Raw genomic sequence first — 69,921 nt, 5'->3', positions numbered from 1 at the left:
TTTTTTTTTTTTTTTTATGTTTGCCTTATACTAGGTCCTGTAAATACAATAGATCCTGTAGAAACAGTGGAGCTTTAGAGACATTTAGGCATTTGAATCAGCATAGATCTATGTAGCACCAAATGCAGGCACTCTCTGCCGTGCACCTGGACACACATCTGTCTGGTGAGGGAAAACACCTGCAGTTTGGGTACATCATAGACATGCCAATGGCATGACAGGTCCAGGGTTGGGGTATGGGGTTCCCACTGCCACTGCAAGAGGCAATATGGGCCCAGCAGGAAGCCTACAGGGAATGCCAACCTGTAAAAGGCTAACACCAGGCTACGGAAGGATCCTCCTCAGAGCACTAGATACCATGTGGTGTCTCCAGGCAATCTATAAAGACCAAAATACACCTCTGGCCTTGCTCATTAGCAAATTAACACAAATCACTTTTTTATTTTAATAACATCTCAGGGATTTTCCAAACTCAATCTTTTGCCTGATAATCCTGCTCAAGGAGCTGAACCACCAACGCTAAATGTTTGAAGTTTCTATTAGTCCTTCCTCTGATCTCAGAGATGTGTCTTATTGCTTATTTTGGAGTGAGAAGATAAGATTTTTTTTTTGTGGGGGGATCACTGCCAGCCAGGAAGACGATCCACGTCAATTTGCAAGGGACGAATTCAACACTCTCTATGGCCCTATATTACTCTTAGCTACATGAGAATCTTCAAGGGGCAGGAATTCATGATAAGATACAGAAAAAATAGTGACCGGTGGGGAAAACCGAGGAGACAAGGGAAGCAACAGAAAAGACAGTACGCGCTGGAGAGCAGACTATGCCCAGCAAAGGCAAAACTATTGGGAGTCCAGCCTTAAATGAGTGAGAAAATGTAACTACTGTTCACTGGATACAGACTCGTGGTTGTTCTGCCAAGCAGTTCACAAGCTACTGAATTCTGGCCTTTGTCAAGCGGCTCATTAAATGAGTAGAAGATGCTTTGAAGAACTTAAGTCAATTCTATTTGCACACTATAACGCTGCACTTTAACAGGAAAAATAAAGTACGCATTCATCCCAGCTTTTTTGCCCAAATGACTATTAAATAGGCTTAAAATTAAAATAGTCAAGCATACAATTTTGATGACCTATAACCTGTGTTAATCCTTTGAGCACAGTGTGCTTGGGGTTGAAGCACAAAGTTTATTATTTTGCCATTTGCATGAATAAGACAGTGTCAAGCTCTCATTAGCAATTTTAAATGTTTTCATCTGCACTTTTCATGTCACTGTAAGCAATGGCTTGAATACAAATAAGCCTTTAAAAGTTTTTTGTCAGTGTGTTGGAAACAGAAAAGATTGCTGCATGTTATTACGACACTGAAACAGGTTGTTTATGTTTGATTTCTGCATCGTGCTCCTAATGATAGCTTACACTTCACAGATCAGCATGTGCACTGGAACTTGGAAAATATATTTTAATTTTGTGTGATTAGAAAAATCTTGAACAACTGCTTTGGTTTGAACATTGGCCCAACCAAGCTCACAGGGTGATTGATAGCAGCGGGAGCATGTGGAATGAAAATAGAAATGATGAAAATGCAGGCAAGATCTCAAGAGCAAGTTGGTCGCCTTTCAGTACTCCACTGTTAAATCATCTGTATGCTAATTTTGCCAACAGGAGTTGATACGTGTTCACAGCGCCTGGACAGAACACCTTAGGAACCAGTTTATTTTTCCAGGTTCATTTTAATATTTTCTACAGCCACACCTGCACTGTGTAACTGAGTTTCAGTGTTGACCAACAAAATTACYCAATGCTCTTGCTGCAGAGGTGGCATCCATAGGCAGTGATCGTTTCCAGCGAGGGGCGAAGGACCAGAGGCGGTGGCTGCAACGAATATYGAAAGGCAAAGGAAAGGACAGTATTTTTTTAATAGTGCTGTATTTTTTAAGCTGACTTAAGGGCTGAATGGATGCTAATTTAATGTTGCCAAGTGATTAACAGGAGAGAAACAACGCAGGAAGTCTGGGCTGCCAATGGCAGGACACTGCTCCCCTCCTTCCAGCAACACAATCCAAAGCTCAAAGCTCATCGCCGAAACCCAGGRAAGCTGCTCTCTGGCAGAAAGGACCTCCCCCACCCGCAGAGAAGTAACAGTTCTCTAAAAACACTAATTCATAACTCCTGCAGGAATGTCTGCTGGACGTCACACTCGCAACCATCTCTGAACAAGACTTCAGTGAGCCACTGAGAATGCCAGACCTGTACACGCTTTTCCTGAGCTAGACAGGAAAAAAAAAAAAAAAAAAAAAAAAAAAAAGAACGTTTTGGTGGTAATGACTCTTAAATGTTGGCTTACTTTAAAAAGTAGAAACTTGGAAATTTCAAAAGCCATGCCGTGTGAGGAGAAACTAAGCCTTCAGCCTCCTATCTACCGAATGCAGGCACAATTTCACATGCATTAACTCCTTCTTACAGCTCCTCTCTGATTTGTGTTACTCCAGGATAAGACATACTGCTTCACATCCAGAAACATGGAAAGGCCTAAGGACATTTTTAATTACTGTGTACTCTTTATTGCCTATTCCAAAGTCTAAGGATTTATCTGATTTGGCTTCGCTGTGTTTTGAATGAAGGCCTGATGCCAGGATACCCTTTGTATTCAGTTCTCCTGTGCAGCTCTCGTAAATCCAGCAGTGAAGAGCTCCTCCTGTCACAGCACAGCTTTGACACACRTTAATCCCACTGCCCTTTGCACTCTCAGGAGACAGAGCCAAGTCCTTATAGTCACAGCCTGCTGCTGACCATCCCCAGGGGGATGAGTGAGCGAGGCAGCAGCTCCCCAGCCCCTGCCRAAAGGTCTTCTGCGGGCATGAGAGCCCCCGCTGCCCACACTGCCCTTGCACAGCCGCTTTCTCCCTTGAAGTCTCCTTAAATCCAAAGGCCAGAGGTGCCTGTTGCAATCTCCAAGGAATGTGCTACAAGAAACCAAACAAGTATCCCACTCTTTGTGTAACATGATGCGTTTTTTTTTAAAAAAAAAGGAGCTCAAAAGATGGAAATGTTGCAGAACAACAAAATTTATCATCAAACAGTTGTCAGAGTGTAAATTCAATGCATAAATTCATTTGCATCTCTCATATATTGCTGAAAGCTGGTGAAAAACCAACATCAAGCTGGGGGTTTTGGGGTAACCCMATAGTGGGTGCAGAGCACATGCAGCAGCATGACCTTTCTCTGTGCCCACTCCTGCCAAAGGCATATGCTGCAAAAAWTTTCTGTGATAGAAACTTTAATTTTCTGGCTCATCCACTCCGTCTTTGCCATGCAGATTGCCAAGSATGGTTTATCATCAGCTTGTAAAATCCATGGCTGCATGCTAGGAAATTAACTGAAATCCATGTATGTTTTCCCACGTGAACTAGCGGAGCAGTCACAGAGCTCACCTAGCACGGAGGTTACGCCATGCTTCAAGCCACTCCTCAAACTGTTTACAACCGTCCTTTGGTCGGGCCCCAATTCTCCTCTCTACTACTCCTCGCTTTTTTTTATTGGAGCATCTCCTCAAAGAGCCTTAAGGTGGCAGCACTACACAGATCTGAGATGTCTAAAGCGCGGCGCAGMGCAGTCCTGGGATGGGTACAGAGCACGTGGAGAAACTGAGAGACCGAAGAGTAGAAGACAGCAGTGATTAAAAAGCCAGCGTGAACGGAGCAGGCAGCCAGGTCGGGAGTATGAAAATGAAATGAAGTGAAACCCAGCACCCCAGGAGGATTTTGCATTGCGCCAGAAGTTCACGCAATGAAAGGGCTCGAAACCTGCACTTTCTACCCGAAGGTGGGACTASGTCGCTAGCTGGAGAAGTGCCCACGCTAGCAGCGACAGAAAGCAGCTAGACAGCTCTGTGATGTGCCTGGTGTGGGATTTCAGCCCCGTTCCTCTTATGCAGGCTGGGCTTAAGTGAAGTCAGGCTGGAGCCCTCTGGTCTCTAGAGAGTATCAAGGTTTGCTCTAAAATGAGAGAAAAAGCAAGCAGGGAACAAGCAGGGAGTTTAATTTTGAAACTGCATTGGAAACCACAGGAAGAAGTAGGACTTGGAGGACAGAGGCTCTGACAGCTCTTTTCTGAAGGCTTCACCTAGGGAGCGGTCTGCACTCGCCGTCCTCCTGGCAGCAGCGGGGACGAACAAGGCACAGTTCACTGCAAGGGGAGGTTGCTCCCTGCTGGAACCAGCTTTAGAAAAACCAGCTGCTGCTGTTCGAACTACCCCTCCCTGCCTTGGGCAGCTGCACTGAAGCCCAGCGGGCGTGCTGTATTGCAGGACTAGAAACATTGCTAAATATTTTCAGGCGTCCACACAGCCTGACTGCCCTAACTTGTCATAACATCAGGAACTGCTGCGTTGATGAGCAAGATGGAGCCAGGACTGCTCAAAATAGCACAGCAACAGGACAAGTGGCAGTGGTCATCCATTGCAGCAAAGGAGTTGTGACCGGATACTAGGAAAAAAACTACCCTATGAGCCTGGCTCAGCACTGGAACATGGGTCCAGAGGGGCTGTTGATTCTCCACCCTTTTGAAGACTTTCAAAATTCAACTGAATAAGGCCCTGAGCAACCTGGGCTAGTTTGAGGTTGGCATTTTTTGAGCAGAAAGTTGGACCAGAGACCTCCAGAAGTACCTCTGAATCTGTTCTATGATTATATAATAACAGCATTTCCACAGAGCTTTAAAAAGTGGCAAGTATGGGTGACAGGCAAAGACTTCACATGTAAGAGTTGTGATTGTTAACTGGGATTCCAGATCATAGCTGCAATTTGATTTTTTGTTTAACTCTTGCTATCAATCAGGTATACCTTGAAGAAGCAATTGAGAAAAGATGTCCTYGATTTTGGAGAAGCAGCAGCAAAGCTGAAGAAGTCTGGAATCAATTTACTGACTCTATTACCAAAATAAAGAGGAAGGCAGGATTGAAGAATTTCAGAGCTTCAAAATTGCTTGGATGATGAAGCCAAAAGATAGGCCAAAAAGTTAAATGAGAAATTGCTTAAGTGTAACAACATGGAAATAGCCATKAGTTGGAGGGAAGGTAACCTTTGGGTGAGCTGTAGGTGCTGGGGATCTCTGTGCCTTCGGAGGAAGTGAGACCGACTACAGCYGCCTGTGGTCCCACCTCAGAGGGGGAGGAAGGCCTGGGAAATCTGAGCTCCTTTAGCCCAAATCCTTTGGGCTGTAATTCCAAAAGACAACCTTTGAGTGACTCAAACATGAATTACGCGAAATAGGATGAGCTTGCTGACAGCAACATCAATACTACATTGCAAGAGAAATACACATTATCTAAAAGCAACATAAAAGATTACTTGGAAAAATGTGAAGAACAGTGCAGTCTTACAAAGACTTCTGTAATCAAAGATGTAAATGATTAAGCCTGTTTACACCTATTATGAACTGTCAACTGCTTTTTGAATATTAGTGTCACAAGACTTTTCAAAATCACTAGGGATTTTTTGTAATTGCCTTTGACAAAYACTAGGCACGATCCACGAAGCCTGCAGTAGAAATCAACTTCATAAAATTGTTGTCAGTTAATGTAGGAGTAAAAACAAAGAGGAAATGCTGGAGCTGGTTCCTACTCTGTCCTTGAAAACGACTTGCTTTATTGTGTGTCTGTTAGAAGCTCATTTCAAGGACGTGCACTGATGAAGTTGTGGCTTGACTCGCTATCAATATGTTGAAGGTACAAGTACTGCTTATTGCAAGGACCAGTTGTTTCCTTTCATGGATGTTGCTTGTTTGCTTGTGCAGAGGCTAAGTCTCCTGTGGGAAATTTTGAACCGCAACCTTTAAGTTGTCCAAGAGTCCCCTGAGCGCACTATGGACCATAGCTGTGTGGAGTCTTACCAACGCTTCCACTAGAAGTTGTATAAACTGCTGAATGAATACAAAAATTGTTTCATTTTTCCTCAGCTATTGATCACCTATACTCATATATTTACAATTAAATATCAGTACTCTACTACTACAGATCAGAAGGATAAGTACATGCAGTCTTAAAAAGCATAAAATTGTATTTCCTTAACGTACCCAGAGAAGAAAGAGGTGGATTAGGCGGCTGTTGCAAATTGCTGGATTGGAAGATTGTTCAAACAACCCCCCAAGTGCTCCTTTCTTTTCACAATGTAAAGAATAAAGGAATAATTCTACAAGACRCATCATTAAACACCTTCAGATTAGGAAGGTTTGAGGGGTTTGGGATTTTTTCTTTTGCAACTCATAAGCAGGTACTCTCAAATTCAAAGTAACTCCAATAAATGCTGAAAAGAAGAAAGGGGCAAAGCTCTCCTTCTGCTGAAATGGTGAGATTTACAGGTTGCCTAGACTTCTGATACCTCCTTGTCTCAGTCGACTCTTTTAATTAGATCAAAGGCAGCAAGTGAAACCCTGGAAAACTGACATTTCTCCCTGGGGCAGATACAAAGTTTTTGATTTAGCAGTCTCGCATAAATGCACGTTCTTGCTCAGCCTCCATATACCCATGTCCATGCTTGAGGGGCAGGACCAGTTCCTAAGATTGGCTCAGCCCTTGGCCTCTCTCGACACTGCTGACAGCTGCTAAGCAGGTACTGAATCAGCCTTCCTTTTCCACGTTTTCTGYGGGTTGCTATTGACTGGAGGTAGAAAACAAGGACAAAGTACATGTGTTTTGAAGAGGGACAAACCAACCCAGACGACTAGGTCAATATTCCTTTTTTATATGCAAAACAGAGTCGATCCTCTATTGTGAACTACCATGGGATGCAAAATGGTTGCTCTGTGTTAAAGAGCAGATTTCAGGGCCTGTCGTTATGTAGCATGGCATGGAATTAATTTTGGTATAATACATATCCAAACCATTCTTCCGAAACTAAGGCACATGCAACTTCAAACAGAAAAAGTCAGCAGGAGCAATCACTTCCACCAGTGAGGACTCCAGATCTCCAGCTGCCTTTCCAGTGATCTCGGATGTMACAGACTCACAGAACGGTTGAGGTTGGAAGGGACCTCTGGAGATCATCTAGTCCAACCTCCCTGCTCAAGCAGAGTCATCCTCTCATGTCTGGCAGTTCCCTAAAATGAGTTTCAAGAGCAAACTTCCCATGATTTCTTCTACTGACCTATTATTGCTTTATGGCCTTTTCCCAGTTTAGGTCCCTTGTGAAGTGTTCTCACCTCGCTGAATCTGTGAGAGGAACTTTGCATCGCAAAGTTGCTCTGCTGACCCTTGGCTCAGAGGTCGAACCCATGAAATTTGGGGTTTATGTTGTGGTCAAGGCAAATGTGTCATGCTTCAAAGGTCGCCTGCAAAGCAGAATTTGTTCCAATTACTGGCAGTCGATAATTCCTGTTGCTGATTATTAAAACTTAATGATTTCCTCTTCTAATTTGTTCATCTTCTAGACTGCAAGAATTTTACATAGTCCAAAAGATACAGCTTCTTTATTCTTCTGAAGCAATAAACCACAAACATGACATTTGCTAAGTCCTTGGCTCATATTCGACAGAGAGAGTGCTTGTATTTCTGCTGTAACAGCATCTTTTCCAAGTCTGTGTTTCTGTGGCAACGCATTAACCTTCCTTCTGATAAAAATGAGTTTTGTAATAGAAGTAGACTGTGATAGAGTAGCCATAAATGCCTTTTTAAGGCTACAAATGCTCACTTTCACCTCCTGGCTCCAGAAAATGGTTCCTTTCTTCCACCCAGCATAGGCAGCTATTTCTATCCTGTGAAGCCATGAACATTTGTAATTGGAGAAGGACCTCGCACAACTGTGGACATCTCTTGAAAGTCTGCAAAATCCATTCCGTATGGGCTCTACTTGAGTTGCTGGAAATGTCTTCAGCTGTGTTTCACAAGCAATGCTCATTTTCTTGCTGAGTGCAGCTCTTTGGTTTCATTTCTGAATTGTCAGTTACAGTTATGCTATCGGTCACCTGTAAACTTAYCAATTACTCCTCAGAAGTTTTAGCCACATCTGGATACCAACTAAATAAATAAGCTGTAACACCCATTCTATACAGTAACATCCTTACATTGCTTTTAAGAGCATCAAAGAGATTACATAAAATGGAAGTGTTAAATTACACACTTTGTTCTGCTTATACACACAGTCCCTTCCTGACTCTTTTAGCTCCATTTTCACCTGCCAATTCCTAATTTCGTCATAAAACACTGAAAAATAGATTTAAGTTTGCTTTTCTGTACTTGCCTCCCAACTGTAAACTGGTTCCTTGAGATCTGTCTTATTTGTAAGGTGCTCTAGACCAACTGATTAAAAAATGCACTAGAAGAATTAGATGCTATTATAACCCAGAATCCTCAAAATAATATGAACATTTCTTTCTGCAGTCTGTAAAAATCTAGTGATTCCACCTCTCTTCTGAGACAGAAACACATCTGAGGTGCAAGAGCTTAGGTGAAAGTTCAATTTCCTTTTCCTAATACAAGGGCTAAAAAGTTTACAGACTTTTCCTCTTTTAAATTATTAGATGTGGTGATGCTCCTTTAATAAACTGGCTTTAACTCATGTGAATCCAGTTGCTTGACAATGCAACTCATTTTCACAACATTGTACTTCAGCATAAAGGCAAAGGGCCTCCCGGCTCCTTCCCAGAAATTTTCTGACATTCTTGCTGTCTCCCGTTAAAATACGTGACACTGAAATTTCAGTAAAACTCAGAAGACCGTGATATACTCAAAGCCAGGGAGCACTCACCTCCAAACCCGCTGTCACTTCTATGTTTAGTTGTTAGAACATCTAGTTACAAATGAAAAGCTAGTGACATACTGCATGCATTATTTATAGATACACCGAGTATGTTCGCGTACAGTAGCATGTGCATTTAGGTTTTATCATGCAGAAGAGTACGCAGTCAGTTTGAATCCTGATCCCCACGACTGGAAGGGAAGATTTCCTTCACAGCAGGTTAAGAGTTTGCTATGAGCCAAGGATATATTTTTTCTTTTTTTAATTATTTGGACAGAGATAGCCCTCTCTCGGGCTGTTGAGAAAGAACAGCAATTCTAAAGCTAGCCAGATAAGGTCAAAATCTTGGAACCATAATATTAAAACTGAATAAAGCAATGAATTACAAGAAACCTCTAGAGGATGGAGTGTAAGGAGAAGTCATCTGGCTCCGATACATCTCCATGAACCAAGTGAGTGAACATGCTTTCTCATTCACTCTCCAGGAGAAGCCTTAACCCCCTTCTTGGTCTCATCCAAGAAATGAGTTCCAACGAAAAGACTCTGTAAGGATCCTGTTAACTTTTTAGCTGGGTAACAGTACCTTTTGGATCTGACCAAAAACACAGGTAGAACAAAAAATAAAATAGACATGCATAGAGCTAATTACAGCAACTGTTTCACTGATCTTAGACTGTRAGTAAAAGTTCTTTACCTTGACCTTAACACTTACAATGAACAACTGGCAAATCACAAGACATCCCACTTCTCCGGGATGGTGGTCCTCAACTCAGAGCACTTTCACAACTTACCTAAGCATTTCAAGAGTATTGGACTCTCCACTAGCTAAACTGCATAGTTCAGTTTTGCAGCTGGTAATGCAGGATATAGGTGTGGAAGTGATTTTTCAGTGATGTGCATTAGCCAAAGTATCTTTGGCATGCAATAGAACAGGGAAAGTGCCTGAAAGTTACTGGTCTCCTACAATTTTCTAAAAACTACTTATGTTCTCTGCCTTTACTGACAAATTCTTTGATTCGCATTATATTGCAGTAGCGCTATCTTAAAAAAAAATAAAACAAACAAAMAAAAAAAAAACAGAAAAATACTCCACTAAGATGTTTGAGGAAAATATTCCCCAACCAAAAGAACCTCATCTGTTTCACAATAAAGAATATTTTAGCAGCTTACACACTCTCTAGATCTTGTCTCAAAAGTTTCAAGCACTGGTTTTAGTCTACTAACCCAAAACAATGATTGTAACTAGATTTTCAACTTCCCATAGGAAAATTAGTATAGCCACAAAACCTTAAGGGCATCTTTACATTTTCTAGATCTGTAATTGGATCTGGATTACTTGTACACTTCCTATTATTTTACCCACAACTTATAACCACCACTACCAAATAAAACCACCAAACCCTATCAACAGTGATTGAGTTATTCATCAACCATCCACATATTCTGTTCTGCTTCTAACAGTCTGATATTTGAACTAGTTTTCCATATTTTTAGATAGAAGTGTGTTTTTCCCAGCCATTCTTATAGTCGGGGACTAGGTCAGATAAATCAATTCTGTATCCCTCTACCAAGCATTTCTAGTACGTCCAATACAACCATTGCACTCAAGATGACATACTTAATTCCTGCTGTAATAACACTGTTATTAGCCATGATCATTTAGAAAATTACTCAGCTCCAAAGTGTTCCCCACTAACTGTACAGTTAAACATATTACATTTATTCACATACCCTGAATTTCTACATCTCTTATACATTACAGTTCCTATTGCGTATTAAATGGCCAAAATACCAGAGCTGTCATTTAATTGCCCACATGTGATAAACTTTTTTTTTTTTTTTTTAACGTATGACCCACCAAAAATGTTCTTTAGCTTGGCATTAGCTGGATTCCATGAATTGGATGTACAGTTTTTCTTTGTGGCACTCCATTATGCTGTGCTCTGAAGCTCTAAGTTTTTTGTCTCAAATACTGATCCAAAAGGTTCAAGAACATTGCAAATCCAGCTAAAATCCGTAATCATGTCTATGTGACACACAGATTGGCAAGGATGGCCACCACCTTTTGCAGCGGTGGCTGTGACTACTTTCTCCTGTTCTGCAGAACCCCACCATAAACTCCACAGCAGCCTATGCTTTGGATTTCCAGCTGTAGATGACACAGTCCCCGATGAATAAATTGGCAGCTGCCAATATCGAGCTATGCTTGATTATGCACATGCAGATCCTCAACCAGTCCCTGTGAGAATTTTGTTTTATCCCTCTAGCTTCTGCTGAACCTTGATCAGCTCACATTGATGTCTTGCATACCCTTTATGGGAAAGCTTCATCTTTGACTATGTTGAGCAGAGCTGCTGGATTGACTCACTCAGGTTAGTTGTCAGAATCTTTTTTTCAATTGCCACTCACTTTGGAAACGCTTGTAAACAGTCACTTCAATTGTCCCGGAAACTGGTGTTAGCCCATGATTTCAGAGATCCTGGGGAGAGTAGATAGCGTGGAGAGACGTTTTGAAAATGATCCCTCTTGTCCAAGCTGTCGCTAGTCCTCAGGCAAATAGATAATTTCCAAGTGGTTGATGGGCCACTGATTTTCTTCTTTTTACAGTCTCCATGTTTTAAGTTCTGCTATGGGTCATTTCTGCTCCACAAGATCTAAATTAGGCAAGATTTCCAAATCTTATCCTCTTCTTTCTTTCTAATTTGAGGTATCCATGGTATCAAGCAAATTATCACTATCATTAACAAATTGCTTTTGCAGGATCAGGTTGGTAAATGTTTTATACACAGGTTTCAGAATTCCCTCAGGCACTTTGTATTTTTTGATCTGAAAGAAATTATTATTTCCATGAAGATTTTATGGCTGTTCTGGGCCATTTTAAAGTTCTCCCCAAGAAACCATTAAACATTGTTTTAAATTCCTCCTGGCCTGGTTTTAGAGAATCCTGATAGCTCTGATTTCTGTGAAGACTTTATTACCATAAATATGACCAACTTGCAAGACCTCTACTAGAGGACACATCCCTTCCTCTGACAACAGCACTGACGGCTAACCAAGCAGCAGTTGATCGGAGCACGATGAAAGTACTTCCCAATGAGAGATATTTGTCAGGGAGTCAAGAGTGATATAATTTATTTATTTGYTGTACATGACTCCTACTACTTTTCAACCGAGATGCAAAGGAAGCTATGGTCTCCACAAYGGCCATGAGCACCCACAAGGAAAACCTCCGACCCTCTCCCTCCCAAATACCCAAACACCTTTTCCCTCAGTTGCATGACMCCACTGTGAAGAGCCAAAAGCATCAAATTCAGCATGTTTACCACACTGTCCTCTGTTGTAGTACCACTCAATTGATTCTTCACCAATATAAGTAATGCAATAACAGTAACTCCTTTTTTTTTTCCCCAGAACATGGAGAATAGAACAGACACTAGGAAAAAAAAACAATTTTTATTCAGTTGAAAAGAAGTCATTTACTCAATCACATTCTCTATGCTAAAAATGTTTTTTTTTTCTGACTACACCAGCAGTTAAATATTTTCAGCACCAATTCAGGACACATTAGTGACATATATCACAACAGGTCTATTTCTTAATGTAGACGGACATACTAACTTCAGTAGCTGCTACTGGGAAAGGAGTAAGCAGAAGACTGCCYTTTCTTTCCAAATACTTTTCAGTGAGAGTAGCAACTTCTAGAAATAAATAACTGCCAAATTATCTCCCAAACCTTTAAAYTGATCTTTAAAAATAGAGTTAAAATAGATATCTTAATATGAGCTCTCATAGATTTTATATTTTATGTGCTGAATACTCCAAAATGCGAGTAGTTGAGCAAGCATCCAGTACGTAACTGTTTAAAATAGTTCTTCCCACCCCACAATATCAATTCCATTTTTTACCCAAGTCATGCTGGTTAGAACCCTATCTATAGTGACTTCCCAGTAAACATCACGCTGTTTGATGTCAGTAGGATATGCTACTATCCTATGAGTGGAAGAAGTCAGTGAACCAGTGAAATGCCACCACCTCACACGAAAACAAAATTCATCCAGTCATTGGCTCTTTATCCTGAACATCATACAAATCCTTAGCTTTTATAAATAAAAGCTTTTGTGGTCTTCCTCTTGCTGGGCCAGTTCAGAAGGTCATCACTGAAGGCAGAACTGATGAAGGCAAATAAATCAAAAAGCAGCAGATACTAGTGTCTCTCTGTCCTTTTAAACAAATCAAGTTCGCACAAAACAAAAGGAGACAAGGTTAAAATGAAGTTTATTAGTTTTTTTTGTTTTTTTAAGCTTTTTTTTATATAAAACTGTTTGTGAAACAGCTATTTTATTCCCATGGCAGAGTGACCCCTGAAAGATGCACTAACCCCTTTCTTAAGGCCTTAACAAGAAAAAAAATTTGATTTTTTTGTTGTTCCTTAAACCCAAATGTTTAAAAATTATACAATTTACAAAAAAAAACCCAAAACAACAACAACAAAAAACAAACAAACAAAAAAAAAAGAACAACCCCCCCCCACAGTTTAGCCTGTTAAGCTGACATTCTCTTTTCCTTCCTTTGGAAAAGTAAAACAGAAAACAGATGGGCTAACTGGATTTTCCTGAATAGTTTGAACACATTGATTCTACCAACACTCAGACCTCCTTTTCCATCCCCCAATCTGGCAGGTAAAAAACAGTGTCCTCCTCTCATCCACCTTCAAAACTGAAGGCAACTCCTTGGAACATTTTGGGGGCGTACTTTGTTACGACAAAGGGCAGAAACGCCTTTCCCCCCACGTGGAACAGATGTTCCCACATGCAGAAGGTGTACATCTGTGTGTGTGATTTTACAAGCAGCAGGTACCTCTCATTTTATGAGTAACATGATCTGTGAGTCTTTAGATGGTTTTCAAGCTTCCACTGTTAATAAACAGTGTTTCTCAGAACTGATAATCTCCCTCTCCCACATACACAAGTACAAACAGCCYGTCACCTGCAACCATCCATGCCTTCCTCCCACCTGACAAACAACTTTTGTGATTTTGTTTTCCTTTTAAAATTAACTTCCTTGAATGTGGTCAGAAAGCAAGCAAGAGGAAGGGAGACAAATCCAGTGTGGAATATTCCTAGTTCCACTGCTCTTTCCAACAAAATGTGAGGCTCCAGGAGCCTTGCTTTGATTTTGGATTTAGTATTTACTTTAGCTACAGATTTTTTAATTTATCTGGGGTTTTGCCATCTTTAATCAAAAGCATCAAAAGGGATAGCGCACCTTTCATTTAAAACAAAGTCTTTCAAGACTAAAAAATAGATCTTTATATATATATATATTTATCCCTCCCTCTTTAATTCCCCCCACCTGTTTCCTCTTTTTCCCCCTCCCCTTCCCACTGTCACTATGGAGATTGTGTCCATGGAAACAGCTGGTTCAGACTCCTTGGTCAGATTCTGTGATGTCCTCAGTCTTGAGTGTGATGTAAGGATTTATGAAGGAAGTGCTGGCATTGGCAGGCACGTCGAGAGGGGGCATGGCTGCACAGTGGGAGAGATTCCATTCAGTCACGAATGTCCACCGCTTTTTTATCTCAACAGCCTAACCTGGAAAACAAAGTGAAAACGATAATATAGGACTGCTTCGTTTCCTGCGTCTACCAGCACTCCCCCCCTCCAAATTTGGGGGAAATACTACCCACAGCAGTAACACCAAGAGCTCTTACTGAAAATGGATGGAAGTACAATTGTGAATAGTACTTAAAAGCAAATCTCCGCGGTGAAAAGGACTTGTACGACAACCTCCAGAGAACGAAACGAGCCCAGCTACAGAGGAAGTCCAAAACGGCAGAGGCGTCTGCAGCAGCACAGCGGCATAACGTCCTTACAGAACAGCTATTACCAGCAGCGAGAAGGGAGCACGTYTGTCATACGTGAACGTTCAGTCCTTACAACCGTTAAAACCAAGGGTCCAAGGAAGTTCAACTACAATGACAACTTCTGCAGTGCAACACTGCCCCTTGGAGCTGGACCCAAATAATTTCATACAGGTCCTCAAACAGCCATCAGGTAATTTTCAGTGAATGTGTAGCACATAATGGAACTGATACCAAAATTATCAGACTCCAACTGCAGGAACCAAATTCCTGAAATGCCTAGATTTCAAAAAGCTAAAGGTAAAGCTATAGTTAAAATAATTACAGTTCAACTAATACGTATTTTTGTTGCTTTTTTGTTCTGATTGCCATACTGTGAGGGACTAAACTCGTGATGCCTTTCAAGACAAGTTTTGAAAGTCCAAATGCTTGGCATTCTCTTTTTCCATGCCCAGAAATTCTTTGAGGAGAAAAAATTAACTTCAGGAGTTCATRTAAGTTCATGGGGACCTAGCTCGAAAGAGAAACTGCAGACAAAGTTAAAACTTCATTTTGTTCTAAGCCACCACACTCATCCTTAAATTGCACAGCCAAGAAAGCAAAGCTTGAAATATGTTCCTTTCCTCTCTTCTCCCAAAATTCAAGCTCAGCCCAGAACAGATTTATTTCTTCAGTATGCTTAACCCTTTGGTGTAACTTAGATAAATCCTATCCCATCACTTAGTGAGTTTGTGCAAAGGAAAAAGCTCACCACATGTGACATGTATGGAAAGCAGTTAAAAATATTAGAGGTAGGCTTGCAAGCACACACAACACCCACGTTCATAGTTGGCAATTGCAACCAGGATCYCTAACGAAGTATGATACAGCAGCCAAGGCTGTTCTGATCATTAGCACACCAATTAGAAAACATCCCAGCAAGCCTACCTCTTGGCTGCAAACATTCGCTCATACAGGGATGCCAGGCTAAGAGGAAAGAAAGAGTCAGGCAAGTTTGCATGTATATGTATATATATATATATATACACACATACATACATATACACACACACATGCACACACATATACAAATATACACACACACACACACACACACACATATATATATATGTAAAGGTAGGCCATGAAGATATAATTAAAAGGGAAAGGAGCAAGGTTCCTAGACAGTTCAGGCAGCTGACCTTTGTGGTACTCATTACTGTGCAACTGTGAGCCCTCAYCGAAGGAGTGTCAAGACCGTGTTGCTGCCTCTGGCTCCTGTACAACTGCAGCTTGCCCGTGCTTGGAGTCCATCCAGAGCATTAGGCACTGGCTCAGGGAGGAAACAGGCTCACCACACAGACAGTCCTTCCCTATTCCTGGACAAGATCCAGAGCACCAGACTCACTCTCACAGTTGCTCTCCAGATCTGGATTTGATCCAAAAGTTCTAGAGGCAACTAGCTCAGGGAGAGAGAAGCAACAAACAGAGACACAATACACTGACTTGCTTGGGTATTATCCAGCATGCAGGATTTTTCTTAATTTACTGGGCCCTAGGAGTGAACCAAGGCTACAACTGCCCAATAATCTAACAACCAACTACACAGTCTATCTTTACCCTAAGACCAGCAGAACAGCTGCTGTACTGCCAGGACTGCCACAGGACTCCTCTAAACTTCTTCACTTACCACAGTACTGCAGCAAACTTCCTTTTAAGAATTGGATCTTTTGGATTTTCACAGGTGTCATTTTGGGATGCAAGGTCAGGCTGAAGACCCTGATCTTTAAGACAATGTCAGCCTCAAAAGGGGAAGGCTAAAAACAACGTTAAATAAGAACTAGTTCAGGCAAAAGTCCCACTGGAAAGAAATGATAACCTAAAGAGATGCCTAGAGCACACAGTAAACATGGTGCTGAGATTCCAGAGCTTGCAGGGTCTTAAGCCAATAAATTTTTACGATGTACTACACCCTTAGAAAAGAAATTAATGCTGGAAAATAATGGAGGAAACAAAGTTGCAAAAAAGTCTCTGGGACATACTAATGTTTAAAGGCTCCTTACAGAAATGCTCCCCCAAAACTCATCACAAAAAAAAAAAAAAAAAAAAAAAAGATTTCCTCACCACATTCTGTGGTATAAAGCAGTTATAACAGACACATCAGACACATTATCTATGAGACTATCATCCTGTTTTAACATTACGATTTATGTGGTCATTTACACTTTAAGGAAAAGAGAAAGGTTTAAATGAGAGAATCTCAGTAACCTTTACCAAGAAAGCAAAAAATTATTCAAGTAATTAACTTCAAAGTTTAATAGTATTTGCATGCCAACTTTTTAACAACATTATTGTTTTTAGAGTGTTATTTAAAATGAAAAAAAATCACAGAACACAGCAGAGCTAAACCAAGTCAGCAGTCACTCTACTAAGCATTTATACCACTCTCTCGCCCTTCAGAGAAAACATCACTAAAASTACTTCATAGTTACTCAGTTGGAGAAATAAGTAAGATTTTAAGGTAAAGGAAGCACTTGGGAAGCAAGGACATGTGGGGAGGAAAGGCAATTGTTTTAATTAGCTCACAGAGCACACATGATAAAGCAACTTCACTTGCATGATCACAAAAAGAAGAGAGGCAACAAGGCTGAGTAAGAAACGCAACTGAACAGTGAAATAAGTTATTTACTTGGGCAGCAGTAACTAAGACACCAACAAAAACTAACCTGAAACCAAGTACTTTTTTCCTTTAGACCTCCCTGTTGCCAAATGGCAATACACGTGGGGGAAATGAAGCACTAGGAAATCCCATTCTCATCCCACTCCKTGGTGCTAAATCTCACCTCTGTGCTACTCCCTCCTTGTGCCAGGGCTTTTGTCCAGCCATGCAGTGAATCAGATTAAGGAAAATGAGCTAACATGCTAACATGACAAAAAATAGTTTCAGATAAATCAAATTCCAGACCAAGTTCACCACGTGGCTCTGTGAATGCTTGGGCTAGACAAGGAAGGATGCAGCAGGAGAGAGAGAGGAAACGAGCAGCTGGGGAGCTGGGGCACGRGAGCAGAGCTGCTTCTTTCCACAGCCCTGCTGACTTAACGCTTACTGAAGCATTCAGCCAGCTACAGCCTACCTTATATCCAGGGAGAGGGGAGGCAACAGACTAGAATAAACACTACAAATCTGTGAATTTGTGCCCATTTCTCTCACCTTCCATCTTTTCTTACCCGYATCTGTCTGCAAACAGAGCAAAATGCTGGTCTGAAAGGAATATCATTAACCTTACTGGGAGCACATAACATTTCTCCCTGTACGTGCTGAGGTAACCTCAGGAGATTTCTGGCACTGGTATAGTGAGTTATCGGGTAATTTTAACAGTTAACAAGCTTTGCCCCTCACCACTAAACAGAACGTACCACTGCAGAAATACAAAACTGAAATCACTAGCCTGAACAYACAGGCAGCAGGGGGGAAAAAGTTTTAAGTAATTACCATTTTTCTACACGTACACAAAAGCACCTTGTTCTCTCCGAGAAGCGAGGAAGGGCATCGGAGGTAAGAAGCCATAGGAGAAGGCAGGTGAAAACTGGAAACTCTGCCCAACTCACCTGTGCTTGCTTATATTTCCATTCCCAGGAGTACACTTCCCCCCTCACCCCCGCTCCGACTGCTCTGTGCTGAGGCTGCCTTTCACCATCTTGTTCTGCAAGGAGGGAAGAGAGCAAGGAAGGAGGGGCTGACAAACCAGCAAGCCAAAAGGAAGAGGGGAAAAAAATGAGGAATAAAAGACGACAGGGGTAGGGAAAGAGAAGCACACACAAAGTGAGAGAGAGAAAGAAAAGTCAGTATTAGAACCAGAMACAGATTTTCAGATAGAGTTTTCCCTGTGACAAAAGTAGGCAATTTTGCAGAAGTAAAGAGTTTGGGATATAGAGGCCCAGTTAATTATAAGAAACACAGAATTTATCACAAAAACTCTGGCACAAACTCTTAGAAACAKCACTTAAAACTGCCCCACAGATAGCTTAAGACAATCTAAGACTTCAGTGCCACCAAAAGGTGAGGTTTCCTATCCTATATATATACACTGCCCACTATATACACACATTCCTTCCCATGCCTCTACATCTTCATCCATTCTGTTGCAACGGTGCTTGCAGTGATACAGATACACTAGTTGGATCAGGGAGCGGAAGCTAACCATTTCTAAAGATTATTAGTTTTCAGACAGCGTTCTCCTGTGATAAAAGCTGCTTTTCTGTAAAAGTAGCACATTCAGGACATGGATGGTTGGAGCATCAGTGCTGACAGAAGGAAATGGGAAAGCTCACTAGGGAGAAGAGTGAAAGGCAGGACCAGTCCCTCTGGACTCAGTTTGCTTATGCCTGAAGAGTTAAGCACAGTTAATGAGGCAAGAAGCCCCTTTGCTCCCCAGGAGCCACTTACTGTGGTGATATTTACTGATACGAGGCATAGGCTAAAAAAGGGTAAGAGGCACTGTATTGGGGGACTTGCTAAGCGTCAGAGGATTTATGAAGTTAGCTCTTCSACCCATTAACTGAAGAACTGAAGTCAGATATCAGATAGCTACTAATTAGCTACTAATGCTGAACTGATGTTACCTAGAAGGAGAGTTTTAAACAGTCTAATCTAAACTCTCTTTCCCTTTCAATTGCTCACATTTGTCTCTTGCAAAAATCTTGATGTAATTCRTTCTCCACTCATTCTAGAGTGGCGGTTTTCAACCCTTCTATTCCAGCCTTGCAACTAGCTGGAACTTCTCTTTCAAATTACTACAATGGAAAGAGCAAGGTGATGTTATATTCTGCCCTGCAGAAGAATTTGGAACAAACCAGTAATGATCAGTGAACCATGGAGCAAGGGCAGAGTCACAGGCAAGCAAAGAAAGCCTTGCTTGACTTCAAACAAGCGATTCATATCTTTACTAAGTGAAAGGCAACAAASTTCAGTGTCAAAGAAAGGCTGCTAATGTTGAATTTCCATTTTTCCTGCAATGCAGAAAGAGGAAATGATCTGTACTTAGTTTTGAATAAAATTCACAACTTCTATTGCCTCATGATGTACCTTTATCAAATCAATTGGCACTTTTTCCCTCACTCCCCTAAGGATTACTTTATAAATCAATGTATTTGTTTAAGCATATTCTACAGTAGGATGAATTCTCGCCATAAAATGGTTGTGTTTCCTTTCACAGTTTGGGCATGATCACCACAGGCAGAAATACACAGCACTGGTGACCCAAGGCAGCTATGAAAAGCTTTAAAACCATGTTTCCCTATGACACTTCTTGCAGTGAGCAACTAAAATAAAACTGCCCTCATAGATAGAGTCTTCCTATTCACTTCAAGAAGTAACCAAAGTTGGGTATAGGATGGCACTTCTGTAGTTGTATACTGTTTTAAGGAGAGCTCTGTCCTTCCACTAGTGTTCAGCAAGATATGCAGGTTCTCATAGCATTAATGCATCAATTTAAGCTTGCTGTACATTTTCAACATTATCTCCACAACTGTACAGCGTAGGTTACTTTCTTCTATATGATGAAAAAGTAAGCCAGTTCTGAATCACGGGCTAAATGTCCCCAGAATTCTCCAGTGTAAGTAGAATGAGAATATACAACATGGAAAAAGTATCACCTTAAACATGTGTATAAATACATCATACTGTGGTAGAACATCTAGAAAGGAACATGAGACTAATACTTGTATGTTTACAAAATACAGATTAAATATCATCTGTAAAGACAGAAGACCACCAGATGTCACTCTAATTCTAGGCAGAGAAGAGATCTGCAGACAAGGACTAAATGGAGACTAATCCCTGCTAGCGAGCAACAGAATTCTTCACGATTTATCATCTTTCCAACATGTGCCATGCACACTCTCGCACAATTTATGCTATAGCCACAAGAATAGCCATTTTTCTGGATACTTCTGAGTATTTAAAACTCCCACGGTGGACTAGTCTCCACAGCTTTCTGAGTTACATCCTTCCCTATGTGCTAGGGGAGACACTCCCAGCYCTGCATCACATCACTCATGTACAGGACAGTATGCACTGTCTGTCTTATCTCCTCTTTCCACGCAGATAGAGCGGAGGCACTTCAGCTCTTAGCACTGCTGTATCTGCAGGCTCAAAAGACATTCAGCTGTTAAGGATTATCGAACACTGKCAAAAGCAGCACACTAAGTCTATCACTGAAGACAGGAAATGACATTGGGTTTTCTGAAGAGTCATCAAAGATCTACAGAACAACTAAATAGAGAAATTGCAGGCTGAGCAGTAGGACTCAGTCTAATTACTACCACTAAACACAGTGTTTCATTTTTGACAGGTTTTTCTTTCCAAAACTGGTGAAATGTTTCCATGAGCCATTCTACTTCCTTCTTGCATCCTCAGGAATCCCAACAAAAAAACCCACCAGAGGTTCAATGTAACACTTGAACAGAAGCTGGGAGCAGGGCACTGATTCTATCACAAAAGACAGGAAATGAAGCTGGGGTTTTCTGAGAGTCGTCAAGGATCTAAAGAACAACTGAACAGATATAGCAGAAGCTTCATTTATCTTCCTAAGTTCTCTATATTCTTCTTAAGTAGATCTCTGCCCCCAGAATGCACCACAAGAATATATCACAGAAAAATTCACCTAAAAGCGTCTCTGACTACAGATGTTATCCACATATAAAATTATTAGAACAAATTTAGATCCCAGAAGAGGGCAGCAATAAACAGGCCTAATGCAGAAGAGAATTCTTACCTTGTGCTTGGGGCACCTCACTGAGAAATTCTCTTCGTTTAGTAAACAATCTAGAGGAAGAGAAGACAGCAATTTATTACTTTTTTAATAAAAAACCCACCTTGAATAATACATCATGTGTTAATCTTGCCTCTCAGGCATGTATTTTTCAAAGATCTCTTACAGGAACACTATTTTATTAGCAAATTCATCTCTCTCACCCCCAAAGTTTTAGCAAATAAAATCACCAAGCACCCCAAGTGACAATGTCACCTGGATTACCAAGCCAAATCCAAAATCCTCAGTCTCCCCAATGCTCTATACAGAGCAAGAATGACAAGATCAAGCCTCCAAATTCTGCACTCAGAATCCCCTTCAGCAATTCCAACCTTTGTTGCTACAGCACAAGGAAGGACAGACACATCCATCCAATCTCAACAGATGATCCTTGCTTTATATTTCATAGGAAAACCGTTGCCTTTCATTCTTACCCCAAAGCCCTGTCAACATCAGGGGGAGAAGGGGTGTGTTTCTCTAGGTATGGGTGTATATGACAGCTTATTTGTAATCCCCAATCCTGGTGATCAGTTTACACTTTGACACTATGTCTGGTAGTCAGGTCACTCAACGCTGCTTTTGGATCTGCTTCCATGATTCGTATATTGTGAAGCTTCTGTGATCTAAGAAATAGTTTAATTAATGATTTAAACCTATTACAGAAACTCGGGCATCAATGTAGAAGTGTTAGGAATGAATTTCACAATACTGTAGTTTGAAGAGTATTTCTTTAGTGCCAGTTGAAATGTTATTGCCCTTCTACCCTCCCCCTCAGACTACTCCTCGAAGAGAGGCCCAGCCAGCAGCTCCTGAACTGAAGCGCCATGTCCACACAAGGAGCGCTGCCAACTCTTTGCTTTCCTTGCCRTGGCTTCCAGATTTATTTCACCTTCGCAGTCAAGTCAAAAAGCRGTAGCACTCTCCCGAGAGAGTTCAGCTGCATTCTCTAGGCACCCTTAACCGCAGGCTCCTCTCTGCACTTGCCCCAACTTCCGACACAGTTCTTCCCAACACCCCGTGGAGCACAGACTCACTGACCCAGCAACACAACTTCAGTACTACCAGCCCAGTGAGAATTCAACAAGGTGTTTACGATCTCCTCTCTTCTTCAACCTACCCAAATAGCTGGCAAGTAAAGAAGCAAAATGGTAAATAAAATGTGCTAATTTAAAACACTCTTAAGTATGTAGCATAACCAGAGCTACCTGCTGTTTCAATCTGCTGGAAGAGTTTAGCAGACAGCAGGAGACTGCAACTAAAGCTTGAGGGAAAAGCTTTCTAGACACCCAAGCTTTGGCAGAATATCCCTCTGCTATGAAATGCTTATGTTTCAATATCAATGCCTCTGGCTTGAATCAAAGGGAAACAGCATGCAATAGGCTAAGTTACTTGAGAGAGTTTAGCAAAGAGGAGAAAAACCCTTAATCCTACCATGGATAACTATTTCAAATGCAGTACTAGCAAAAGACATAAGATAAATAAAATATTGTCTCATTTCAAAGGCAGGAAATTCTACATTTAGACCACACCATGAATTACTACTGCACAATAAAGCAAATTATCAAAAATATACACAGTATACTAGAATGGGATGATTTTTTTTCTTTCTTGGAAATTCAACATTGGTGATGAAAGAATTCTCTATCTAGTCTACCAGAAAGGGAAATCATAAAAGCACCAGGGAAAACTCTCAGATACTTTATACCTTATGCTTGATCTGGGTTTGGAGCTCAATTTCTTATTAAGTTTTGGATTTTTGCTGCAAATACCAAGAGCAGATCCAATTAATGCTAACTTTTTTTTTTCCTATTAAGATTTAAGGGTCTACTATCTGACTGAGATTTGGAAATATCAGCTCACTGTACAGAAGCAACTGAGTAACAATAAAAAGGCCAAAATTGTTCAGCATTACCGAGTTGCATTGGATTTCAGCTAGCAATTCCAAATACTCTGTATCAGAGATTAAAATTCACCCCAAAGTCATTAGACACACAGCTACGATCAGTTCAGCGTGGCAGAACGGGAAAAAGAATAGAGACTCATCCTTGTTTGTACAGACTTTTCTACATGAAGTTGTCAGGGAAAACTTAAAACATTTTTAACAGAAGCAGTTATTCTTCCATAAACTTCACACTTTGCCTCACTCTCTGTGTTCTGCTTGTTACCAATCTTCAACAATACTTGTGGAGACATGGATTTCTGTTCTCTAAAACACACTGTATTTTGCTGCTTCCCCTCACCCCTTCTTATTTGCAGTCAAAAACCCTTTGCTTGTGATACTTCCTACAATGGCTGCTGTGGGGACAACCGTGCCGTAAGGATCAGCATCCAGCTCCAGGTGGGGAGGAATGGGCAGAAGGAGTAGCTACAAAAATCTCAGAAAACAAAGATCTTGTTTCCATGGAGATGTCCATACGATTAAGTTATCTTGAGACATCAGAGGCTCTTTACAAATTTGGGCAGATGAAAGCCAAACACAGACAATGTTAACCACAGTCATTTCCATATAAAAAATATTTAAGTGGCACTAGTAGTTTTGACTTTTAGGCAAATGGCTAACAGGAGTTCAGTTCTCTCGCACAGAAGCGTACCCTAGACTGACAAAAATTACCTTGTGCAAAAGGAGATTAAAAGGAAGACTGAATTAGGATATATAAAAGTGTCCATACGTACAAAGTAGAAGCTGATGAAGCCATGTGCCTTACATAACAGCCAATTAGCAACACTGGCGCCGAACTTGGCTGCTCACCAGCTCGGGGACAGCGGCGTGGAAGCGCTGCAGGGCCAGTGTTCAACACACGGAGCCGCGGAGAGCTATCAGGACCATGCGGTGAACAACAAGCAAAAAGAAGTCCTAGGGTCTTCCAAAATCTCAATGCAAATTATTTTTTTTTTTCCTGTTCTCATTTCTTAGCTTCATCATGTATGGAACCAAACTATTCAGGACCTCTATATTCCAAAAAAAGTCTAAAAAGAAACAATTTACCACACAAACAGTTTTAAATCTAACTATTTCTGTTAGATATAAGTCAAGCCAGTCCCTAAGAAACGATATAATGACATAACTGCAGGTAACTGAAGYATTTTTGAGATCCAGTCCTTTACCAAGAATTTATGGCCTTTCAAATGAGGCACAGTAATGAAAAGGGTACTAACTTGTAATCCACAGCAATACTAAGGTAACAAAGCATTTCAGTTTGCAGTGCAACTGCCTAGGTTTGCAGACAGGGATACTTAGCTAAGGCATGGCCACTTCCAGGGCTACTACAGTAACTCTGTTAAATGCTAAGTGTTTATGACTGACCAATTCCAAGAAGTGTTTTCTGATTTTTAAGATACAAAGAGTCATACATGAGCCAGAAGTCTGAGCACCCTTGTAAATCTCAGCACAAGCTTTTGAGGACACAGAAGGGATCAGTCCCAGATTCAATAAAGCAAGATAGCACCATCCTTCATCACAGGACAGTTGACTTCAAATGAAACTACTACAGAGCTCAAGAAACTTGAGAAATATGATAGCAGCACTGCAGAACCAATTAAAAAAAGGTTTATAGGCAGATAGCAGGCTGAACAAAGAAGAGAGAATGCTGATTTGCCTCTCAAGGAAACTTATGTTTTCTACTTGGGCATAACAGAAAATCAAATTCTATTATTTCATGAAGCGTATTGTGTATTATACAGATTGATTTTAAGAGAGGTTATAGATTAAGACAGCTTGATTATTCGACAGATATAAAAACTGCAAACAAGGTCTTTCACTGTCAGGATACCAGTCTGAAATTTTGAATGCTGAGAATCTATTCAAGCTGAGTCTTTTATTTGCTTTGGTTGAAAATACCAGCTAAAGCAGTCCAACCATTTCCTTAAGTCTCTTTCTTGGAAAAAGTTATTTTGCTCATGTTAAACATCCTAGAAAATTTTCTCTGAAAAACTCTACCATTCCTTGATTTGCAGCAGGAACCTGAATTCTAGCTATGGCCTACCCTTGCCAACTGAATGCAAAAGCAAAATGTAACCCTTTGCAAGGAGATAAGGGCATCTTAACTTACACATCCTCAGTAGAGATTTCTTTTATTTTATTATCTAGGTTCTTTGAAGAGCACACCAAGTACACTTTTGCTTGGGGGAGAGCAGGTCTTTCCTGTAAATGAATCTCTTCTGGTCTCAGATTCAGGCACCAGAACCAAAAGCAGGGAAGTTATAAGCAAACACTTTTAAGACTCAGGCAGCCTGAATAAAGAAGGTGACCATTTCAAAACACTAAAATGTTTTGGTCCAGAAGGCAGTCCAGAACGTCACTGAGAAAAAGAATCTGGGTCTGGAGAAAGAGCTGAGGCTAGAAGAATGAGGAGACTACAGCTAGTGAAAGTTTGGAGCAGGGAAATAAGGATGAGGAGGATCAGATGCACACAATGCTGCAGAGTAAGATGGGAGACTGATGCCAAGACTGAGAGAAGTAAATGGGAGCAGCTGTACTGGGAGACAGCCAGCAGAAGGAGACTAAGACTGAATCAGGTCTGACTTTGCCAGAAGACTGGAGCCTAAGAACTAGTGGGATAAGAAAAAGGAGAGTGAGATGGATTAGCCTGAGGGCAATGAACAAAGGCAAACTGGGACTAGCAGGGCTAAGTACGACACGGAGAGGTTAGGAGAACTAAATTGGATTAAGAAGCTCAGAGAGGAAAACTGGAACTAGGAGCAAGAAAGAAAGAGACAGTGAGATACAAGCAGAGAGAAGGAGGCGAGAATGACAGCTAGAAAACAGAGCAAAGGAAAGGTTAGAAAGGAGCAGAGGGAGAACTGTCTCTTAAAATGAGACTGGAATAAGAAACTTGAGAAAAGGAACCTGAGACTGACTAGATGAATAGCCAGAATGGAGAAGAGATAGGGCAAGGACAGACTGAAGAGGAAGAAACAGAAGGGAAAAAGTATAAAGAAATAGAAGTCTTTGTACTCACTAGATCATACTCTGCCTGGAGTGAAATGAAAGATTCACGAATTTTACCATTCCTCTGCTATTAATTAAATCTGTCTGTGAAGCTCACAAGCAAAGTATCCCACCTCAAGGCAGCTCCAGCCCACACATTGACCTGCAATTTATTACTGCTACCATATCATCTCAAAAGGGAGACATTAGCTTAGTACGGTGCACTCTGACACATGGCCACATGCCAACATGATGTCTTGTGATAGAACTTGAAATAAAACAACACATAGTAAGCATAGCCTTGGAACTTGCACACAAAAACCAACACTAGAAAATACCCCAAAGGTTGCAATGTCAAGTCAAATGTCAGGAAATGCCAATTTAATTTGGCCCATTTCTACATATTTTTTAACATGGCTTTAATAATATGATCATAGTCTGTTTTTTTCATAGGACACTGCCTCTTCAGTGCATGACATGGAACTGCTCTTGGGAATCAGTCAGAATTGTTCAGTAAATTTGTCATCTGAACGATCCTCTCCCCATTTGTTGAGGAAGTCAGAAGGATGTGGAGTTAACAAGGAAGGTAATTTCTGAAGAAAAAAGTATCTTAATTCTGATACCTTTATTTAAAATATGGAAAATACCACCTACTGTACTAATTCAAATTAAGCACCTCAGCCTACTGGGCACATTCACTTTAATTTATTGTGTACTAAATCAACATTTAAAAGGTCAAGTTGTGGACCAGAAACACACTACTTAACATACTGCATGTTATTCCCACTTGGTTCTGAAAGTAAAAGTGTGAAATTTTCTGTGATATTCATTGCTGTGATACCTAAGAGTTTGGTGAATGATAACAAACTTATTTTTCCAGGACATCTAAGAGACAGGATCATCAGTTTTGATTTCATATTGTGTTATAATAAAAATATTTGTGTTGTATAAAATTTAATCAAGGACCCTCCATCTATACTGTGGTATTAGCAATACCCTGCCATAGTATTAATTTCATTAAAAAGCATTTCTATTGGAGTAAAATGCTATGTTCCAATAGGGTGGGATTTCACAGTAAGAGGTGCACTGTAGTCATTCAGAAATGTACCTATTTCAAATATAGCAAAATTTGAAATCAGTGTGAAATAGCAGGATAAACAAGTGGGCTGCTGTAGAAGAAGCAGGATAACAAACAGGAATTTTCAATCATGCACCAGTTAAGAGGTGCAATTCTGAATCCTTATCTGCTTGCTATCTGACTTTTTTTTCGTATAAAACATGATATGAGAAGTGAATTACAGTGGACTAGAACTGTGGGACGTTATTCTTTCTGACCTGGGATTTACCTCCATGAAAAACTTTCACTCTTATTCACAAAATGCCAACTCACTAGCCTCAGGTTCATAGCTGGAAATAATTTAAAGCATACAATGATTTTTATCAGTTGTGATGACACAGCTCAAATAGCGCTCCTTTCTACCTTCCCCCTGTGTCTCAAAGGCAAGAACTTGTAGAGTTGCATGATCCAAACCCTTCCCTCTATTTTAATGCCTGGACTTCTAATAACAACATTATGAGGAATTTTTTTTAGGAAAAAAAAAAAAGGAACTACTCAAAGACTGTTTGAAATGACTCTGTGGAGCGAGAAGGAAGGTGGTGCTGTGAGTAATGCTGATGATGCTACAAATACTTTGTCTTGAAATTATTACAGAGACTATCCATAGGACTGCATTCCTGAAAAATGAAATGTCTTTCAGGTTACTTTCAACGTTTTAACCAGGTGTTTATTTTTCGTAAGAAACAAATGGTCAGTTTTCATGTTGTAACCAAATTTCAGTTGCTGTAGCGGCATTCCGCAAAACTTTCTTCTGCACTTCAAGTACATTCTTTTCATTACATGTTTTACCTTGCCCCAAAGCACTATTGTACACTTTTTATCTGCTGCAACTTTTTCACCCTTTATACTACTACATATTGCAGAGTAGGTTAAAAACTCTGGGGAACAAACTTGTGAAGTTCCTTGGAATTACTCAGTGTCACATGCTTTGAATAAATATAAAATATATTAGAATGTCGCTTGTTCTTACCTGCATCGATGGCACATGGGTAATGGTATCGGAAGGAGCAGCCTTTGTTGTAGCAGCCTAAGGTGGCTCCTGGTTCCTGGCAATGGGAACATTTCTGGAAAGGAAACCCAAGAAATGACAATGAATACTGTAACGATCCTTCCAAATATCTGTATTTTCCCAGGAAATTTATCAACCAGGTTTCAGCACAAATTTCTTGAGTTTCACAATGGTAGGCCAGATCTTTACACACTATACAGAGAGGCTTTTTGAATAAAGGCAACACAAGCACTTTCAAACAACCAGCTTCTCTGCTGCATTAGCTGGCTAAGTTCTACCATAAAACAGAACTTGAAACATACCTCAAACTCATTCCACTTGCCCATGGTTCAATACCTGATGATGACATCAGTGTTCAAACTGGAGGGAAAGAGCTTTTATGAATCTACAACAGCTTTAAAACGAGAATGATCATGATAAGGAATAATTTAGAAGACACCATCAGTATAAAACAAATTTGGTCGCAGCATTTTAATTATCACTAGTACTCTAGGAAGATCAAGGCTAAGTTGAACATTTTTTCCCATGAGATCAGAAATGGTTAACCTACAGCAAACAGAGATGCTATCAGGAGAAAATACCTCACTGTCAAAAAATGGCTCATCTCCAGAAGAAACGCCTGCAGTGCTAAAAAGATGCTCATACATTTATTTTCAAAGTAGTAGGACTCACCTGATGAGCATGTTCAATTTCCATTACATTATTCCTACTATCTCAACTGGTCGATGATATATTTAATCAAAGTATCAGACAGATGTGAATGCTGCAGTGTGAAAGCCACTCATCCACTTACTTCATCCTGAGTGACTTTAAGGAAGTAGGCCTACAGCACATCTCATTCAAACAGGAACTTTACTTCTTGAATGTAAAAGATAAAGAGTTTTCTGTTAACTAATCTAAGATTTTGAAGAAGGTGGACTTCTCACAGGTTGATGTTTTTCCCCTCTAAAAAGACAACAAGCTACGTGACTGGCAGAATCCACTGAAAGCTGAGTCTAATACTATTTAGAAATTAAAGCACAATAAGACTACCGACAGGAAAAGAAAAGACGACCTATTATAACTTTTTAGTTATATCTAAGAAATACCAGGAATTTCACTTTTGCATGACTGACACCAGAATAAGCCCTTGCACTACTGCTACAACCACTTTGAATTCAGGCTATGAAGAAGCTGCCTTTGGGTCACCAATTGCACACAGATGATGATATGATCTATAAACTGTTTTTTATATTGGAAAAGCTAGTATCAAACTATATGTGCTCCAATAACACAGCAAGCTACATGGGTACAGCACATCAGACAGACATGCTTGGACCAGCAGTGTACCTGGCACTGGACAAGAGCATAGTTTTTCTACCATACCTGCAAGTATGGTACATCAGGTTCATATGCCAAGACGGCCACATCAGCCAGATGACACTTCATGTCTGTAATTAAAATATATGTGGCAGTGGAGGTCTGCAGAATGTGTAGCCAAAGATCAGAGCCACACAAATTCCTCACTCTGCATACTAAATAGGAGGCTGATCTACATTATTTCAAAAAAATACTAGGAATATCTGACACGAAGACGGTTACTGACTGCTTTTCCTACTATTCTGTGCTACGCAGACAGTGATGGCTGTAGTTTGTATTGAAATGACTGAGTGAGGATGAAAGCAAAATTAGCTCCAGCCATAAACCAGGTGGCCCTCTTCAAATCAAAGCAGATGCAATTAACAGAAAAGCCTATGAGATGTCAGCTCTTATGACAAACACAACTCCAATCTCGAATACTGCCTTCTCTTTTCAGTCATGCCAAAGCATCTTGAGCTTGATCTTCAGCATTCCCTACTAAATCAAGTCATATATGTCTTTTAAGCAGCAAATGTGTATCACGACAAACTATTGCAGTATTTATGATGTAAGGAAAGTGGCCCTGAGGCCTAAAAAGAGACACACAAGCAGCTTTTTTTTTGCCTGTCAGAACATGAACGCTTGTTTTCAAAGGTAAAAAAAACAAAACAAAAAAAAAAAATACAGTAATATTTAAATGCACCCCAAAATGCATAGAACTCTAACCAAACAGTAACATCGTTATCTTTCTCCTGGGAGTAAAACCAAGTTTCAGGTATAGAAAATGCCATTTTCTGGCTATGAAATCAACTTCAGCAGAATATTATGTACTGGCAAAAGTCCCAGATTCACCTATGCCAAATATTCACAAAGTGCAGCTTGAGGAGCTCCGAATCAGAGCTCTTTACCCGCATGCTTTAGTTTCTCTTCTAGACATGGCTGACTGAGATTAATTATTCTAACACGACAGAGCCCAAATCGACTATTCTTTTTGAACACACATAGGAATTTCCAGTTTTGTTCCTCAGAGGCATTCTGTCCTCCCCATTTTATACAGTCTTTGAAGTACCATCACACTGTTGCAACACAAGAGGTCATTTCTCCCTAGAACGCAGTGTCCTGTACAGGGCAGTCAACAGGAGCCGATGAACTACAGCAGCGGAGATTAAACTGCAGCTGTGTAAAGGATTTGTAGAAGAATTCYTAACACTAAAAAGGCATGTCTTAAAGAGTGCATGGTGCAATAAAACTGCAAACAGAAAGCCCCCTAGCAAACTCCAAGCAAAATTTTTGATACTTTTCCAAATGCTAATTTAGCCTTTGAACTAATTCTTTAGTGCATCTGACGTGGTTTATTTTGCTATTCTGAAACTGTTGCAGTAGAAACACAACAGGCATTTTGACGAATTGTAAGCGTGCCTGTAGCGCTCAGSCAAGAACGGTATGGAATATTTTCATGTTGTAGTTAGGACTGATTAGAGAGCAAAAGTGGGCAGCTGAAATGCCAAGGTGTAAGCATCGGGTCTTCATTTCCCTTTTTCAGCCTGCCTGACCAACTAGATTACCACCGAGGTTAYCCGCAGCTACGCCCACAACAGCAATCCCCCCGTGGACTACAATCCCTCTGCCTGCTCGAGGCAGAGATCATCTGCTGCTGCTGGCTCCCCTGCTGCTGAACAAGTCTCCATCCTGGCAGATGCTTCTGCTTTTCACAAGCCACTGACAGTCTAATGGCCCCATTTCTTCTACCTCCTGGGACCCCCAACCATCTGCTTCTTTCAAGGGAAGCTGAGGGAACCACGTACGCAGTAACTACTCTTTTCTTTCGAGTTCTGCCTTCTTGTCACACCACAATGACTGAATAAAGCAGAAACCCTACAAAGGTAAACGGTCCTAAAACAACCGACGAGTCTACCACCTAGTCTTTGAAAGAGACTAATGCCRTATGGTTCCCAAATACCTCGAGGTGATTCTAGAAATACAGACCAGAGCGAACAGAAAATTCCTAGACGGTCTCAATCTTCTTCTGCAGGACAGCACTGATACGCCTTGAAAGATATAAAGCAGTACAGTTTCTGCTCGTACATTCTGTGACTTGGGCCAGAACCCTTATCCTTACGTACTTGAGTTTCAGAACAAAAACAAAATGATGGATGTATACGACAATTAGAAAACATTCAGAAATCAAAGTAAAGTAACAGAATTTCATGAAGTGAACTGTGCTTAACTGCCACTAATCACTCTCTTTGGTCYATGTGCAAGTTGTCACCCAAACTCCATCGCACAGCCATTCACCAGCAGATGGTAGCAGCCTGCTTGTCACTTGTGAAGGAATTACGGCGTTCTTAGCCAGGGAAACAGCACTCGCGCTCTCATGGGAGGAGAAATTCCTTTCGCTCTGTAAGCAGCCTGCTTAGCCTCCTCTGCTTGAAAGAGCTGAGGGCTGGTACTTGGAGCGTGCTCCCAACGGGAGGTGCCAATGGACAGTAATCATTGCCAGGCATCTAATCACCTCCTGGCTCAAATTTAAAAAAAGGAAAAGGAAAAAAAAAAAAGAGGGCAGAGCAACAATTGATTCAGAGGTCCTATCCCCACAATTCATTTCTAGCCACAAAGCACGTAAATCTCACTCACAATAGGCTGAGGAGACTGAAAAGTGCCACTTGGAAGAGACACTCCACCCCTTGAACTGAATTATCCATAGTGTTAAAGCCAGTCATGCTGCCTCTGCCTCCTCGTGCTATCAGCAGCMCATTTCTTCCTTGCTATAGCTCATCAATCTCTGTCTACCAAAACGAAGTAACACCCAACCTGAGAGTGTGGAAAGCATGGGAACAGCTACCRCAGCATTAGCAGAGCTGCTCTGATTCATTCAAAATATTTAAACATACTGTAATTGTATTTCCTTTGCTTTAAGGGTGTTTTTTTCCCCGGCAATATTTGTTCCTTCCTTACTACAAGAGTAAACTCTTCAGACAGTACACTGCTCTAAATAAAAAGGTGTGTGTATTGCGGTCACCTGCTTGTCCTCCGTCAAATTTGTACCACATAGATGTTGGCCCATAAACGTGTCTTAGCTATGTGACCACCACCTTCTTCCCAACCAAGCACAGCTGCTTAGACTTGTGAAGAAAGTGATCCAAGCTGCCCAAAAAATACAGCGCGTACCTCTTCCCTTTGGCTCTGCGCTGACACAGATAATATCTTTGAGCACACTGAAATCCCACTGACTGCTGAGTGGAAAAAGCTTTACTGATGGGATGCTGGGAGCCAACAACCTAGCCATCAGGAGCCTTTTTAACACAGCTTTCTGACACATTYTGAGGAATAGCAGGAATAGCTGCTTACAAGCGGAAATGAACTGTTTCAGCCTAACATTGCAATGTAAGGCATTTTCAGATGATTTTTCCACTATTATTCTTGTGAAGCAATTACCAAAGCTATTTCAACAAGGACATTCACACTAGATACCACTGGATTATGTTTTCTACTGTCTATAATCCAAAAAGGTTTTCTTCTTGTGGATCAGTTACTTCTTTCAGTTTGTTCACCAATGCTCCACACTCAAGCCTCATTCCAAAAGCCCTTCTTCCTAGCACCGTTTTTACCTTTGTTTCCTTTTTTTTTTCCCTTTCTCTTTGCTTTGCTTTGCTTTCTAGGTATCTCCTTGTTTTTCCCTTTGTGCATGTCCTCCCACTATCAGGGAATACATAAATGGAATGAAATGGCAAGCAACAACTAATGGTTCCACAGGAAGGAAAATAAGGAAAAAATGAAATAGATGTTGTATTAATTATGCAGGTACAAGCCTTGACTTTACATGTTAGCTGCATTTTTCCACACTTTCCTCTTCCTCTATTTAAATTCTGTGTTTTTAGGAGAAGTGCTTTTGTATGATTTCAGAGTCCAGTTACGACATTATGAAGTAGGACCTTCTTCCGACTATTTCTGATTAAGCAGCTGGCAGGCTCGGCAGAGCACTCAGATTTAATATCCAGGCGAAAGGGCAGGCCACAGAGTCGGCAGGCAGGAGCATTCGCTTTCCCTGGAAGCTGGCTACCAAGAGACACCGTACTCCAGCAAGCTCTGAGGAAAACTGCAAAACATTTGCTACCATAGGCAACAGTGAAAAGTAGAGTTAAAGATGTGTTACAGGAGAACGGAAGAAGTGATCTTGGAAGGCTGCTGTTGAAAGGTAATGAGATGTAAACAGAAGGAGGTGGGGTGACACTTTTAGGAACTAGGAGAGGAAAACAGCATTTTCAATTTGATGGGAAGGTACTGAAGAAGTTTAATGAAAAAAATTGCCTATRTGACTGGCACTAGGGGTAACAACGGCGTACTAAGGGATGCAGAATGATCACTTGCTATGTCTCTTCAAAACAAACAGAAGTTTTCCAAAAACAGGCACAGAATATCAGAAAAAATGAATCTCACAATTGAAAAGAAACACCCTTATAAAGAGAAGTGCTTCAAATTTGCATTATTAAAAGGTATCTCTTGCCAGTGATGATAGATCTCCTATAGCAAACAAACCAAGTAATATTGAAGAAAAATAAACTAATCACTTAAGTAGAATTGGGCAGCTATTCTGAGCTCAAACAACTTAAAACTAATTTAGATTTCAGCAAAGAGACATATTCATAAATTTGGAAAATATCATCACTGTACTATAGAACTGGATTAGGAAACAGTGAAGAGTCAGAACTGCAGTGCTGCATGGACTGCTGAAGCATGAAGAGAAGCTGCAGCTCAAAATGGATGGCATAGAAAAAAAGAGAATACTAGAATTTTTAAAATGTTTTCAAAATGAGAAATCCTATTCAATATGTACAAAACTGATTAAAATATAACAGAAGCACTGTAAATGAAGAAAGAACAGAATTTTCTATTCTCCTCAACTTGGTGGAAAAGAGAAGTAACAAGGAAAGAAATAAACTGCTAGTTTTGACAAGCAAAGGTTTGCCAGCACAGCTTTCTATGGTCCTATGCTGACACTGAAACTATTCCACTTTATTCAAGACAGAATCTCCAAAACGGAGTGAACAATAAGGTTACAAAATCCGCAGACTTTGCAAAGTTATTCTAGGTAGTCAAATCTCAAACTCATGTCAAAGAGCTGCAAAAAAGATCTCACCATGCTAGATGATTAGATGATAGAAAGGAAATGAAACTTGGTAAGTCCAAAGTGACACACACAGGTAAAAATAATTTCACCTATACATATAAAAGCTGATAGACTCTAAATCAGCTATTACTACTCATGAAAAGATAGTAAGAGTCATCCTAGATCGAGTTCTGAAAACATCACTTCAGTCCCTTCAACTGTGAAAAAGACAGAACATAAGGAATTACTGGGAAAAGAAATCTATAATGAAATCAAAACCATCATTATGTCTGCGCATCACTGTAGCATCCTGGTATCTTGAATACTGTATATGGTCCTGGTCACCTCACCAGTACAAGAACAGGACAGATGAGAAAAAAAATATACAGGAAGACCACAGAGATAATGAGAAGCACAAGGAAGTTCCATATGAGAACAGACTAAATGGAAAAGAGGGAACAGAAGGAGGGCACAAACTGAGATCAATAAAATCAAGTATGGCGTTCACAAGGCAAAGAAGCAGGAGCAAGTAACGCAATCATCAGGCAACTGGTTTAGAACTTAAAATAAACCTGTTTTTTCACACAGCAAATAGTTAATCTGTAAAACTCACTGCCCAAGAACGCTGTACTAGCTTAAAGCACGAGGGAGTTCAGAAAGAGATTAGACGAATGTGTCAAGCACAGGTGTTTCAGTGCCTGCTGAACACAGCGATACGAAAGACACTGCTGTGACAACTGAAAGCTGGGAGAAAATACTCAGAACGACTCTGTACATGCCTGGTGTATTACACGTCTCCCAAGATAACTGCTCTTGGCCACTGCTGGAGACAGGATACCACAACAAAACATTTCCTTCTTGTCCAGCAAAGCAGTTCTTCCGCAGACCCGCAAATTTGACTGTGGAATTTCACAATGGACAACAACAAAACTGATGATTAAAAAGAATGTATGCACCCAGAAAACACACCGTAAGGCAGTAAAATGCAGTTTTTMAGACTTTTCAGTCTAACCCCCAGAACAGGAAGGGAAGGCTCAGCAAAACCATAATGCTATATAAAAGGGCTGAAATGTGATCTCAGAGATAAATTCACTATCAGTGACCAAAAGCTTAAACGTACATAAAGATACTCTACAAGATGACATTGGTAAAAAGCTGAGAAAGTCATGGAGAACAGTGAACCCTCCCCGCTCCTCAAAAACTGGAAAGAGAAAAAAAAAGGGGGGGGGGGGAGAAAAGAAGGACCAAGCGCATAACTAGACTAGAAGAAAGGTCAGATACTTTAAGAGTAAACTGAAAGTTAACTAGAATAGATTTAGCAAAAGTAACAAAAAATCACCAATAACTTAAAATGATAATGAAAAAGCATGTTTAATTTTAAATTAAACGAGCTAAATTTTAGTAACCAATACATCTCATAAGAGATGTAATTTCAAACTAAAAGAATAAATAGACTAGTGGGTCCAAGAAGACAAAACATGTATAAATCTTGTTTCCTTGGATGATGAAGAATCAGCTTGAACAAGAGAAGCACTTCAGACAACCATGTACAAGTACTGGGGGCCTAGAATTTGTGAGTCTATCTGAAAAAAGCACAGTTTATGTTATCTTGGGTACTCATTTGGGGACTTAAATGTGTAAGAGTAAATGGAATTTTGTTAAGAAAAGGTCTGAAAAATAGAATAACTGACTTAAAAGATAAAATAGAAATTCAAATTTTGAAGAAGTGATTATGTGATGAGATACACAATTATGGGAACAGCATACTTCAGCAAGGCTTCTCACACTGTCTCCCATAACATCCTCCTAGCGATGCTCAGGAAGTGTGGGTTAGACGAGGGGACAGTGAGGTGGATTGAGAACCGGCTGAAAGRCAGAGCTCAGAGGGTTGCCATCAGTGGCACGGAGTCTAGTTRGAAGCCTGCAGCTAGTGGCATCCCCCAGGGCTCAGTACTGGGTCCCATCCTGTTCAGCTTCTTCATCAATGACCTGGATGAGGGGACACAGTGCCTCCTCAGCAAGTTTGCTGATGATACCAAGCTGGGAGGAGTGGCTGATACACCTGAGGGCTGTGCTGCCATTTAGAGAGACCTGGACAGGCTGGAGAGSTGGGTGGAGAGGAACCTCCTGAGGTTCAGCAAGGGCAAGTGCAGGGTCCTGCACCTAGGGAGGAATAACCCTAGGCACCAGTACAAGCTGGGGGCTGACCTTSTGGAGAGCAGCTCTGCAGAGAAGGACCTGGGAGTGCTGGTGGGTGACAGATTGACCATGAGCCAGCAATGTGCCCCTGCGGCCAAGAAAGCCAATGGTCTCCTGGGGTACATCAGGAAGAGTGTTGCCAGCAGGTTGAGGGAGGTGATCCTGCCCCTCTCCTCAGCCCTGGTGAGGCCTCATCTCGAGTACTATGTCCAGTTCTGGGCTCCCCAGTACAAGAGAGACATGGAGCTACTGGAGAGAGTCCAGTGTAGGGCTACAAAGATGATCCGAGGGCTGGAGCATCTGCCCTATGAGGAATGGCTGCGAGAGCTGGGCCTGTTTAGCCTGGGGAAGAGAAGACTGAGGAGGGATCTTATCAATGTGTGTAAGTACCTGAAGGGAGGGTGTCAAGGGGATGGGGACAAACTCTTTTCAGTTGTCTCATGTGACAGGTCAAGAGGCAATGGGCAGAAATTGAAGCACAGGAAGTTCCGCCTGAACGTGGGGAAGGGGAATTTCTTCACTGTGCGAGTGACAGAGCACTGGCACAGGTTGCCCAGAGAGGTTGTGGAGTCTCCTTCTCTGGAGATCTTCCAGGCCTGCCTGGATGCAACCCTGTCTAACATGCTCTAGGTGACCCTGCTGAGCAAGGAGGTTGGACTAGATGATCTCCAGAGGTCCCTTCCAACCTTACTGATTCTATGATACTGAAGTTAAGTAGAATGAAGGCAGAGCACAATGGCCTAGGATAAAATAATGACAAGTTAACTACGTTTGAGGCATAAGAAAGAGGAAGCCTGCAGGTAAATGTTAAGGAAGAACATATATGAAAACAATGTTTTAGGAAAAAAATTAACACTATTTCAAGTGGATGTTAACTCATTAATAAGGATGCAATTTCTTAAATTAAGACCTAAAAAAATGACCCTACTGCATGGCTAAAGTATATTCAATTGCAAATAAGAATAGGTCAAAAAGGTCCCAAAGATCATCTTACTGCAAAATGAACCACCTACCTCTCTAGAAGAAGCACAAGTCTGCACCAAATAAAAATGGCACTGCTTGATACTTTTAAAGAAGAGACAACGGCAACGAGAGCTCCTTCGAAGACTGCTGAGGGAATAATTGGTGGCAGAGCTTGAAGGAGAAGATGAGCAGAATGCGAAGCGCAGACAAGCATTCCTGAGGTCCACTGATGCCTGCTGCTACTACTCAGGGAAAACAGCTGCAGATCAGCAGCAACAGCAAGTGAAATTAATCCAAGAGAGATGGAAAAGGTGCAATACTTAGGGAAAGAGAAATGAGTAGGAGTCAATACATCCCTTCTTAAGGCTGAGTTGTCAAGTAACACATTAATCTTAAAAAAATGAAGAAAAATTAAAGTATAAGTTTATGAACTACAGCAAAAATAATCAAGAGTTAAAGAAAACTAAACAGATTAGTAATGTACATTGATGAAAAAGCCTCAGAGAGAGAGGAGATGTTTTACGAAAAATAATGTCTGCTGGCCAAAAATCTGAATGAGCTTCAAAAGAAATATGTTATTTCACTATTCAGTAATAATCAGCAAAAAACCTGCAAACCATGACATATGTGCTGCTCGCACTGCCTATTACAATAGCAACCAACTACTTTTCATGAATTCTAAACTGAGGCTATTCAAAAATACCCAGGAGCACTAGGCTTGCCCAAGACCCACAACGCTGAGAAAAACTTCAGATGAACTAGTAGCTTTTAGAAGTGGCAGCAAACATAAACAGCAGCAGAAGTCCAAGGCTGGATGGCATTCCAGCTGAACACTACCAAACAGCTGAGATAGTGCCAGGAGTTTCCTTAAAGGATAAATTTAATGTTGTTCCACTGGGGAAACAACTTCCTCTGTCTAAGGATTAAGGACTACGTCGTTCTCCCCAGATTTGAAGGGGAAAAGGAATTAATGAAGGTCTTTTAAGCACAGACCATCACCGAGTCACGATAAAAAGGCAATGATGTTAGCTAGCTATTTGCAAGCCACACTTTCGGTTTATATAAGCCTAAATCAAACTATACTAAGATAGAAAGGACTGGTACTAGCTCTAGAATACTAGAAATAAGCCACTGTATGAGATCAAAAGGAAATTTGATTCTTTTTTCACCTGAAGGAAGAGAAGGATAAGGGTCTCTGTTTTAAGTGTTATTATAGGCAAGCATACTCTCTTCTCACTTCTTATCCCTCCATTTGCTGAAGGCTGTTGCCCAAAACTAGAAGTGTAAGACAGCAATAAAGTCTTCCTGGTTAGACAGCTTCACAGCTTCAGAAGGGAGAATTCCTCTTTTGGCATTAGCCTTGAAGCTATTTGTCCAGAAAACTAAATTTACTGGCATCTTATTTGAAATTGCTGTTCCTCATGAACTGTCCCTGCATATACCTGCTTGGAGGAGCAGCACCACGTGGCATCACCAAAGAACGTCTGTTCTCCCCCTAACAATAATGTATGACGCTTCAAAGGAGGAGGAATAATTAAATTTAAGTATAGGAATAAAAATTGCGTAAAAAACACATAAAATACTTTTATATTCCTATAATGTGAGTATTGGAAATTGTCTAATCCAACTCAAACAATTTACTAAAATTAACATCTAAACAAATTCTTCATTTGCCAGTTTCACATTGTGGCAACCTTGAAATTTTAGTCATAATTTAATTTGAAGTGTCCTTCCTCCAGAAAACAGGTGACAATTAAATTTAACAATGATTTYACACATGGTACCAGTACATTCAGGTCAGATTTAACTTTCTTTAAGAAAAGCCCAAACTATTATCAGACAAACACATAACAGAAAATTATTTTCTTCTGTAGACCTGCCTCTAAATGATATATGAACAAACTTTAAAGTGATTTAAGTTGCATCTTCTATGCAACTAAAATATGCAACCTCATATCACCTCCCTAATTTTACAATTTAATTAGCAACATTTGACAACTTTAAAACATACCATACTTTCAATTTTTAAAGTGAATGGTCACAAAATCAGTGTTTTTTAATTTTACAGAATTATTTCTGGTCTTGACAGACTTGTCAAAGGCAATATAAGGAGTTTTTGACGGTGTAGGCATGGGGTTTGAAAAGTTCGTGGCTCTCCCAGAACTGAACTCCAGAACTGAACTGAAGCTGCTTTTTTTCAGATTAGAGAAACAGTTTGTTTAAAGAAAAGTTCTCCTTTCAGTGACTCATGCAAGGACACTCCCCTCCTTTTTCTCTCMTTTACTATTAAGTCGTTTCTTGAAGTTGCCCATTCTTTTTTAAGAACCAACCCATTTCTTCTCAGCAAGCTTAACTTCTTGCTAGTAAAAAGAGTAAAGTAAGGTGCTAGAGACGCAGTAAAGCTGCAGCTGACAACAGTGCAGCGCAAAGTAACAGCACCATATTTTGTCAAGTCAAGCCAGGAGAACAAGACAAATACATGGCTAAGTTAGAACTAAGGGACCTAACTGCAAATCAAAATAAAACGTGAAGGGAGTGAAAAACAGAAAGAAATACTCACTAATAAGCAAAAATAATATAAACAATTTTTAAAATTAACCTTTAATGTTTTCGTAAACACAAGGAAAGCTTTGGATGCAGACAATAATTAGCTAGCTGAGGTAAGACTGAAGCGTATCTACGCTACAGCCAGTTGTACAGCCAGACCTCAGGAAGAGGCACTGACTATTTTTAACGCAACCAGCCCAGGTACCGACAGCCAGCGCAGCTGCAGCACACAGACCTCTCGGGGGCCTTGGCCACTCCACCGCTTGCGTCTTGCGTAGGTTTAGTAGCTTATGCTAAGCTGTTATGCCTACTCTCACCAAAACCCCAGCAGACCTGAGGATAACTTAAGCTGATTTATACGATCAGAATCACACCCTGAACGCTGCAAGGAGAATTGCTCAAAAGAAATCACAGCTATTTTGGGCCTTCTGAGTGAAGAGAAACGCCTGCTTTGGGTCAGTCCGGCTGGCAAACCAGGCTGGAGGAAGGGAGGGAGCATCTGGTCCCTAAGGCTTCTAGATCAGGGAATGGAGGGAAAAAAAAAACTGTCTTTTCACATATCTAGACAATTAGACAGCTGCACCTCATTTCAGTAATAGAAGCTGCAAAACTATATACACTTAAGAACCACCTTAGATAAATTTTTAAAAGTGCCTTTTATTGAATTTATTGATTTGTGTAACCAGTAATACCACGCCAGAAAAAACAACTTTCTCTCTGAGGTCACAGTCTTGACCAGTGCGCTAACTTCCAGATAGTTTTAACGTATCATTTTCTGATTGCACGGTCTCGTGCCCCATCCTACCCCCGGCTGTGCCTTTTCCCTACCCTCCGTACAGACAGCGCTGACACTAAGCTCTAAGAAAGCTGGTCCTGCCAAGAATTAGTTTGATATAGGGGAAAAAAAGGAAAAAAAAAAAGAAAGAAAGAAAGAAAGAAGAAAGAAAACAAGTTTGCAGGCCACCTAAGCTACCTGCATTACTTCAGGTAGTCACAGAGCAGCAGTGCTGGGAGACGGGAAGGGGTGAGCAACCAGAAAGGCTCCCGACCAGCCTACGTTACCAAGGAAGTTCATCTTCAGAGCAGACTCTTCAGTGGAGCAGGAATGGTTTATCAGGGCTGCTCTGCTCTCTTGCAGTCCCCTTCCCTCAGCATTCACCAGCTACACTTCTACCCTTTCCCTACCCCCATTTTTGGTTACCCCATCTTACTCTACGGTAGCTTCCCCAACCTTAAAGTCATCCTTCCCCTCGCTCAGCACACCGTGGCACAAAGCCATCAAGGACTGGTATCACAGGGGCAACAGGGGATTTTTGTCAAGTTTGGCAAGGGATTCGGAGGAGAATTTTTAGTAGTGGCAAGGAATGGGATAAGACTGCAAATCTGTAGGAGGAGAAACCAGCACTACCGTGAGGGCAGAAGGCTTTAAAAGGCTCTTTGAGGAAGAAGATTATTTTGATAGCTCCCCAGACGAGGACAAAGCCACAGCCTATCTTCGTGTCTTCGGTCTTCCTGCTCCTGCTTCACTTTCCTGCTCAACTCTACAGTAGGAAGGGGGGGGGGAAACCAGAATTCACATCCCCGTATTCCCCTAACACCTCTGTGCCTGCATCTCCAGCTACACACCCTCTCAACACGGCTCAACCCACTTACGCTAGCCCATAGCTTTAGCAATACAAGACTGCTGTTAAGTGCTAATTGCTTACTAATGAAAACTAATCATCATGCAATTAAACTTTAATCACTAAGCAGCTGGCTGGGATCCAATCCATAACAATGAAGGTTCATTAATAACTTTTTTTCAAGTCCTCTATCCATGAAGACTATCCTATACTTCACACAGACTCCACAGAGATGTACGAAATTCAGTTTGAAAATATTTCCTATGCTATGGAGAAAAAAAAAAAGAAAAAATAGAATACAACAGTCTAAGAATAACATAGTTTAGATTAGGGGRAAAGGAGTGTTTTAAGATTCGGAGAGCCTAGACTCAATTCCTGGCTTCCTTCATGACCTCAAGCAAGATGCTGCAGCACAGACAGAACAGAACCTCTTTTCTCTGACTCTTGTCTGCTTGGAGTAACAGTGTCTGCCAAGTTTTAATTTTGCTACAGCTTCTAAAATTACTACATGAATACTAGTCCCACTTGAGTTTTATTTTTACTCATCCTTCTAAATCCAGAGAAATTATTCTGACCTACTTCAGAACACATTTGTCACTTTTCTTCTAACTAAAAACAGGTATTGGGGTTATATAACTAGGTTTATAATGGACAGCTAGATGGAAAATTTACCTTTGAAATGACAAAAATTCAAAAATTGTCTATTTGTATTAAAAAAAGTCTTATACCACAGAATTGAGGAACTCTGACCTGCAGCATTCCTRTCCCAGCTTGCCTACTGCACTAAGCATTATGCTCATATAGCTTTTTAGGAACTCAGTTTGCTTTGTCGTGTTTGAAGAGTTTTCCTTTATTATCCTTGGTCGAATATTAGTATAGCTGAAGTATTATTTTTGCTTACTCAGTGAACAAAGGCTTCAGGATAACATTTATTTTAAAAATAAAACAGAGAAACTGTATAATATTTTATTTAAAAAGCCTTACCAAAGATAGAACATAACTTTAATAATCCATACAATATTTTATGACGGAAAGCCATGAATTCGGATCTCTAGAAATTAACCTCTTATCAAACGGACAAAGCAAAGAAAGATTGTTTTAAAAACAGTTTCTCACAAAACAGGAAAACTATTTTTAAAAGTGCACTTTTGCCCAGCTATAATTAAATAAAGGCTATTTAAAATATGGCAGTGCACAGCAGAGTAAGTTTCTCAAGTTTTTGAAGGTCTTTCAGTACCTATTTGCTAGCGTTCTTCTACTGAGGTTACGGAGATACAGCTCAAGTGACTGTCATCTGCAACCTGAACAGGAAGGAGCCATCCCTCAAGTCCAGTCCGAAATAAAAGAATTTAAAAAACAACCAACACCCTTCTCCCAAACTGCTGGGAAACTTAGAATTTTGTCAGCACTTTTAAAAAAAAAATCAACCTAAAATACATTTAAATGGATGGTTATTTACTCACTATTGAGAATTTAGCAACAGTTTGGCATCTCTACAGTAACAAAGTAACTTAAAAGCCCATAGAGAGAAAAACAAACARACAAACAAACAAAACTACGCAAGTTTGCGGATAGCCAGACAAAAAGCTCCAAAGCTTTGTTAAGAAATTGCCTGTACAGAAACCTCCTCACTCTCATCTGGAAGAATTTCTTTGAAATTATTTGAATAGATTTTTAAATTAAAATTATGCATGGATTTTTGAGGATCCCTGATGTTTTACAGAAAGGCCACAGCTATGGAATGAACATGCTGCATTTTACATACAAAATTTTCCAGTGCCCCTGGCTACAACTAACATTAAGTGGTTAAACATTGTATTCTTTCCCAGCACTTTACTGTCAGTAAATTTATTTTCCACTTCTCTTGCTCCACATACTAGACAAACAGTAAAATATAAAATCACATGTAAGGGCAGACATGACGCCCATACTGTGGGATAAATTATTGGCAACGGAATCAGCTAGTAAAGGTGCACAAAAATCACTTCCCTGTCTACCTTTCTTCTTCTCTCTGCCACTATTCAAAAGGTTGATATGGAGAAATCTTTCCTCCTTTCCCAATACCATCTTTACWTTTGAGACCTCAACTAAGGTGTCCTTCCTGCCATTTATAATCCATGATCATCAATATACTGCACCAGGTTCAGCTGATTTTTATTCACAAGAAGGGTAAGGGAAACAGGTTTCATCTCCCAAATGTAATCAATGGCTTCCAGTCACCGAATATACCGAAATATATGCATCAGAAGTGTAGATGTGGATTCTGTCTGCTCACCAGTTTGGCAGCGGATCCTGTATCATATCCTGGTATTAGCTCAAAACAGCTCTGTGTACTACAAAGAGCTCTAGCACTAGTCATTCGCACTTCTAGGTCCCTACCAGAGGCAGGCGATGAACTGAGCTACATCAGGGGCATCTATTAGGTTCTCGTCTCTATGGCGGCGTACTCCCTGCAAACCAGCAGTCACGACAGCACGCGAGAATTTCAGCAGCACAGCAGATGGCAATGCCTTTCTGGGAAAGCAGAATCAGAAGTTCATTATTCAACGTGGCTTTCAGTATTTCTTCTCTACCAGAAATTTCAAGCTTTCTTATTTTCATAACATGGCAGAAGAACATTGAAGATGCTGCCATTTCTTGAAGAATGAAAATGAATGTTAGATTTCACTGAGGGTCATCTCCAAGAAAGAAAGCATCTTTTCAGCTCAGACAACTGAGTATTTAGACATAGTCTGCGAAAACTAAGAACTCAGTCACTYGAAGGGTAATTGTACAAGGTGCCTTGCGATTCTGTGGCACTCCTGTTTTGGGGTTAAAGCACCTTAAAAGCTGTTGACAGAGATAAAGATGGCAGACAATGTTCTCAATCTCCCCTTTTAAAATTACTGATAACATGTAGTTTTTAATCCATTACTCATTTCCCTTTCACCAGGGTGGAAAATTAACAAGTTCCAGTGTCAGTTCTTCCTACTCTAGAAATTCCTCCTTACTATTACAGGTTTGGGTGTAGGAAACAGTTTTTCCTTCCTGTATTTGTCAGGCATGTGAGCCTTTGAAGCAGTAAATTATTATTTCAGCTGAACCCTGACCCACTGCAGAACTTTACTTGATAGGCTTTTGGCAAAAAAACAAACAAACAAACAAAAAGACACGAAGGGAAAAACCAAGCCAGGTTCTGCACATTCTTCTTCTCTAAAAAGAAGGATAATGAGTAAGAGGTCAATATTCATCTCCTCACATTTTTTAAAAAAACAGTAGCATTGTCTGACTATAACGCTGTCAAGTGCTGGCATCACCCGGGCACAATTTTGTGTTGTGGCTGACTTGCGCTAATGGTTACAGCGACCATGGAAAAGGGCCCTCCCTATCAGACACAGCAAACATGGTCCACAGACTAAGCTGATTCAGCTGGCTGATCTGGCAGAAAGACACCCCACCCCAGGCTAGTCGTCCAACAGATTAGCTAGCTAAAAATCAACCCACTCTGCAACTGCCTAATTGGTAGATTCAGCGCAAACAACACAGTGGGAGCAAGCAGCTTGCAGAGAGAATGAAGTAGGGTCCCCCGCTTTTGACAGCAACTTGCTCTTAGCCTGGCTGAGGTGTAACAAAGCACATCTGTGCAAAATGAGGCGTTCAAACCAAAACTGACACTTTCAGATTCTCAGTGCTACACTATTTAGCTTTATGGGGTTAGAAGCTGTTTTATTTCATTTTTTTTTCCCAGAGGTAGCTAGCCTCCCACAATTTTCTCAGGCCACAGTGATTCCCTAACTTTGACATTTGATTAGCTACACAGTTAGGAACCTTTTAAAAGCATTTATTTACAGTGTGTAAGAAAATTTTTCTCAGGCACTGATTTCCCAGATCTGAGAATATAAATAGCTTAATGCTTAGTGGTCTGTTTGGGGGAGGGGGGAGGAGGAAGGGGGATTTCTGTAGAAATTTTCTGGGATTTTCTGTAGAAATTACTACAGATAAGAATTGCCTATGTCTTTTATGACTCAGATTTCCATAAATACATGATCATTAGATCAACTAGCAGGAATCTTAAGCGGTCAATGACACCTTTCCTGTATGAGACCAGTTGTTCTCCATGAAGTCTAGATAGCATATATAAAACACATCTCCATGAACTACCCTGCAAACTTCTAAAAAGGCATACTGGAAATGAGTCAGAAGCCTGCCACTGCCCAATAGTAATGAAAAACTCAAAGATCCAAGTATCAATTTGCAAAGAAAAGACATACATTTAGATGCTGAACTTCTCTTAGCCTATACGACTTTGGAGAAAGCTCTTAAAAACCATAATCAGACCATTCTAACAGCCTTGTTAAATATGTCAACTATCCTAAAACATGTAGCTTTATTCTCTTCAAGTAAACAACAGGCTTTCAAAGATAATCCATGAGGAGTCACACAGATAGCAAAATCCCAAATTAGTGAGAGAAAGCCCAGAATCACCTGCCGTTATGTATTAGATCATGAACAGATTTCACCCTTTACTGTTTGCTACTTCAAAGTTCTCCTGACTGAAACAACAGATGAGCCTTTCAGTAAAGAGCAGCACAGGACTTCATCTGGTACATAAGGATTAAAAGATTTCTCAGGCTGGGAATGAAGCAGGGAGGGCTAAAGCATTAAATTATTGAGACCTTTTAAAAGGGATCTTTATTGGGGGATAAACAAGTTTTCCTTTCACGGAGCACTGTCAGCAGAAACAAGAGTTAGATTTAACTTCACCAAGGTCAATTTTGAAAATGAAGAAAAGACGAAGAGAAGATAAACAGGGCAGGAAACAGTCTTCTTAAAGATCTTTATAGTGAAGCATGTGCAACTGTTAGTTTTCTAAATCCATAAATACAAAGAAATAGCCTGACATGACTAGGTGAATTGAGAACTGGCTGAAAGACAGAGCTCAGAGGGTTGCCATCAGTGGCACGGAGTCTAGTTGGAAGCCTGCAGCTAGTGGCATCCCCCATGGCTCAGTACTGGGTCCCACCCTGTTCAACTTCTTCATCAATGACCTGGATGAGGGGACACAGTGCCTCCTCAGCAAGTTTGCTGATGATACCAAGCTGGGAGGAGTAGCTGATACACCAGAGGGCTGTGCTGCCATTYAGARAGACCTGGACAGGCTGGAGAGCTGGGCGGAGAGSAACCTCCTGAGGTTCAGCAAGGGCAAGTGCAGGGTCCTGCACCTAGGGAGGAATAACCCCCATGCACCAGTACAAGCTGGGGGCTGACCTTCTGSAGAGCAGCTCTGCAGAGAAGGACCTGGTGGTGTGCAGACAACAAGTTGACCATGAGCCAGCAATATGCTCTTGTGGCCAGGAAGACCAACAGTATCCTGGGTTGCTTTAGAAAAGTGCTGCCAGCAGGTCGAGGGAGATGATCCTGCCCCTATGCTCAGCCCTACTGAGGCCTCATCTCGAGTATTGTGTCCAGTTCTGGGCTCCCCAGTACAAGAGAGACATGGAGCTACTGGAGAGAGTCCAGCACAGGGCTATGAAGATGATCAGAGGGCTGGAGCACCTGCCCTATGAGGAACGGCTGCGAGAGTTGGGTCTGTTTAGCCTGGGGAAGAGAAGACTGAAAGGGGGTCTTATCAATGTATACAAATACCCCTGCTGTCCAAGGTATCAAGGAGATGGGGCCAAACTCTTTTCAGTGGTGCTAAGTGATAGGTCAAGAGGCAACGGGCGCAAACTGAAATGCAGTAAGTTCTACCTGAATATAAGGAAAAACTTCTTCWCTGTGAGAGTGCCAGAACACTAGAACAGGTTGCCCAGAGAGGTTGTGGAGTTTCCTTCTCTGGAGATATTCAAAACCTGTCTGGACATGATCCTAACATGCTCTGCTTGTGCAGAGGTGTTGGACTAGATGATTTCCAGAGGTCCCTTCCAACCTCAACCATTCTGTGATTCTGTAATTAAGAATAGAAATGAAAAAAACTCTCCATAGGAAGGACACGAACGAACTAGATCCTCCCCAAGGAGGACCAGGTTCCCAGATGTATTCTCAAACTTACTGCAGGAGTACTAGCCTTAAGGTTCCTAGCATCATGAGGTAAAGATCTTATCTTCAAACCATTTATGACATGTTTACTTAGCCCAAAAAATGGTGTCTACAATAATTAAAAGAGAGCTTTCTATGGGCAACGAGTTCACCCAGGACTATGCAGACATTTTTTTCCACTTCAAGACTTCAGTTAGCCTGAAAAAAAACAAGCTTGAAGAAGGTTAGTTAACATTCTTGCCTTATGTGGATTCTGAACTAAGGTGATATTCCATTTACACAGAATGTGTTACATATATGAATTATTCACTTCCAGGCTCACAACCTTTTATTTGCCATGAACTAATGTTTTCCCTTTCCCTAAACCAAAAACTAAGACCTATTCTCCTGTGCTTGTGCAGACACATCCATGTCTTCTCTCCTACTAGCAAGCAGCTACATGGTTTGCCAGTGTCTACTTTTCCAAGCCTAACAGTGATGAACTGCATGTCAGAGGAAAGAAAAAAGATGCACTTGCAAAGTAAGGACAACGTAAAGAAAGAGCATATGCACCAAGCATAAGAAATCAGCTGTCTGAGCCAGAAGGCTGTCCTCAGGCAGCAGGGCAAAAGAGAGTCTAGTSGAACAGAGCCTTTCCACTGCCTGAGGATGGCTTGTGGCAGGTACACACCTCTTAATATCCTGACTGCCATGCTCATGAGGGGTGTAACCCTTTCCTAACCGAAGGGGGGGAGGATACACTGCTTCCATAGAAGAATCCAGCACTAAGTTTTGCTACAACAGGCTTAAAGATTAACACTCAAATTCTACTAGGGAAAATAAAACTATTCCATTATTTGTGACAGAGGTAAAGGAGAAAGATGGATTACTCTGACACAGTGCAAAAGAGCCCAGCATTCAGCTAGGACATCTGTTATGCAGTACCTTGTACAAACACAAGCTCACAAAAAAGGTTCCTTCTCCTACCACTTTAAAATTAATTTTAAAAAATGGATTCAAACAAAACAGTTGTGAGCACTGAAAGGCCATGTATTAAATCTCATAAACAAAGAGTAAGTAGGCTTTCTTACAGCCTGAGATAGGAAGAATTAGAAAGAAATCCTTTTCAAGTTAAATGACAAGATTATGAATCTGAATGACAAGAAAATCAGAATAAGATGGCAGAGGATGGAGTGTGGAGGATGAAGATTAAAAGCTGAGTTTGAAGTGAGAGCCTGAGAACTCACAATGAATTAAAGAATAATTTTTAAGTTTGTGACAGATGAACATGAAACTGGAGCAAAAAAAAAAGGGAAGCTCTACAAGTCTCTGGAATAAAGTGACTGGGTTACCAAAAGCTACCCAAAAGACACAGTATTCCAGGATACAGGGGAGAAAAGCAGAGGCAGAACTTTAGAGAAAGCCTACAAAAAGCTGCAAYTGATAAACAGCCTCTGGGGAAAGTAGGGGGGAAAAAAACAGAAAACAAAATATTAGGAAGAAATTCAGTAATCAAAAAAAGACACAGATGGGAAGCAGGTGGAACTACACTAAGAAAAGCACAGTTGATAGTGACAAATTTAGCTGACAGGGAAAGGAAAATGAAGTACTAGCTCTGAACTTTAGCTAGCAAGAGACCATAGTAAACAGTGATTACAATAGCATTAGAGCACAATGGAAGACAGAGTGGAGGACAAGAGCGCCAGACAATGCACTCAAAGAATTCAGAGATGAAAAAAGGGAAAGGAAATGAAGAGGTAGTTGCAAAGGCAAAAGAGGCCACAGGCTTTCTGTGCACGTTAAAAATGGGAAATACTCACGCCTACATGTACTGTGAGGAAAAGAAAAAAAAAGGGGGCCCTAAAGTTGAACAAGTGATTAAAGGAAAGAGATAGAGAGAAAGGACAGGGTTTAAGGGAGATAAGGAGACATTATTGTATGGTGTCAAAAGGGCATTAAGAGGAGGAATAAAAACCTGTTTGTGACAAGATGATCAGAACTGTTGGAAAAAAATGAAAGAGGAGAGGCCAAAGTGTATTCTGTCAGAAAAAGAGAGTCACAAAAACCTCATGCTGAGAAACAACTAGATGCCAAACAAAAAACATGCAAGCATCGTATGAAAGAAAAACATTGCAGAAAATGGGCTGTGACTTAACAAGTTTGATTAGGGCCAATCAGCATAGTCATGACRTTTCTGCAAGGCATACCCCTTTTCAGGAACAAAAGCAACAGGTATCACTGAGGGCAGCTCAAGTGGTTCAGGATTTGCCAGAGAAGGCATTTGCTTTAGGAAAAACAAGAATCACAAGTGTGACACATCCTCAGAGCAGGAAAAGGGGAAAAAAAACAGACCAGAGAGATCTGAATTCAAAATACTGGTGAACTACACGACATGTGAAAGCATGGTGACCTTGCAAGTGGGATCCAAATGACAGTGTGGATCCTCAAAGAAACCCTGGAATTATCAGAAATTTCAGCAGTCAGATCAGAAGGAGCACACAAGCACTGCTCAAAAAAAAMCCCCAAATGAGATTAACTGTCTTTGTTTAATGGAAAACTAGAAATAAGAATGCAGGCTAAATGAAGTTAGGGCAAAGCAGCATGTAATTACTGTCAAAAAAACAGTGCACACGAAGCCAGGAATCAAACTCAAAGAGGAAGGCTCACGGGGAGGAAATGAGCATAGAGTATGTGACAATGCTGAGGGAAGAGAAGAGAAAAAATGAATCTCGAGACTGCTTAGAACAGGAAGAATCTGAAGGCAACAGAAAAAGCAGTCTAGCCCCTCTTCCACAGTCTGGCCCAGGACAGAAAGCACAATGGGAAAGGTAACAGCAAATGCAGGGGGGCAGCATACTGATGACAGCTAAGATAAAGCCACATAGCTGTGGTTTTGAGATACCAGTTTCTGTCTCAGATTACCAAAAATAGTGTTTCCATCCATAATCCAGTGGTTGAAAGTAATCTTCTGTTCTCCCACATACATGCACTTTGATTTTATACATTTGTCTCCATTAATTGTATAATCACAGCCCCATACTTTGGAAAAAGGCAGTTATCAGTATGAATTGTAGGGTAATTCTCATGCAGTTCATCAGTACCCAAGCTGCCTGTATTTCACCCAGGGCTTATAAGACCTCTGTGCCACTCTACTTTCTCTCTCCCCTATTTTGTAGAACCTGCCAATTTCCCTACAGTTGCATAACATGTATTAGAGCCCCAGAATAATCTAGGTTGGAAGGGACCTCTGGAGATCTCTGGTCTAAACCCCTGCTCAAAGCAGGGTCAGCTTTGAAGTCAGATCCAACATCAGAGTTAAAGCATGCTGCTCAAGGCCCTGCACAGTCACATTTTGAGCATCTGCAAGGATGGATATTCCACAGCTTCACTTAGCCCTTGTTCCAATATTTGATCACCCTCACCCTGATTTTTGAGGGGCAGGAAGGGGGCTAATAATGAATTGGAACTTCTTTTGTTGCAATTTGCGCCCACTGCTACTTGTCCTTTTACTGTATATTTCCAGGAGGAGGCCTGGAAAGTATTAATATCTAACAGGACAGAAGAGAAAAAAATAGATCACTGCAGTCATGAGAAAAGTCTGGACATCCAAAACTTAATTTTAATAGGTAATGAGCACTCAGGTTTTTGATGCCTAAAAAGTCCATCTCATTCAGGTACAGTAGACATCTAAATTAGGCCATCAAATGAGCAATGCTAGGGATTTATTTACAGATGAAAGATGATTGTTTTGGACTTGAGAGAAGCACAAGGAAAAGACGGTATTCAGTGTTACACTCATTGCAAATCATTTCATATAAGTTTATGTACTCACCATTTCTCTTGCAATTTCCACAGCTTCCTGCAGCCCATAGAGCCTGCCACAGACCAGGTAGATCCCATTGGCCCAGAGAATACAACCCTCATGGACCCAAAATTCATTGCTGTCAAGAGGTAGTTCAGGAATTTGTAACTCCAGCTCAGCGCCACCTTCTGAAGTGGGCATAGAGGGTTTTGAGTCCAAAGGAGTCTTTTCACCACCACTGCCACCTTCAGTGGTTGCTTTTTTACAAGAAGCTCCCCTTGAAAGTGACCGAGAGGCTCCACTACAGTCCTCAGAGCGGTGCCGCCTCTTAAAGCGAGGATGAGCAGCAAGGCTTCTTTGTTCCTTTTGTTGTTGCTGTTCCTCCTCCTCTTCTGTATCTGTCTTGGAACCATTAGAAGCACTTTTGTGCCGTACCTTGACCTTGCTCTGCATTTCTGTGGCCCTCTTTGGAGGTGGGTTCTTGGGCAAGGTGGCTGCATAATCCTGGGGGTAGAAAGGACCAAAGAGGTCACCCATATTACGATAGCTGGCCCATTTGCCACACAGGCAGCAAACCAGGTGCCCCAAAACAGAAGACTCTGTTACTACAGGGCCCTGCAGCATGAAAGTTGAGGTGGGCAGCACTTTGCTCTCCGCATTGCTAGGAGGGGGCGTTGAAGATCGCTGTCCTTTCCGACCCCTCACCAATTTGTTCTGCTCCTCTTCCTCCGCATTAATGATTGTGCACACAGCGCCTAATTCACACTTGTTTACCACATGAATGTAAGGGAAAAAGGACTTATTCTTGCTGTCAGTTTTATCTACAGACTGGGTAGCATATTTCAGTTTAATCTCCGGCTCTTGAGGCTCCACAATCGGAGCAGCCCGTCTAGTCTTCCGTTTCCGTGGCTGCGCTGCAGGTTTTCGCCTCTCCCTCCTTTGCCGTTTAGGTTTCGGCTCTCCACCAGGTGCCCCTTCTGAAGATTGTGGTGGTACTGGTGGTGGTGGCGGTGGAGGTGGCAGCTGCTGCTGCTGCTGCTGTTGCTGCTGTTGTTGCTGCTGCTGCTGCTTCTTCTGCTTGTTCACACTCCCAATTGGTCTCCCCTTTTTCTTTCCAGAGGGAAAATATCCCTTTGGAGGGAAGCCATCTGGCTTGGGTGAAATGTTTGTCACATCTCCGTCTTTTTCCTCAGACTTTGGGTTTGGTTCAGAAGTAAATACACCAGAAGGGGAGACTGTTTTTGAGTCAGGAAAGGTCAGAGTTCCAGCTCCACTTACAGATCCATCGGACCTTCCCTGACCACCTGACTTCTGAGAAGATGGTAGTGCTCCACTGGATCCTATTCCTTCTTTACTAATACTGGCAGTTTCAGGGGGTTCTTTCTTGGTTTTATCATCCTCGTTGCTTTGCCACTCTTCTGAAGGTCTTGGAAGAGTTACTTCACTGGATGCATCCTGGCTCCCTGGCCCTACTTGATCTGACAATATCTCTCCTTTTCTTTTCTCAGCCTCTAGTCCATGCCCAACCACACTTCCTCCTTCAGGTCCACTCTTAAGGGACAGAATGTCATCGAGAGTAACAGTATCTGCACCAGCTTCAGCACTGTTGGTGGAAACACTTCTCCGAATATTGGGAGATGTAATTTTTTGAACAATAGCTTCCAGTTTTAATCCTCGCCCCTTTCTCGGGGGCAATATTTTGGTCTTAGCCGGGCTTGTAAGGGAAACAGCAGGGCAATTCCTATTATCAGGACTTGGCAGGTCCTTGAAGGAATCTCCCTTTGTAACTGGCTTGCCAACATCTTGGCTTTGAGATGAATGGGCATAGGAGTTGTATTTATCAGTTCCTTCTTTCACTGAAGTCATCAGTCGCCCTTTATCTTCAGTGCCACTGTTTTTCATATCCTGTGGCTGTCTTTTGGTAGGGATAGGCGAGATGAAAGAACGGACTCGCCTCCTCATAATTAACGGATTCTGAGGAGACTGGTCTTCCTGGCCAGGAAGTCTGAGCATAGCATTACTAGGTTTGGGCAAATCTGCAGATTCTTCTCGTCTATGTCCATCGCTTTCTTGAGGGCAAAACCTTTTTTGGTTGCCTACTCCAAGAGGGCCACTGCTTTTGGCAGGAGAAGTTTGCCGGGAGAGGTCCCAACCAGATTCAAGTTGTTGCATCTTCTGGTTACCGTGTTTCAGCTCAGTGCATTTGCTCTGAGTACTATCACTTCCCATAACACAGCGCCCAGCCTCCTGAATTCCAGTATCATGATAAGAGCTACCTTGAATGTACATCATCCCATCTTTGTCATTTTTCAAGGGACTCCTTACTCTTTCTAGAAACTGCTGTTGTCTTGGGCTCTTCCTTGACCCTTCCTGTCTGTGCTGAGCTGCAGCAATCACACCCTGAGCAGTGCTGCTTGCCCAATCTTTGTATTCTTCCTGCTGTTGCTGGTATATCTGCCTCTTGTAATGATACTGGGAATTTAAACTCTGGTTAGGGTCACCAAAAGCATGAGGCCTAGCATTTGTGTGATATGCTGAAGCCAAAGATGAGCCTTCTGAATTCTGAGAGTATGCAGAATGCAAGGAACCCCTGTTAACTCTTTCAGATAGTGTCATGTGCGGGTTCATGTGATGCAGATCTGTTCCTGGGCCTCTGCTTCTGCCTGGTGACATTTTCAGCTTATCTGCAAGATCCTGAAATTGAGAAGGTGATTTACCCCTGCTGCTTCCAGTTCTGCCAGGAGCTCGTCTCATCTGTGTCAATCTGCTGTCCTGCTGGGGAATGTAGTCTGAAGCAGAATCAGAGACTGCAGCTCCAGGGCTAGCATTGCCTCGGAAAGACTCATGCTTGATACCAGCAGGATGACAATGGTCTCCTGTTTTTTTATTATTGAGACTAGCTGAGGTCTTTGACTGTTCAAAATCTTCTTCTTTGATTTGCCCACTGTGAGCCTTCATCTTTGTTTCCATGGATACTAAACCACCAGGAAGTATTACTGACTGGCTTAAGCCAGGAGCAAGACGTTCACTCCGTCCACTTCTGGCCTCAGGACCTATGTGCCCCATTGGGTGAGGACCAGGATCTCTGACAAGTTGCCTTAATGGAGATATGTCGCAGATCACTGATCTCCTCTCTGAGAGTGTTCCCCCTTCATGGGCAGAAGACTGAGACTCTAACTCAAACTTTCTAGCAATAGGGTAATCAGCTAGATTGATCTGCTTCATGTCAGGAGCTGAGCTGCTTGATTTCCTATCCCAGGGACCCCAGTGAGGCCCTTCTAGGAGAGATCCCATGCTTTTGTTTAGGAGGCCTCTATTGGTCAATTCATTGGCTTGACTAATTAAAATGTTGGGCCTCATGGCTCCCTCCAAACTCCCAGCCATCCCAGAATGTTCCTGTGCATTCCTAGAATAACGTCTGTCTGGATGATGGTGGTAACCCTGTAAGACCTCCTGCAGGAGGCTGGGACACTTCTCATTCCGGCCTTTGCGCTCACTGTGTCCTGGAAAGTCTCCTTTTTCTTGACCAGAAGGATACTGTGGAAAGCCACCAATGTTTCTCTGTATACCAGCTGTTATATTATCCTTGTAACTATATCTTAAACTGCCAGGGGATTTGGAGGGTTCTGTTCTCACAGGAAAATTTGACCCAACAACTGCATGACCAGGCTGGCTGTTACCCTCTCCATTATGGTTAGTGTTATCTCCACTTTTGCTCCCTTTACTCCCTCCTTGAGCTTCTGGTTGTGGCCCTGCATGACCAGCTTCTTTTGCTGCACTAGCACTAGCCGGTGCCTGGGTGGCTGTGGAAACATCATCTTGTGCAGGTTTATCTTGATTGCCTGATTTTTCTACTCTTCCTGTCATAGCTTCCCGAGAGACAATCACCCCAACTGCCTTTTCATTCACTTTTGGAGTACTTTCCACTGCTACTACGGCTTCCTTCCCATCAGGGGAGGCCACATCTTCCCTAGCTGCAGGACTGGTGCTGATTTTTGATGGCTCATTCTGAGAGCCTTGTGCTGGTGAGGAGTTTGATCTCTCTAAGTTACCCCCTTTGTAGGTGGTGTCTGAGCTGGTGCTCTGGCCACTCAGCTGTCTCACCCTCTCCCCATGATCCTCTGAACTGCTGGAACAGCCACCATCCAGAGACTCTGCCAGGGGAGACTTAAGCTGCTCCTCTGCCTGGGAAGAGCCTTCTGAGTTTGTGCAGCTGTCAGCCTTCTTTGAAGAGGATGATCTTTTGGAACTTTTTTTCTGAGGTGCCAAGGCATCTGAGAGCAACATGTGCTGGACAGTGTTAGGCAGATTGGCCACTTGAGAACTTAGAGCACTTAAGCTGCTCAGCCCAGGATCTGTGAGCCTTTTCTCCTGCAGTCCTTCCAGCCCAAACCCCTTGAATCCCCCTGCATGAGCATTAGGGCTTGGCATCATAGATGGTGTGGGGCTAAGCTGGGGCATCATCTGCAAGATTCGGTTTCTAGAACCCATGGACATGTTGCCTTGCCCACACTGGAGATTTTCTCCACCTGGCATGAGAGGAGAAGGGGTAGAGCTGCAGCTTGGAGACTGAACCACAGATGCAGCAGGAGACGGATTAGAAATTGGACTGAAGTTCTGGTGGAACTGCATTGGTGATCTTACAGGAACTTCAGCTTGGCTGTACTGTCCCACTTGACTCTGAAGAGAGAGTTTGGTAGCAGCATTTGAGTACTGCATTACATGCTGAGGTGGATGCTGCTGCTGCTGCTGCCCCTGCTGCCCRCTCTGGGGTAGCTTAGACTGCTCAAAGCTTTTCATTGGTTGAGCCTGAAAGCTGTAGTTGGACTGGGTCCCATATGCCTGTGCATTGGAACCCACCGCATGGCCTTCATACTGCGATCCAGAATTCACACTGTAACTTCCATCATAGTTCTGTCCTGACTGGCCAAAACGCTGTGGGGAAGGGAAAGAGGAGGAGGAAGAGGACGAAGGTGGCTGATAGTGTTGGCTGAACTGACCCACTCGTAACTGGTACCCAGAAGCAGAGGAAGGCAGAGTGGATGGACGCTGCATTGGCTGCAAGTGTGAGGTGCTGGAAGCAGACTGGCTGGAAGCCTGGGGTAAAGGTTGATGAGACTGATAGATCTGCTGTCTCAGCTGCTGCACCTGCTGCTGCTGGCTAGAAGCCTGCTGCTGATACTGGGCACTCCCTGGAGAGAAAGGACCAGTATAATCCTGTTGGTAGTGGGATACACCCCCAAGGTTTGAGTGTTGTGTTTGAAACTGGCCCACGTGTCCCTCACTCCCATACTGACTCCCAAAGCTACTCCCTTGAGGGGGCCCATAGCTCTGTACAGGTCCAGAAGGCCTGCGCTGAGGTGGCTGCTGCCCTCCTGATGCCACTGGATCTTTGTTGGCCGCCATATAGTAAAATTCTCCTGCTTCTTTTCTGAAACCTTGGTAGCTCTGATGGCCAGAGCTCTCACCAGGCATTGCTGTAGAGGCTCCTGCTGCTCCACGACGTCCACTACCAGTACCTCCTCCAAAGCTCTGGAACATCTGGGCCTGCTGGCGGGGGCTGAATTCTTCCAGTCGGGATGAACTGTGCACTTCCTGTGGGTAGCTCTGCTGGTTTCCGTGGTAACTACTTTGCTCCCGAAAGGACTGCATGCTGTTCAGCAGCAGAGTGACAGCTCGAAAGCCCTCCTAAATGGGTGGAAGAAAAAAAAAAAAAAAAAAAAAGAAAGTATAGAAGAAAAGAAAAGAAAGAAAAGAAAAAAAAAAAAAAAAAGAAAAGAAAGTATAGCAGTCACATCTCCCAGTCACATGAATACCACTGTTCAATTTTCAAGTTTCAACAGCAATTAACATTTAATATTTGTCTCCCAACTTCTAGTACAGTATCAAAGCCTAGTCCCATTGCTTGTGTTTTTTTTGGATCTTCTAGGTAGTGTAAGAGGAATCATTAATTTCCTAGAACAACTAAATTTGTAACCTACCACCAGCTGGAACACTTTTTTTTTTTTTTTTTTTTTTTTTTTTTTTTTTTTTTTTTTTTTAAAGTATTAATACTTCCCTGCAGTCACCTAACAGGGTCAGTTTATGTGCCTGATGGGAAACAAACTTTCAGCAGTATTTTGCTAAGCAAAGGAGAGCCACCATCATCCTTGAACTATTCTATTTGGTTAATACTGGGAATAATTTGCTACAATGTTGAAAGACGTAATCATTCTCAAAACATTCTTGCATCTACAATAAGAAYGACATTGATGGGTCCACATTTTGCTCAGAAAGATCTCTATTAGAAAACACTCTAGACAGAGTTGACCAAAGTTCAAACCAAGATACTCTAATCAAAAGGCTCTGTGGTAAATTGAAAGAATCGACACCAGCATGCTCAAATGTATCTGTTCCATGCTCTGTTCCAAACCATTCCAGTGACGCTTTTAGATGAAAACCAACACAGTAAGACAACAAGTGATATTTTTCCCCACTTATGCTTTGTTCTAAAAGACAGAAAAATCTAGATGAAACCACTCTACTTGTGCAAGGGATCTACAGCTTCACCCCTTAGGACTTTGATATTACCTTGAATGAAATTTAACTGAAAACATTTGTCAAAAAAGCCAGACCATATGTTTTGGAATACCATGTATGATTACCTATATTTACACAATGAACTCCTAAATAAATGCACTTCAGGAAGGCTCTCCTATATACCTCAATTTACTATTCAGGATGTGGAACTCATGACTCATCCTCAAGGACCGGACTACAGCTGCAAAACTGTTTGCAGACCCTGGCTAGTCCTTCACTAAGAGTCTGACATATCACTAGAGACAATAAGAAAAGTAAGGTAATGAATAAGTGTATGTATATACAGTCTTTTTTGGTATTTCCAAAAGACAGACACGAACCCACATTTGGTATTGGTACCCACATTTTGGTATTTCCAGAAAATTCACAAAACACAGCAGATGACAAAGACTGACTGGTTTTGATAGCTGTTACTGCTCTCCAGTGCTGTGACTGCACAGTATGTCCTTAAAATGAAATGCTGCTTTGCAGCTTTCCCCTTCTGAAAACAAACTAGATAAAGCCCACCTGGAGAGACTTCTCTTTCTTTAGATAAGTGTTAATACAATGCTCACACTTTCCTGGGAAACAAAACCCTAACTCCTCAGATTAGAGGCTTCCTARAAGGCTTGTCTACACCATGTTTTCTCATTTAGTCATCCTTTGTGCTTGTCACATTCAACTGAACCCACTTAAAATTCAAGTCTGTTTTTGCACTTAGAATTTTTTTCAAGTAGATCACCACCAAGGAGTACAAAGGAAACAGACATGCAAATAATAAGATGCAGACTATACACTGCATTATACTCTTTCTTTCCAGCTGCCTCTCAGGATTTTATTAAGGAGCATCTCATCTACAGAAGACTCTTGCTCAACAGAGCTTCATCGTTGGGGTCTTTTTCAGAAGAGAATACTATTTATTATTTGGGTTTCTACTACTTTGTGTACRCATGCTATGGAACACAAGACATTCCAGCGCACATCTTCATAACCCCTTTCTATCTCAGAAAGGCATAAACTTTGTGTTGCGGTCTTCATTCATGCAACTTAATGTCCAAAAAAAAAAGGTTATCAAAATAGTCACTAGAATCAGACAGGAATTTTCAATAGCTGAGTCTTCTGCTTCTGACTATCTCCTTCCAGGAAGTCAACTTCACTGCAGCTTCAATCTTAYAGTATGGCACTTCAGAAATATTAAGAGTGTAAGAAAGTTTTGGCACCATGTTGAACTTTCATCTTTTAACATTTAACTACACACATGAGGAACACTGTTATACATCCAGTTCGTGTTTCTTATGGAATAAGAACAGGCTTTTCTGAATTACTTCATTCTATCTTTTGTCAGTTGGTAGCTGTTGTCCCCAAAATTGGGGCAGCTCATGAAAACTTTCTTGTCATTTTCAGTCTTCAGACCAAGTATACAAAAAGAGAGGAAAAAAATAAAAGCAAGGAGAAAAAAGTACACAGAAATGGAATTAAGTTATCAAACTAAAGGTAGAGAAACATCTACTGCAACCATCAGTAGATAGAAAGCAGCTTCTCTGGATGAAAGCAGCTTTGGGCTCTGCAATCAGCAGTGTTCACATACTACAAAGGCTGAATTCGCTCCCTAGCAGTAACRTACTTTGCATCTCTTTTCACAAAGGCATCATTTTCATCCTCATCACAGGCTAAGTCTCTCAGATGCATTTTTAAATACATTTTTAATAAAACTTAATTTGCACAGCCCAAACAAGGCTTCAGGAAGTCTGTTTTACATTACATCATGCAAAACCTTTCTGATCAATGATTATATTCATTCTTCTATACTACTGCTAATAGAGGCTTGAATATTACTAACATAGCGTTAGTAACRGCAGGAAACCTTCCAGATTCCCTCACCATTCAAGTAGTATAATTTAATTACATTATGGAACAGGAACAAGATGTTGCGAAATACCTCTAAGAACAGAAGTTCATCAAGAATCAACCTGAGTCACAAATTCGTATCTCTCCATAACSTCACACAACTGAATATTTATTTTGTCCAGAAGATATATATGCCAGATGTAAACACTGAAAAATGTTTTTCTCCTTCAATTTTTGATCTTGGATCAGAAAAGTAAATAAAAATTTTCAGTGACGATAACTTAAAGGCTGATGCCTTAAGCAAATTCGTTATTCTTCAGCAGAATATCTCATGAAGGGCTTGACTTGAGTAACAAGAATGGCAGRTTTAAAAAAAGGTTTAAAAAAGTGGCATTTCATTAGCAATGGGAATTAAAAACAGAAAAAGATAATTAAGACATTATTGATAACCTAAGACCTATAACATACTTCCTGTCATTAATGTACTACAAATACAAGATCACAATTGCTATAATAATAATTTTTCATAATAATAATGGCACTGTAGAGCACCTAGATTTAAATGCTATACTCTCAGCAAAACCACCAAGGATAGTAACATAGGCAAGTCTTATCAATAAAATACATCCAGACAGATGACAAAGTCTTCAAAGCCTATCCTGGATTTGCAGGACAAAAAAAGATACCACGTTTATTCGAATAAAATTTTACTGGAAGCATTTAAAAGTACACGTTCACATACTCCTCCACATGCAGGAACTCAAAAGAATGGCATACRAGCTAGCGACCAGAGACCACACCACAGTCACATGAGCTCCCAGACTGGCAGGACACACCTACAGTCCTATCCCCAGCAAAGGGGGGCAAAGTCTCATCCTCCCCACCAAAAGAGCTTCACTAACAACCACACTATACACATCTACAGCATTTTCCGGCAAAAACATACAAAGCCGTCTTCATTTATTTAAATGAAAGACCAGATTCTGGCACAAGCTTTCACTACTCCCGTGTCACACCTACACTCTCACTACAGGTACATCCCGCTCTATCAACAAAGCTTTGTGATTCTCCCCAAGTATTTACAGCCCCTAGCTTTACAGCCATCTAAGCATATCTATCTAGATTACAGAATACATTCACTAGGCTAAGCTGTTTCATTCTGCTCCAACATTTTTGTTTCTTCCCCAATATTCTAGCAAAGTTTGTCTTCAGCCTGGCAGGAACAAAGAAAGCATACTGCAAGCTCTTGCAGCTGACGGAAATAGCCTCATTTATGAGATCAGTGCAGAAGTCATGAATATAGAGACACAGTAGGTCCTCCTATCTTTATCTCAGAACTATTTGTGCAACATCTGAAGTTATTTCAGAGTCTTTCAACCTACATTCTCCACGTGAACTTATTTTTAAGCACATTTACAATGCAGATTTTGTTTCTGGTTTAATCATCTGAAACACCCTTACAGAACAACTTTGTTAACATGGGAGTTCCTCAAAATATGAAGCTATCACATTCTGATCCTACTGTGAGCAAGATTATCAAATGGAGTCAACAGCATGCAAGCATCTTCCAACAGTTCCTGCATGTATATGAGACTGCCCAACCATTGCTGATTAACAGGGTTCATCAATCCTCCCACACTAAGATTACGGCGTGAAACGATTTTCTGCAACATGCTGTGCTGAGTTTAAGCCTGTATAAATCTTTAAACCTTTTTGTCCTAATTATCAAAGACTGGATAAATACAGGACAGCTGCCCAGATTTCCCCAGGTAACACTAAGGTAACATAGCCGTGCAGCACTACAGACAGGCAGCTCAGAACAAGGCAGCTAAACAGCAAAATACTGTACAGATATGCTTAATTCTTAATGACGAGCTTGTGAAAGGGCAAACCAAACCAGCATCACTTAATACTGTAGGAGGTAAGTGAGGTCTTTTTGCTTCGTTAAATTTTCTTTAGATTTGGGCTGACTACTGTGACCCATCTGTGCACAGAAGGCTCAGGCAGCAATCAAATGCAACRTATTTTCGTTGATCTGTCAAAGACTTCTCACTTCCTAGTGTGCTTATCAGAAAGGAAAATGTAGTTACACACAGGTGACAAACATTAAAATAGCACTTTCCATAGTTCAAAAATGCACATGAACCAGTGTTTTTTTAGAGCGTCCAGCCTTCAGATTAAAATAGACTTACTAATGCTGTGCAAACAGAAGATATACATACATCTCACTGGCCATTTCCAGCCACAGTCTGTACAAAATACAAACATTACCATTTTTACTCCCTGGATCATCTTAAAGTCGGACTGCCGTAAGCAACAGCTGCTCTACTCAAATGCTAAGCAAAACACAAAAATCCAAGTCAGAACTGGAGCACAAGCAACTCATTGGCATAATTCGTAAGTAAATAATCCTCAGAATCTGAATAAAGCCTGACGTCAAGGCAAGAAATTTTCCATGTAGAGAGTATCATTTCCATTGTCAAGGCCAAGTTACTAACCCTCAGTTCTGCAAGTACATCTATTACTTGCGCGCCTGGGCAATGGCTAAGAATAGACTGACTTGTTTCAGGTTTGTTTGTGCATATTACCCTGTCTACGGCTTTGCAGTAGACAAACTGTACAATCAAACAGAAAACTACGTTCAGCAAAGTAACAGAGGTAGCTTATTTCATTTGATGCTTTTTTAAAAAAAAAAGGTAAAACCATTTTTAGTTTTCTGTCTTAGGTATGACACACAAGTCAACCAAGATAGCCAACACTTGTCATCAGTTTGTCCAAGCAATAATATCCACAGCTCACTTCTTTCAAACACTGCAGCCAGTGTGGACTGCAAGAAAGACTTTTTCATACCTTTCTATTAAGCTGTTTCAGACCTGCTCCGTTACAAAAAAATGTTATTTCTGCATATTAAAAATAAACAAAAGAAACTCAGATACAGTCTCATTCACCATTGTAGTTCTAGAGAAATTTCTACTCAGATCTGGCTCTCACCAAGACATCATATTTTATGCAAGTATTTTTAGCAATTTTCAGCAATGCATATCTTGGAAATGAGTGGTAATACTGGCTTTGAAACAAAAGCTGCGTTTTTTGTCCTGCTCAAAGAAAATTTCTATCAGAAGATTGATAGAAAGAGTTAAAGTCTGAACAAGTGGCTTTAGCTAGTTTCCATCATCTCACATGGATGCCTTATCTTCTTTACAAAGATGTCTGTACAGCTTTTTGGAGAGTTAGTACATATAAGTTTAAATCCAAACAATTAAGGAAGCATTTCTCACAGAAMGGGTGAAGAACAGCTGAGCGAGGCAGAAGGAGCACAGTGAGTTCTGTTAGTCGAGAGCGGGGAGGGCTCTGGGGATTATTGCACTAGATGAGATCTAGATTCTCTTCTCATTTCACATATTTCCCTATGTGCCCCTCCAAAATCTTCTAGGCTTCAGCCATTGCCTCTTCCCATCCCACAGGGGAGCCATGTGAACATACATACAAAAGCCAAAATATTCAACTACTATAACCAAAAGTACCAAACAAAGAACAAGATTTTGCATGTTGCTATCATTTGACATCTTATTTCATTTTTTCCCCCAAAATACTTTTTAAAAAATATTTGGGTAGCACCAAATTACCAAACTAGGTTTTTTTTGTGCCTGCAAGTCTTCACCACTCACTCATCAAGTCACTAGAAGTAAAATACCACATCCAGTTTAGCTCTGCCCTCTACAGGAAGTGTAATGTTAAAATTTATATTCTTAAACATGATGAAAGAAAAAGTTTGACAAGTARAATGTTGTTGTAAGCTGATACTTAAGTTGTTAGGGCTATGAAAACTGTATTTCTAGGAATATAACTAACCACCAAGTATTTTAGCAGAATTGTATCTGATTTTGTATCATTTCATAAATATAAATTACATCATTTGTTCTCAGTTTCAACCAACGGCACAGCTGCACTTAAGAAAGCACTTGTAATAATTCACCAGCTGATTGCTGAAAGTTATCCTTACAAATTTAAGGTGAACAGTTACAACTGCTTTAATAGGAGAACCTGTGTAAACCAGTCAGATTTCACTTTATGTTAAAGATTAAAACAACAGATGGTGGTTTCACATATAGAGGCTGTCCTCTGTATACCAGCTTAAGAGGTCCAGCCTCCGGCTTGCTGCATGAACAGCTGTAGAGGACCAGGAAACTGATACGTCCCCACCCCACCCCAAGCCCTGTGAGGGAAAAAAGCCATTTTTGAGTTGTTTGACAGATTCATTCACTGTATCGTCACACAAACAGCTGTACCAGCAAAAGGGACACAGCAGGAACTACTTGAGTGGCATGGCTACTAAAGTGCACTTGAAATCAGAAGTTCATGTTTAAAAGGCTCTTCATCTTCTCRCAACAGTAACAACCTTTTCCACCACCAAAATGAAAACAATACTGATCCCTCAGTTCCTCATTTCTTTTTTCCAAGCTTCACATCAGCACATTCTACCCAATCACTTATTCTTCCCCAAAGTTTTGGCAAGTCATTCGGTGCCTCTTGTTGCAAATGTTCCTGTATTTGTTATCTTTAACATCTCCATACAGTCAAACATCACACCTGCTTCTTCAATACAACAAAATCACTCAGCAACCATTTCAGAGAACAGCTCTTGACTTGCTCTTCATCTCCTCAGACCCGAGACATGAGGTTCAGCAATGGTCTCTCAACTCACCACCACCCTCAGCTTTCAGTTATAAAAGCAGAGAAAGAGAAAAGAAGTCAATCATCAATTGCAAGAGGGAAGAAAACAGGGCTGCCACGTTCTCTGTGTTCCCAACTCCCACTTTCATTGCAGAAATGAACCCAGCACCTCAAGCACTGCATAACAGTAAAAGAAAAATGATACTAATACATTACTTCCAATTAACTTAAGTAATAAAAACTGCCTTTAAAGTCTTAAAKGCATGATCTCTTCAAATTATGACAAGTTAAGAGGAATACTAAGGTCATATATTAAATATTACCAGTAATCTATGTCTGTCTTTTCCATTTAAAGTAGTCTGTAGAATCAAATCTTTTTATTCTGTTTTATAATGCCTAATGCAATGAATCTGTAAGACAGACTTCTGGAAACTTCAAGGCAAATTAAGTAAATTAATACAAAATATCTGTTATATACAAGTATTACTATACAGGTTACGCACAGTATGTAAGATTTAAATCCATCAATTAGGATAATATAACCTAGTTACATTACACGCAAAATTATTAAAATCAGGTAGCGATATAATCCCAATCTATTTAAACTAACAAAGAACTACCCCCAACTGTAGAAATGTGGCACTCAGATTTATCTACTCTAAACTTAATTTTTATTCTTTTAGGATACCACAAGAAACCCATACCACTGTACTGTATGCATTGTACCACTTTCAAGTTTCATGAGCCAAAGTTATCGTTCTTCTCAATTTAGCACTACTTTCCCCCACAGTGACAAAAATTTAAAAGTAGTTTGGGTGTGGAAGGTCTGTAAGTACTCCTGCTATGGAGGACTCGAGACAAAATAATGTAGTCAGGTCCATATAACGCTTACTGGTAGGACATTAGACGAAATAAGATTTTTATCTAGCACAGGAAAAAAAAGTGAAGTTCCTTCAAAAAAAATAAAGGACTTCCAGGGKTTTTTTTAATATGTCTTCACTTTCCCTGATATCTCTCCCGCACTCCTACAACCTATATCCATTTACCTAGCTTTTTCCTATACCCTCCAAACATCACTTCGCTATTTCCTTCATCCTCCTATTCCACAGTATTTGCCTTATGCTGAAGCAGATCCATTCACGCATTTTTAAGAGTTGTATTACGCAAATCTGAGAGAAAACAACAGTGTTGCTGAGACTACAGCCACTTTTAACACGAAGAAAGGAGAAAGCTCAGATAAATAAAAAATAACTGCAGTTAAGTGATTCAACAAAGAGTGATTTAATTTCAGTGGCAGCGCTATTTTAAGGAGTTCCTTTTGGTCCTCTCTTCCTCCATCTCCAAGATTCTCATTCCCACCCCTGCACTGCAGGTTTTCTCTAGGGTTTTCAAATTGGATCAATCTCTTCAACCATCTCACCATGCAACCTCATAGTAGTTATACTGGCATAACTGACACAGACAGATGAGAGAGAGAGAGCAGCATACTGCAGTGTTGGCACAAACAGTTAAAGAGTTCCTTAACTTCATATTGCTGAAATTCCTGTATCACTAATCCTTAGCCTGAAGCACTTAAATTGGTTCACTCTCACTAGCTTTCCCACGAAGTTAATGACAGTCTTCCAAAAGATCTTTTTCCATATCTACTTCAAGAGGCTAATCACCTTATATTTCAATGCTTCAGTTAAGTGTCTGAAGTTGCATGGTATAAATTCAGGCCACGGTAACCAAGGAACAAGATCCTGCACCCTGCTACTTCCAGCTGTAGACACTTAACTCCCTGCTTGTAAGCCGAGGCAAAACGAATGGCAACAGCAGTCAGATCACATCGCAAACTACACGAACTCTGACGAACACAAGCAGTTTACGAAGTGATGAGCTACAATATCAGATCTTTTCTCAACTAGGCTCTAAAGCCTTCTCCTCCCCCAAGAGATTTAAGTATCACCCCACAGAGTGTTGAGCAGCATTTCAACTTGTTGATGGACAAACTCTTGGAAAGATGATGGGCTAAGTTTCCACTGCAGCTACTTCATCTCTTATCACACAGTACATACCCTAAATAAAGGGAAAGAATGGTAAAGCAGCTAACAGTCCAAAGCAAAGYATGAGATGAATTCAGCACTAGAGAAGACAGAACACTTCTTCAGACCTGAATCAGTGGGGGATAAAAATGCTGCACTCCAAGCATGATTTTTGGAAATGCTAGAATTAAGATTTCAAATTAAGACAGAGTAAGTTTTAGATGGTTCACTACTCTGAAAATCAGCCCATCATTCTTTTAAACTTGAGTTCCTGCAGTCATTCCCTCTGTACACTAGGGAGAATGGAAAAAACAAAAATAGAAAATTACAGTTTCCTTCTCCATCCTACCTATCCCCTAGAGAAGGCTAAGCACAGAGGGAAAATACACATGATGACCAAAACATAACCATCCCATAATGCTACTGTATTCCTAGAAGTTGGTTACAAAAGCATATAGATGAGATACCATTTCCTCCCTTGCTCTAGAACACCCAAACATTCAATGAAGAACAGAAAAGTTCACCATCTTGTTTAAACTGGGAAGATGACAACAAAAACAAATCATCAGCTTTTAACTTGACAGTTGTACCTGATTTAATTCTACACATTGGATATTTACGGCTTGTTAACAAACTGGGTAGAAGGTTCTTGCTCCTCCTTAGTTTATTTCTGAGTGGGAGCGCACATACAGAGCTAATCAGGAAAAAATTCTTGAGTAAATATACCCTAACAGAGTCTTTATAAACACTACAGTTCTGTGAGTAAGCAAGAAAGTTTATTTTCTAATTCTTCCTCCTTTCTGCATTTAGGAGCTTCTTGACCCTGTTTCTCATTGAGCCAAGAGATGTTCTTGCCCCGTAAGCTTGATCCAGACTCACTTAAGTCAATACATCTTATCCCACCGATTTCAATAGACTTTTGATTATGCTGTAGAGCATGTATATAGTTAACCTCTTCCCCTCCCCCTGCCTCTTTCAGCAGTGGGCAYAAATAACTCTTCACAATCTCTATTACATATACACCTATGTTTTTCCATTAAATTCACCTCTCAGATACATAGAAAGTTTTATTTCTGCAACTTAAAAACAAGACAGCAAACAAAATGAACACAAGATAAGCAAAATTTGTGTAGCCTAATTGTGCGATACTACCATCATTCAGAAACCCATACTCAATTGAGGAATTCAAGAAAGTTCACATTAAGTCTGCTGACTGAAATATAAGGAGCAGTGGTAGGCATAAGGCACCAAATGTAGAAGAGTACCGCAGAGTAACAGAAGGAAGGGAGGAGAAGGAAGAGCAGGGGGGGGAGGGAACCACACAGAAAGCAAGAGTCACCATCCCTTTCCCAAAATGCAGTTAAGATGACACTGTGTTTCTTTAGTAGAGACTTTAAACTTCAGAGACACAGACCACCACGCGGCAACGGACCTGCCTGGGTCACCACGAAAGCCAATCCCCTACCACAGCAGGCAACCAAGCAACCCGTAAGTCCACGTAAGTTGCCTTTACACGCTGTCACAGTAAACAGGAGACTGAGAAAGGCAAAGAAAGAATGTTTCTGTGTTACAGTGCAATGACTTTGAGGGAAGGCGAGAAGGGTGGCACAGTGCACTTTTTTTTATAAATAACAAATAACACCACTTCAGAGCGATTCTTAACCATACTCCCAATACTGCTGCCTTCCAGCAGCACAGAAGAGAATCTGCCACTCACTCAGTGATGCCAAGAGATAAAAGAAAAAATCTGCTCCCACCTTCTGTAACAGTTTTGCCCCACCTATTTCACCACCTATTAAGTGCCAATCACACTTTTCAAGAACTATCTAAAGGACCATTTTTACACATCATTATGCACCATATATGGGACAGAATCAAGAACATCAGGAAGTGTAATAAGTGTGACATTTCATGGGAATATGTTGAAAAATGAGGACAAGAGAAACCTTCCCACAGACCAAAATTTATTCTTCACACTGATTAGTGATGTTGTATATGGTCACAAGCCATCTGTAGATCCAGCTCTGTCTCAAGTTCAGTTAAAAGCTATAACCAAGGTAAAGTTAACAGCATAGAGTTTTCATGTGAAGTGATATGAACAATACTCCCAATAAAGTGTATTAAAGCTCTAGCAAAGTAGTTCCCCGCAAAATTCCTAGCAAACTACCTTTTTTTTTTTTAATCAGAACTCATTAGGGGGTTCTGTTTAGGACTGGAAATTTACTAGTAGTTAGATGGTTCCAAGTTTGTACCAGTAAAATTCTTGAAAATAAATCTTCATATTCTAGTGTGGAATAGTGATCCCATATGCAGTTATTAGGATGAACGTCGACATGCTATGCACTTACAAAAAAAGAGGGAAAAAAAGTCATTTTCCTAACTTCTTTGTGCTTGTTGTATTACAACACAGGCAAGAAACGCTGGGCTTCTCAAACGCAGAACTGATCATATCTCGAAAGGATTTCAAAGTAGGGCCTTCAGAGAAAAAGGAACCTTGTAACACTTTTTCCAGTCTTCCCATGTTATCATTGGTCACAAACACAGTGGGAGAGAGGAGAAACAAAATGAGCACTTGGAAAAGCATATGAATATTCACTGTCACCAGGTCTATCAGACAAAAGGATATTTGTGAGTTCTACTGTTTCTTAATACTGTTCTTGAGGAACTACTGAGTAAGAGGAGGAAAAAAAAATAAAATTTACTAATTTTACTCCAATATGAATGCTTTGCTGTATCCAGTTCAAAACATTAAGTTGAACTGCTTGTGCTGTTCAGAAATGCAGAAACAAGTTAAAGAGTTGGT

General features: G+C 41.0%; 1 protein-coding gene across 2 annotated transcripts; it reads right to left on the bottom strand.

Moving 5' to 3' along the window:
- Nucleotides 1–12,993: 12,993 nt before the first annotated feature.
- Nucleotides 12,994–57,698, bottom strand: TCF20 (transcription factor 20). Of its 2 annotated transcripts, XM_085320185.1 has the most exons (5): nucleotides 52,045–57,698; nucleotides 28,401–28,494; nucleotides 21,351–21,400; nucleotides 18,184–18,311; nucleotides 12,994–14,326 (listed from the first exon to the last, which is right to left on the bottom strand). In XM_085320185.1, exons 1-4 carry the CDS (start codon nucleotides 57,664–57,666, stop codon nucleotides 18,228–18,230), a joined length of 5,850 nt encoding a protein of 1,949 aa, XP_085176311.1. In that variant the 5' UTR covers nucleotides 57,667–57,698; the 3' UTR covers nucleotides 12,994–14,326; nucleotides 18,184–18,227. The 2 variants fall into 2 exon arrangements, with proteins under 2 accessions (XP_085176311.1, XP_085176312.1); XM_085320186.1 differs by lacking the exon at nucleotides 18,184–18,311.
- Nucleotides 57,699–69,921: the final 12,223 nt, after the last annotated feature.

This window comes from Rhea americana, unplaced genomic scaffold (genome assembly GCF_003343005.1).
Source record: "Rhea americana isolate MKP2758 unplaced genomic scaffold, rheAme1 scaffold_618, whole genome shotgun sequence".
Lineage (NCBI taxonomy): Eukaryota > Metazoa > Chordata > Aves > Rheiformes > Rheidae > Rhea > Rhea americana.
Note: the sequence above shows the minus strand (reverse complement) of the source record. Positions and strands in the feature narration are given on the sequence as shown.